Source organism: Lolium rigidum, unplaced genomic scaffold, assembly GCF_022539505.1.
Source record: "Lolium rigidum isolate FL_2022 unplaced genomic scaffold, APGP_CSIRO_Lrig_0.1 contig_32025_1, whole genome shotgun sequence".
Taxonomy (NCBI): domain Eukaryota; kingdom Viridiplantae; phylum Streptophyta; class Magnoliopsida; order Poales; family Poaceae; genus Lolium; species Lolium rigidum.
This window is the reverse complement of record NW_025900187.1, coordinates 27,882-99,970: the sequence shown is the minus strand read 5'-3', so window position 1 is coordinate 99,970 and position 72,089 is coordinate 27,882. Positions and strand designations below refer to the sequence as shown.

The window sequence follows — 72,089 nt, the reverse complement described above, 5'->3', positions numbered from 1 at the left end:
CGCTCGCTTCTTCTCTAGCATGTGGCAAATGTGCAAGAACACTAATGATGTTGCACATCAGAGTCTTGCTTTGAACCAAGAGACCAGGAGGCGACAGAACGAGTTTATGGCTACTAGGAATGTCCCTGTTCCTCCTCCTGGACCCGAGTTGGCACCTATGGTTGCACCTCAGTGGGAGATGCCTCCCATCACCGATGAGATGATCCAGAACTTTGACTTCTCCATGTATGCTCATGGTGCTCTTCCTCCTAGGACTGCTCGTACTCCTACTCCTCCTCCTGCTGATGATGATGGTGATGAGGATGAAGTTGATTCGGCTGCCAGTGATGATGACGCGGGCTCCTACTCCACCGGGCATGAGTTCTATTGATGGGTGCGATAGCATCTCTACTTTTTCCTTCGCCTTTTTGGTGTTCCGATGCCAAAGGGGGAGAAGAGAGTAGAGTCTAGGGAACCACGGGGTTCTTTGATTATCACAAGTCATGGGAGTTGCTTTATTTGGATTTTATATGGCTTGTGCTTATTTGCTTTGATTTTTCAAGAACCATTTGCTATTTCCAATAATTCATGTATGGATGATTATGTGTGCTACTCTATGTTAGGATGATTATGTGTGCTATGCTTATATATCTTGATATGCACATCTCCATACCATGCTTGTTTCCTAAAGATATTGGGGGAGCTTCTCATGTTTCACAAATGGTGCACTTTGCATTCAAACGCAAATTCTCCAAGTGCACACATTATGGGGGAGCTTTCGTAATATCTTATATGGAATCAAGGTTTAGAGCTTATCATAATATCTATTTGTGACTCTAGCTCGGTTTGTCATCGTATACCAAAAAGGGGGAGATTGTAAGGGTATTTCACCCTTATCCATTATTTTAGTAACGATGACACCGTGCTAAAGTATTTGGCCTAATGTGTTTATAAGGATAATCTCAGGTATTAGGCAATGAGGCGTAAATGGTGTATCAAAGGAACAAGAAGGCTAAAGGAGACCCCCCATTTCAACAACAATCAAAAGGGGGCTACAGGAGAAATCCGGTCACCAGCCCGGTCCAACCGGGCCAGCAACCGGCCAGTCCGGCGTGCTGGCCGGTCAACCGGGCGGCAACCGGGTTCCAATGGAGGAGCCAGCAGATCCGGTTTGCGACCGGTCAACCGGGCCCCTGACCGGCGGGTCCGGCGCTCCGTCCGGTCGGCCAGGGCGGCAGCGGGCAGCAACCGGACACCAACCGGAGAAGCACCGGGACGACGCAAAGGAGCTCCGGTCACCGATCCGGTCCGACCGGCCTCCGGACCGGGCTGTCCGGTCCGTGGCCCGGTCAACCGGGTTTGTCGAGGAAAAATGCTGAGGTGGCAAGTGGCAACGGCCATATTTCGAAGAACACTATAAATAGCCCTTCTCCTACCTCTAGACAGGTTGGGCACTACACTACAAGCTGTTCTTGAGCTCCTTCTTCCATACTCCATTGTTAGAAACACCAAAAGCCTCGGATCTCCCTCCTCCTCCACCCAAACTCAAATCCCTCACGGGAAACGATAGAGGAGGACCTGATCTACCGTTCTACCAAGCCAAATCTCATTCCCCCTTGTATTCATCAAGAAGCTTGCTTCCTAGGGTTCCTTGGAAACCCTAGGTGGGCAAGAAGGAGTCCGGAAGCATCCGGGCTGTGGATCTGCTCCGGGCAAGATTGTGAAGGTTTGGAGGCTACCTCAAAGTCTACCACAAGTGAGAGAGCTATTCCTTCGTGGGATAGGCTCCGGAGAATAGGGTGAGCCTTCGTGGCGCGGGAATCCTTCGTGGGACCTCCACTCCTCCAAACGTGACGTACCTTGTTGCAAAGCAAGGGAACACGGGAATACATCCTCGTCTCCGCGTGCTATCGGTTATCTCTAACCGAACTCCTTACTTGTGATTTAATCGCTCTGTGAGAGCCTTCGTGCTCGAGTTAGTTGTATCCTCATATAGGTTGCTTCACCTAGTTTGCATTAGGCTCACCTTTATATTCCGCAAAGCCTAATATTGCAAAGAAAGAATTAAAATCTGTAGAAACCTATTCACCCCCCTCTAGGTTTACCATCTCTATACTTTCATTAAGCGTATCGAGTGGAAGATGGTGTTTGTTTGCAAAGAACAATAAAAACAATGATTGCAGTAGAATGTATTCAGATGTAAAAGAATGGACCGGGGTCCACAGTTCACTAGTGGTGTCTCTCCAATAAGATAACTAACATGCTTGGGTGAACAAATTACGGATGGGCAATTGACAAATCAAGATTCAATACATATCAATGGTGATTACTATGAGATTTAATCGGGGCATTACGACAAAGTACATAGACCGCTATCCAGACATGCATCTATGCCTAAATAATCCACCTTCGGGTTAGCATCCGCACCCCTCCAGTATTAAGTTGTAAACAACAGATAATTGCATTAAGTATGGTGCGTAATGTAATCAACACAAATATCCTTAGACAAAGCATTGATGTTTTATCCCTAGTAGCAACAGCACATCCACAACCTTAGGACTTTCTGTCACTGTCCCGCAGTTAAATGGAGGCATGAACCCACTATCGAGCATAAATACTCCCTCTTGGAGTTACAAGTATCAACTTGGCCGGAGCCTCTACTAGCAACGGAGAGCATGCAAGAACATAAACAACACATATATGATAGATTGATAATCAACTTGACATAGTATTCTAGATTCATCGGATCCCATCAAACACAACATGTAGCATTACAAATAGATGATCTTGATCATGTTAGGCAGCTCACAAGATCTAAACAATGATAGCACAAGCGGAGAAGACAACCATCTAGCTACTGCTATGGACCCATAGTCCAAGGATGAACTACTCACGCATCAATCCGGAGGCGGGCATGATGATGTAGAGCCCCTCCGGTGATGATTCCCCTCTCCGGCAGGGTGCCAGAGGCGATCCCCTGAATCCCCCGAGATGGGATTGGCGGCGGCGGCGTCTCTGGAAGGTTTTCCGTATCGTGGCTCTCGGTACAGAGGGTTTCGCGACGAAGGCTTTAAGTAGGCGGAAGGGCGGAGTCGGAGGGGTCATGGGGGCCCCACACCCTAGTGTGGCGGCGCCCCGTGGCCCCACTTCCTTTCCCCCTCGGTCTTCTGGAAGCTTTGTGGAAAAATAGGACCCTGGGCATTGATTTCGTCCAATTCCGAAAATATTTCCTTACTAGGATTTCTGAAACCAAAACAACGAGAAAACAGCAAGCGGCGCTTTGGCATCTTGTTAATAGGTTAGTGCCGGAAAATGTATAATAATGATGTAAAGTATGTATAAAACATTCAAGTATTGTCATAAAAGTAGCATGGAACATAAGAAATTATAGATACTTTTGAGACGTATCACCCCGCTAGGTATCCTAGCATACTACCACCCCGACGTCCGCCATGGCGACCTCTAGTAAGCCCTACATGGAACCTTGGTTGCCTTGGAGGTTGTTGCCATTGTGATTGATGCCTTGGAGCTTGTTGCCTTGGAGTTTGTTGCCTTGGAGTTTGTTGTCTTGGTGCTTGTTGCCTTGGGGCTTGTTGCGAAGGAGCTTGTTGGCTTGGACTTTCATGGCTTGGAGTTTGTTGGCTTGGAGGTTGATTTGAAGCTTGTTGGATACTTGATTGTTGGCTTGTGCTAGCATCATTGCCCTTTGACTTCTTGCCATTTGAACATTTTCTTCTATTGTGGCCCTTACTATTGCATGATCCATAATTAGTTGGCTCGCGAGCCTCTTGGAATAATTTGTTTCCTGAATGACCCCATCTATCCATATCTCCGTGATACCTCTTTGTCTTTCTTCTTCCATGTTTCACAACCTTCCATTCTGGATCTGGCCAAACTTGGACTCCATGGTACTCCGGCCATTGTGATTGGTCCAAGTAGGGAGAAAACCTTGGAGCCCATGTCCTTTTTGTGGCTTCGATGGAGAACTCGGACTCCCGAACGGTGATCGGGTGATTATAGTCCACACGTCTAGTGCGTGCTGCTGTGAGCAAGTGGGAGCAAGCCAAATGAAGCAAAGATGGCCTCCTACATGTGCATTCACATGTCTTTAGGGACACACGGAAAGCCCAACCACCGTGTTGGACACCACCTTGTGTGGTGCCTCCCGGCTCAGTCACTTGATAAACCTAGTCAACATTGTCATAACATGTAGCCGTTTGGGAGTCCGCCTTCATCGCCTGAAATTCCATGAACTCTTCAACCTTCGTTGGGAACTCGCGGTTCCTAGCAATTTCCTTCTCCGTTTCTTCGGTGTGGTTCTGAAAATAGACATTCAACTTCTCAAAATGTGTATTGAATTATTGCCGTCACGGGCAATGCACGGACACCCTTCAACACATTGTTGAAGCATTAAGCCATGTTGCTTGTCATTTGACCATATCTCCTCCCATCCTCATCATAAGCTTGTGCCCACTTTGAGTTAAATATAAGGTGCCTCTGAAGAAACTCAAAACCACATGCGTTGAGCTCTTTGTGCTTCAGCCAGTCATTGTATAGGTTTGCGAAGGGGCGCTCGGAGTAAGCGAGGCAGCAATCTTGAAGGAGGTCAGAAAACTCTTTGTTCTTACATGCCCGGTAGAAGTTTGCACAAAAATGCCGCATGCACCATCCGTGGTGCACGGGAGCATGCCCAGGAATGTCAAGCTCCACCGCTTTGAGAATTCCTTGATGCCGATCCGAGATAACACACACTTCCTTTGAGGGTGGTATGACCCTCGTCCTCAATATATGGAAAAACCATTCCCAGTTATCATTGTTCTCAACCTCTACCAATGCAAAAGCCAATGGTACTAAACAGTTGCTCGCATCATTTGCTATGGCCACCAATAGTGTGCCCTTGTACTGCCCGATCAAGAAGGTACTATCGACGACGATGACCGGCCTACAATGTTCGAATGCCCTCGTGCATTGCTCGAATGACCAAAATGCACGATGAAATACCCTCACTCTTTTACCGTCATGCAATGTCATTTTGGTACTAGAAGGCTCCACCACATGAACCATGCCCGGGTTAGTAGCGGCCATCGCTAACAACAACCTAGGGACTTGGTTGTATGCTTCCTCCCAATCATAGTACAACATCTTGAATGCGGCTTTTTTGGCCTTCCATGCCTTCCCATACTTGAAGTTGTAGTCAAAGCGAGATTTCACCGTATCTTGCACAGACCTATGCTCATGGTTGGAAGTGATGATATCTCAGCCGAGAGCTTGTATGCAACGAACTCGGATGTGAGTTGACGGTGGTCCGGCTGTGCATCCTTTGCATCAAGCTTCGGCCCCCGACACATGTGAGTGGCTACACAACTTGTTATGTGCCAAGAGGGCCCTTTTTTGAAAGGTCTTGCACGGATAACCCATGGGCACCCTTTATCTACACATTTTAGCGTGTACCGCATCTTCAAGTGTGAGTGAACAACGGTGTAAGGGCGATGATGCTTAATCGAGAACTCCTTCAACCATACCTTCAATTCCAAGAAGGTATCAAATGTGAGCCCTTTAAAGATCATAGCCGTCCTCGCATCCACATCTCTCTTGGAAATTGGCCTAGCTCCAAGAAGTAAACTTTTGCCACCATCCCACGACTCCATCCGCAAGACTAACATCACGGAACAATGGTATCCGAATATCCCATCTGGTTACCTTCTTGAAGATGTCGGCTCTTTCGGCTTCCTTAGCCGTCAAGCCATCCTCATCAACTTCTTCATCGGGTCCATCATCATCCGAGTCCGAGGCATAGCATCAGGAATAAGGAATGGAGTGGACCATGTCCTCTTGCGTCAAATATGCATCCAAATCACCAACATTGTTGTAATTCATCTCGAAACCATTATCACCGTCGTCATGCTCGTCATACTCCTTCTCCAACGGTGGATCTTGGGCAATGGGAGATTGGACAATGGGAGTTTTGGTGGCTTCTTCTTGGCTCATGGGTGGTGGACTCCTAGCTTCAATGGGGGAGGAGCGCCATTTAAGGTCAAGCTCGATATGAGCATCAACCGTCTTGGTTGCAAACAACTCCAAAGCCTTGTCTTGTGACTCAGCCACCATCTCCTTCTAAACGGACCAACGTTGCTCGGAGTTGATACGCATTGTCTTCCAACGGGTGTGCATTCCAAACCCCACATTATGTACGTCTTCCCTCCAGCTCAACACCATAAATTCGCCCATTCCAATTCAACTCAATCCTCACTTGTGCTACCACCTCGGCAAAGCTAGGGCTGCGGTTAAACACCAAGTCAACCTCTTCCGGGTCCTGCTCTAGGTTTCCCTTCAAAAAAGCATCCTTGTCCACAAGATGAACATGAACAATTCTTTCCATCCCCCTAGCATAATGTGAACAACACATACATACATGAGCTCATTAGTTACCATAATCAACACAAATCAACCTAGGGTTTCTACCCATACTACCTAGACCTACCACTTGTCCTACTTCAACAAACCCTAAGATCAACCAAATCTACATCCACGCTCAAATCAACTTAGGGTTTCACATGTAGATCCAACCAAATCCATCAATTCATTGGATGAAAAGAAGGGGAGCGGAGGAGATTACCTCAAGGAACGGGTTGGGAACGATCTCCACGGGAAGATCTGAGGAAATACAAGAGATTGGGGTAGGGATTTGAGGGGGGAGAGAGAGCCGGCCACCTTGTTCTTCACCAAGTGAAACAGAGAGAGGAGAAGGGCTATGTCGGGCTGGGGCGGGCGCCACACTTAAGTGGATGTGTGGCGCCCTTCGGAACGGCGCCACACTTTCAGTGTGTGGCGCCCATGCGAACGGCGCCACACATCCCTGCCACATCGGCTGGTAAATGGCACGCAACGTCGACCATGCCACGTCGGCATGGATGTGTGGCGCCACACAGTGAGGTGTGGCACCGATGGCAAGGGCGCCACACAAAAGGATTAGTCCGGTGATATAGTTTGGCCGGAGGGTCATTCTGTGTTTTTCGTTCACAATTAGGTTATTTTTGTTAAAATCAAGTCGGCTATGCACCACGCTTTAGCAAAGTGGAAGGCCATGCAAACTTGTACGTGCTACACTAGGGTGGGGTGCGGGGGCACAGTGGGGCACGTGCCCTCTCCAAAATTTTGTGTGTGAAAAATGTTGAGGTAGAAGGAAGTGATTTGGGTATTAAGTCAAGACTCTCCATTCATTAGGCCTTCCATAATGCATAGACAACCACCCCAATGCATTGTCCCTTAAAGATTATATCTGCATTTAATGAGGCATGCATGCATGTGATTGGGCTAGCAATTTGGCTTGCCTATGGATCCTTGCAAGAGTTGTATCTTGGACTAGCCATGGTGGAAGGTCCCCAATTGGCCGTCCGTGAACCAAAATTGTAAGTGTGCCGATTCACAGTGCAACCGGGCAGCATGCATGGACATGCGGAGCGGCGGAAGAGCCAACGGAGCAGGGCGACATCGATTCACAACATGGCTTGATTTCTATACTGGCAGCGTTCAGTGGGAGGTGGTGGGCAAGAGGCAGGAGGGGAAATGAAGTTTTAGGCTGGCGGCTAGCCTCTCTCCCCTTCGTGGCAAATTTGATTTACATCACCATAGTGGTGATGAATTTACATCGGATCAGATGGCCCAAAATTATAAATCACCTGTTGGAGACTCATTTTGTGCCCAACATGATGTAAAAAAGTTAGTTTTTACATCACCTCCCCTATTACACATCACCCACTTTTTTACATCACCTCCCCTATTACACATCGCCTGCTAGAGATGCTATTAGGTACTCCCACTAGACATTTTGATGTTCTTACTTGTCATTAAATGAGGAGAGTGGTGTTTGTGGCAACTCCCTATGTTATCATAACATACCGCTTCTCGAGATTAAATGACTCTGCAATGTAATAACAAAAATTTCTACACCTATACCTACGGGCAAGTTCCACCAAAAATTCTCACGGTCTCAATTCTTAATCAACTTGAACAAACCAATTCACTCCACATATGATTGTAGAATTTTCGTGTAGGCATGGCTAGTCAAAGCGGGGAAGTAACATAGAGTAGTAACATATGTTACTACCTTCATAGCAGGTAATAACATATCTATGATACAAAGTCATATATATTAGGTTCTAAACTCATATTGTCTTGAAAAGTATGATGTAATGGTAAAATAGCTAGTTACGACATCATATCTTTTGCATGCATGAAATGCATGTTACCACTATTGTTATCCATACTAGGTCTAAGATATCATTGGGATATAGGGAAGGACGGGTGTGTGCCTGTGTGGTGGATTAGTGGTGCCTATGACCGATGCGGTTGGTTTTTGAAATGGAAAGGACCAGACATAAAAAAATGCGTGGCGAGACATGATGATTTGGCATGCAGTTGCTGAAAATTGACGCCAACTTCCCCCCTCCCTCTCGCCCTCTTTCTCTCTCTTACCCACTGATCCCCAAACATGGTCTTACTATTTTTTATAATGTATTTTATTCTTGGATTCTGTCTCATATTGATATGGATATTCGTGTTTCATTAACGAATCATGTAATTTAGTTTCTTTGAATTTAACCTTAGAAAATCATTGTCTCACACTCGATAAAAGTAACCTATATTTATTAATACTTACTTGTCTGTTTTATGGCAACCAAGTCATTAATATTTTATTTTGTTGTGATTTGGACAGACATTCACTTATCACATCCAACAAGCACTAAGTGTTAGGACATAGGAGTACAATTTAATAGAGCCAATACTCTTACAAAAGAGGGATATGTCTTTCCATTCTTATTCGTAGTCACAACCCAGATATGACAAGATATTCACGTGTATTTTGATGGTTATCCTAAAATTATGGCTTATTTGGTTATCATGAGATTATCTCATTCTTGTAGTTCTTTGTGGTTGGATCGAGGGGTGGCATCACCTATATAGGAGTCTGACCACAATTCGCATATCTGGTGAGCATGGCGGCTGTGGATAAGAGGGAGCGGAGGGGTTTTTCTTATGAAGAAATGTGGTCCAAACACAAAGATTATGGAGAGATGATCAGGAGGGCGTGGGGCGTTATCCCATCTAATGGGCTAGACATTTCTGGATTTTGGAGACAGCTCCACCAGATGTTGGCCTCGATGCAAAGATGGAGTTTTGAAACGTTTGGGTCAGTGAGAAAAGAACTGAAAGATCTGAGGAGTAAACTTGATGATGCTCGGACCAATGCCCTTATCTCGGGTTCATCACAGGAGGTCGACGAGATCGAAGGTAGGCTTCATGATCTATACGAGAGGGAAGAAATCATGTTCCGCCAAAGGTCTAGACAAGAGTGGCTAAAAGCGGGGGACATAAACACACGATATTTCCAAAATCGTGTGTCTCACAGGAGGCAGAAAAATACGATCAGAGGCCTACGGCGTGAGGATGGCTCTGTATGTAATACAAATGAGGGCATGCGGGGGATGGTCGGTCTCTCTATCAAAATCTTTTTACCACGGAGGGCTCCAACAACATGGGAAGAATATTGCAGCTTATGGATTCCTTCGTGACAGAGGGCATGAACTGAACACTCACTGGAGTTGTCTCGGATTTGGAGATTGAGACTGCCCTCTTTCATATGGGACCAACAAAAGCGCTTGGCCCGGAAGGCCTACCGGCGCTCTTTTACCAGAAACATATATTGGGATCTGCTAAAGGCCTCGGTGTGCAGGTCGGTCAGAGAGTTTTTGGAAGGGAAGGACTGCCTGGACAATTTCAATTATACTATTCTGGTTCTTATACTGAAAGCAAACCTCCCTGAGGTGATGTCCTAGTTTCGGCCAATAAGTTTGTGTAATGCATTATATAAGATTGCCTCCAAGGTGGTGGCCAATCGCCTCAAGAGGACCCTACCCATTTTAATTTCAGAGGAACAAAGCGCTTTTGTGCCAGGAAGGAAAATCACGGATAATGTTTTGATCGCGTATGAGTGCGTGCATGATATTCAGAAGCGAAAGAGGAAGAAGGCCCTATGCGATGTAAACTAGACATGATGAAAGCGTATGACAGAGTGGAATGGCGGTTTTGGAGGAAATGATGCATAAAATGGGCTTCGCTGAAGGTTGGATCAGGATGATCATGCGGTGTGTCTCGACAGCGAGATTCTCTGTAAAGCTTCATGGTAGGTCTATCGGATATGTTTCTTTTATGCGTTGAGGGATTTTCAGCTCTGCTCCGTCAAGCTCAGCGCGAGAAGCAATTGGCTAGCGTCAGGCTTGGTGCCTCATGTTCTATCGTTACTCACCTGCTATTTGTTGATGACAACATTGCATGTTTGGAGGCAACGGAGGAGAGTTGAATGTTCTAAAAATGTGCTGCAAGTGTATGAGTAATTTTCAGTGCAGTAGGTTAACAAGCAGAAGTCACCGATTTTTTTTTTCTGAAGAAGGGTGTCCTGATGACACTCGTACACACATGAAGAATATTATTGGTATGAATTGCGAGGCATTATCTGAAAAATATTTAGGGCTACCTACCATGGTGGGAAGGTCAAAGGAGGGAGTTTTTAAGCACATACCTGACCGTTCCTGGAGCAAAGTGCATGGTTGGAAGGGACAAGGCTTATTGATGGAAGGGAAAGAAACCTTGATCAACTTAGTTCTACAGGCCGTACCTGCTTACCCGATGGGGTGTTTCAGATTGCCAAATAAAATGTGTTCCAAGCTCCCTTCTATAACGTCTGGGTTTTGGTGGGGCACTGCTGATGGAAGACGCAACATATCGTGGATCAGCTGGGAGAAGATGAGTGCTCCCAAACGGAGGGGGGATGGGATTCATGAATTACTCGGTGTTCAACCAGACTCTACTGGCTAAGTAAGCATGGAGAATTCTCACAAACCCTGCATCCCTGTGCTCCAGAGTGTTAGAAGCAAGATACTTCAAAAAAGAAGGAATCTGATAGCAGAATGTCCTAAAGCAGCGTCCTTCACTTTTAGAAGCATCCTTCATGGTAGGAATCTGCTTAAGGAAGGGACGGTATGGAGAATTGGTAATGGCAGCAAGGTTAAGGTGTGGGAGGATAATTGGATACCACGATCAGAGTTAAAAAGACCATTGGGTCATAAGCCTCACACCGAGGTAACTTCAGTTGAGGAGCTGCTCCTGCCGGATGGGCAGGGTTGGAACGAAGAGAAGTTGAATGAGTTGTTTTTTCAAGGTGATGTGGATGATATAAAGGGCATTCCCGTAGGTCGAGCCGGAACTGATGACTATATCGCATGGAACTACACCAAAAACGGGATTTTCTCTGTTAAATCGGCATATTACTTGCACATGCAAATGATTCACTCTCAAAGGGGTAGGGCAAGCTCATCGTTGTCGCTGGATGAGCACCGAGGTTGGCTTTCCTTGTGGGATGCAAATGTTCTAGGGAAGGCAAAAATTCATGGGTGGCGACTGATCAAAAATGGCCTCGCTGTTGGCGATGAGCATCAGAGGAGGCACATCAAGGAAGGAGTGAAATTCATTGTGTGCCACAAAGATAAATCATTGCTTCACCGATTCTTGAGATGTCCTCACTCGGCCTCGGTACGGGAGATTGCAAGGGATCACACTGGCCTGGCGCTTCGGAGTCCTGATCAGACCATGAACTACAAGGGTGGATTCTAGACTAGTTAGTAAATCTTAGTGGTAGTGAAATCTCTTTGGGCATTATGATATTGTACCAGCTTTGGCTAGCCAGGAATAATGCAAGAGATGACGCAAAAGTGGTGGAATTAGAAGTGATTGTTCGCCGATCAACCTTTCTTGTCAATGAATGGCTAGAAATCCAAGCACATCAGGATAAAATATCAGTCCCCTCGGAAGAGAAGCACTGGCTTCCTCCAGAACAGGGATGGTGTGAGGTGAATATGGATGGCGCCTTTTCTACTGCTTCGGGTAATGGAGGCTGTGGAGTGGTTCATCGGAATCAACATGGTGGTTTCATGGCACGATCGTGCCATTTTTTGCCGCACACCACCGACCCGGAGAGAGCAGAGCTAGAAGCTTGTAAACGTGCTTCGCTGCTTGATAAAGACAAGTGAATTGAAAGAATCTGCTTGGAGACGGACTGTATGAGGGTGGTGTCAAAACTGAAGGGTGAGGGGCTTGATCTCTCAGCTTAATTATGGTCCTCTAGTCGAGGAGATTAAGGAGTTTCTTCTTGGTTTTGATCAGGTTATGGTGGGACATGTACGTCGCTTGTTGGACGGTGTAGCTCATAGCTTAGCTAGGGAGGGCTGCATGAATGAGAGGTGTGTTACTTGGTTGGATTCGCCACCAGAGTTTATTTTGTAAGAAGTTTGGTATTTGATATGCCGGTCTAAGTAATGAAGAGCAACCAATTCTCAAAAAAAAAGTATTCTTTAACATATACCACAAAAGCATGCATGGTAAACAGTGTACTTTAAATCTTTCATGCTAAATACTATCCAGTTTCTAGAAATTTCACTGTCGATTATGGCGATCAACAAAAGATGAGGCTGGGTCTCTGATTTTGAATTAACTATAGCAGTCTCAACACATTTGAAGAAAGAAAGAAGATTAATTGAACACACAACACGTACGAATACATCACATCAACTACATCGCAGGTTTGTAATGCAATCGCCGAAATAACTTAAACAATGTACTGTACATCACATCAGCCTTAACTGTTCATCACAATGATAGAATCGGGCCCACAGTGGACGGTCGAGAGATGCTCTCGCGACTCCTGGGCGACTCCGCCCCGAGCCCGACCCGAGGTCCTGTTCATGGCGGGATCACCTCGATCCGCGTCCATGGCTGGCCAGAGCGTGGAGGGTGCCTCTCCACGCGTCGCGCGAACGCCTTCCCCTGCCACTTGCCTCCTCCCCAACTCCACATCCACCCACCCCGAGCTCACCGCCGATAGCTAGGTTCCTACCAAAATCCAAGTCAAATCGAAGGCTGACGCTGGCGATCTGCACGGATGAGGAGGGAGAGGAGGCGGGGGAGCAGTCGTGGTGGTGGCGGTCTGGTGCGGGAGGTGGGGAAGAGGAGATGGGACCTCGCGAAAGCGCTGCGAGTGCGGAAGCTGGATCGACAATGGCGAGGTCGAGGTCGACGAGCGGAGATCATGCGGAGGACCGAGCTGCTTCACCTAGGTGCGGAGGCTTCAGCTTCTGCGTGGGTTCGTTTGGGCCAATCGCCGTTGCCCCCGAGCTCGCCTCCCTCGGCGCGACAGCAGAGTTCGAGAGATCAGGTGAAACCAGAGGCCAAGTACATCTCAGGGGTGATAATGGCGCTACAGGCACCGGTACAGGGGCGGAAGCCTGGTCCGAGAACCGCGCTGGTGCAGGCGGCCTTCCAGAGAGATCTGGAACTGCATGACACCGCGCAGAGTTTGTTGGCGGAGGAGCGGCGGCTGTCGGAGCAGGGCATAGGTCTGAGAGATCAGTTATCCCCATTCTATTTGGCGGTGCAGTAAGCCCATGCGCAGCTTCCCCCGCGGTGGAACAAGAGACCACATCCATTGGGGCTTGCTGTCACGGAGCTGAAGCCGGCGTTAGCGCTGCTGATCCTGCACCAACATGCTTTGCTGCTGAACAAGTCTGCAGAGGAGGTAGAAGCTACAAAAATCTGATCGGAGCGACTGTGCTTGGTTTGGGCGGGGACAGAAAGGTGGAGGAGGTAGTGGTGGGTTCCAGGAGCTCGTCCATGGCATTGTGGACCAAGTCAAAAGTTGGTGGGTGCCATGTGACTGTTGCGGACATGGAGGATAAGGAGATTGAGATGCTTTTTGAGCAGCTATGAGATATTCCGCAACATCTGGACAACCCACCCACGCGAGTGGCGCCATATATAAGTCCTCAGCGCCCTAGGGTTCGGAGTTCCCCTCCACCGCCGCCATTACCACCAGATAGACCAACCCTTATGTTACCTAGGGGTTGAAGAGACCGAGCTCATAGATCTAGAGTCTGAGGAGGTGGTCATGGCGGATCGGGGTCGTGGGGGAAGAAACAGGGGGGAGAGGATCTGGAGGGGGAAGGGGTGATAACTAGAATCGGCAACAGTACAACAACAACCGATTTCAGCAGAATCCTCAACAGCAACAGCAACCCTTTCAACAGAATCAAGGTGGTTTCCCTTTTCCTCCACAACCTTATGGTTTTGCTCCTGGTGGGATGCCTCCTCCTTGGGCTTTCCAAGGTCCCTATCCACAGTTTCCTCCACAACAATTTGGGTATCAATCCAACCAATGGATAGCCCCAAAGAATGAAGAAAACCCTCAAAATTCTCAGAGTCAAGATGGGGAGAGTGCATCTAAAGCCAAAAGTGGGATGGCAAAGCAGATGCAGAAGAAGAAAGGTGGTGGGAGTGGTGAAGCTCAGGTAATCCCCAACCAGATGTCCTATGTGGATACTATTTGTCTTGGCTGTGGAGAACCTGGACACTTCAAACAGTCATGTGACAAGAAAGCCTTTTGTTTCATCTGCAAAGCCACTAACCATGTTGTTGAAGGGTGCCCTGTCATCAAGAGACCTCCCCAAGTGGCCAAGTACATAGGGAGTGCAGCTAATGGCCTAGGTTTCTTCCATATTGAGATTCCTGAGGTAGTTGTTAATCCTGTGACCACTACAAAGAATTGTGGGCTTGTGCTGATTGAGGAAGGCAATATACAAAAGCTGAGTTGGCCAAAGAGTTTGCTGGGATTTATAGAACAAACTGGCCATGGCAAATCAGAGAACTCACTCAATGATCCTATCTGGTTAAGTTTCCTCCTCATCTTCTAGTGGACCAGGTGATTGGGTATCCTAGGTTTGGACTGAAAAAACCTGGTGTGTGGGTAAAAATTGAGGCTTGGGATGATGATCCAGATCCTGTGGTAGTAATGCAAGAAACCTGGATGAAGATTCATGGTCTGCAACCTCCATGGTGTGAATGGAATTGTCTTGCTCAAGCTGTTTCTGTGTGTGGTATTCTAGAAGGAATAGATTGGATGAGTGTGTTCAAGGACTGTGCTGAGGTAGTGAGGGTGAAGATAAAATGTAGAGACTCTACTAGGATTCCTGCTGGCAGACTTTTCCATTTCCAAGGAATTTTTCATCAGCTGCTGTTTGAGGTTGAGGGTGAACCTGTTATGGGGGTGGCAGATGATCCTCCTCCTCCACCACCTCCTCCTCCCTCTGATGGAAATGATGAGCATGGGAATGATGGACAGAATGGTGTAAGGTAGGATGGCATGGACACTGACAGAAGAAGTGCAGCAGGAAATGCTTCTGCAAACTCTGTGGGGGTGACTCCTGGTGCATCCAGCTCTGGATCTGTAGTGAGAAGGCTAGTTACTGATGGTGAAGAGGTCAAAGAATATGTTAGTGGTGCAGAGGTTTATGATTTGCTTCTCAAAAATGGATGTGTTGATGAGGATGGTAGGTTCATCTGGAGGAGTGGTTCTAGCATGGTTGGTGAGACTATGAGTGAAGAAATTCAAAACTTCCTGTTGGATGATCAAGAGAGTCTAGCTTGCAATCAGGGGATTGATCTGGATAGTATGGAGATGGGTGATGGTGGTATGGAACTTTCTCTACCAGAAGATATCCTTCCTAGCTTTGAGAAGACTGATAAAGAAGAAGTGGTGGACACTGATCAACAAGGGAAGACAAGGAAGAAGAAAGCTTGGGGCCCTGTTCAATCTACAAGATAGAGTTCTAGGGTGGACAGATCTATGAATGTGACGAAGAAGGCTATTGAATACAAGAAGAAGAATAACCTGGAGGAGCCCAACAAGAAGATGAAAGGTATAATGCAGTCTAATGCTTTTCAATCCCTAGATGCTGATTACCTTGAATCTTTGGCTAGGAATGTGGGTATTGATATATCTGCTGTTAGTGCTAGTGGTGAAAAAGAGGAAAATCATGATACTCAGTCTAGGAGTTATGTGAGTAATGTGGTTCCTATTATGAGTGTGTTAGTAGATCTTGAGATTCCTAGGGAGAATATTACTCATGGATCTCTGTGTGTTCCTTTATCTCCTAGTAAGGGAGATTTTATGACGCCTCCTTTGGCTAGAAATAGGCAGTGTAGAGAAAATTATGAGGATGAGGGGGAGAAATGGATAGAGGTTATTAGGAAATCACGGGGCAAGCACCCTAAGAAGAGATTGCAATGTTAATTTCCTTTTTTAACATTAGAGGGATTACTGCTCCTGGTAGGAAAAAGTGTCTAGAGGATACTGTTATCCCTTTAAAGGTGGACTACATTGGCTTCCAGGAGACAAAAAAAAAGAGAAATTCTCTAAGTCCTTCCTGAAAACCATTTTAGGGAATATAAACTTTGAGTGGATTTTTAGGCCTGCAGCTGGTTCTGCTGGTGGGATCCTAGTCGGTATAAATAGTGACATCTTTGAGGTTATTTCTTGGGTCATTAAGTCGTTCTCTGGTAGTACAGTTGCTAGAATTAAAAGTTCTGGTGAGGTTATTAGGCTTACCTTAGTTTATGGTTCCCCTTATGAGGAGGGTAAAGATGCTTTTATTTCAGAATTGCATGAGTTGTTTTTGAGTTGGGATGGACCTGCCATGATTGGAGGTGACTTCAATCTGGTCAGATCCCAGTGTGATAAGAGTAATTGAGTTATAGATTTTAAATGGGCTGACAAATTCAATGCTTGGATAGATATGTGGGCTCTAGTAGAGATTGTCTTGGCTGGTAGATCTTTTACTTGGAGTAATAATCATAGTAATAGAATTATGAGTAGAATTGATAGAATTTTCTGCAATACTAGCTTTGAGGCTTTGTTTCCTTTAGGAAATGCAAGAGCTTTACCTAGATTAGGTAGTGATCATACACCCATAATCTGGGATTCTGGGGAGGCTACAGTTCCTAAGAAAAGTAGTTTTAAATTTGAGAAATGGTGGAGTACTAGAGTAAATTTCATAGAGGTGGTTGTTAAGTCTTGGTCTATCCAGGTTAATAGTAACAATCCTCTTGATATTTGGCAAGCCAATGTAAGATGCTTTAGGAGCTCTGCTAAAGGGTGGAGTGCAAATATAGATGTTGAGATTAGGAAACAGAAAAAAATCCCTCATGGAAGAATATGATAACTTAGATATTAAAGCTGAAACCCAAGAACTTTTGGATGGGGAGGCTAAAAGATTTAGACAAATCCTTGAAGAGCTGAGTTCTTTTTGGCTCATTGAGGAAATAAAAGCTAAACAACGCTCTAGGGATAAAGATGTTTGTGAGGGGGATAGGAATACTGCTTATTTTCATGCTTTAGCTAATCAAAGAAGGAGGAAGAAAATGATTCCTGTGTTAGATGGTCCTGAAGGCCCTGTAACTGAAACAAAGGGTATGCTAGAGATAGCTAAAAATTATTATAAGGATTTGTTTGGTGCTGAAGAAAGACCTGACATTAGGCTGTTAGATAATTTTTTCCTTCCTGAAGAAAAAGTAACCGTAGAAGAAAATGATATGTTAGGGAGTCATTTTACTTTGGAGGAGGTAAAAGAGGCTGTTTTTGGTTCCTATGCGGATGGTGCACCTGGGCCTGATGGCTTATCCTTTTTCTTCTATCAGAAATATTGGGATATTATTGCTCAAGATCTGATGAACCTTTTTGATGCTTGGTTTGAAGATAATTTCGATATTTTTAGATTAAATTTTGCTATGATAACTCTGATACCAAAAGAAAATGATGCTAGGAGTATGAAGAAGTTTAGGCCTATAAGCTTACTTAATTGTAGTTTTAAGATTTTTTGTAAAGTTTTGACAAATAGATTGGCCAAGATAACAGGAAGATTGATTTCCCATAACCAGTCTGCTTTTATCAAAGGTAAGTATATTCTAGAGAGTGTTTTCACTGCACATGAAATTGTGCATGAGGTGCATAGGAGGAAAATGGAGGGGTTTGTCTTTAAAATTGACTATGAAAAAGCCTATGAAAGGGTTAATTTAGATTTTCTTTATGAGGTTCTACATCTTAGAGGGTTTAGTCCTTTCTGGATTAGGCTGATAAAACAGTTAACCACTGGGGGATCAGTGGGTGTGAAAATTAATGAGGTTGAGAGTGATTTCTTCCTCACTGGCAAAGGATTAAGACAAGGGGACCCTCTGTCTCCTGTTCTTTTTAATTTTGTAGTGGATGTCTTTTCGAAAATGCTTCTCAAAGGGGGCAATGAGGGGTTGATTAGAGGACTTTGTCCTGACTTTGTCCCTGGAGGAGTTGTGTGTCTTCAATATGTTGATGATACTCTGCTTTTCTTGGAAAAGAGTAATAGAATTGCAACTAATTTGAAGTGGATTTTGACTTGTTTTGAACAAATTTCTGGAATGCGTATTAATCATCATAAAAGTGAGATGATTCCTATTAATGTTGAAGTAGAGGAATGCACCATTTTCCTGGAGACTTTTGGGTGTGTTCTGGGATCTTTCCCAATTAAATATCTAGGGATTCCTTTGCATTATGACAAACTAAAAAGAGAAGATCTACAACCCCTGATTGATTCTCTCTTGAGTAGATTAGCTGGTTGGAGGGGGAAACTTTTGTCCTCTGCAGCTAAAAGGGAACTAGTTAGGTCAGTTTTAGCTAGTATCCTCATTTATTTACTCTTTTTTTCAAATTCCCAAAATGGGCTCTGAAACTGAGAAATACATAATTGGCTAATTGTCTGTGGAATGATGAGGAAGGAAATAACAAAATTCACTTAGCTAATTGGCCTTCTGTGTGTACGAGAAAGGAGTTTGGTGGCATGGGGATTCCCCATTTGCAGGACCTAAACCTATGTCTCCTAGGGTCTTGGATTAAGAGGTATATACAGGGGGGAAGGGACTTTATGGAGAAAAATTATAGATAGTAAATATAATACTAGAGATCCAAATATCCTCTGTTGCCATGATGCTCATCCATCAACTTTTTGGAAGGGAGTGATGGGGGCTGCAGAAGCTGTTAGGTTTGGTTATAAATGGAAAATAGGAAATGGTAGGAGTGTTAGATTTTGGGAGGACATTTGGTTTGGTAATTCTAACCTAGCTACTCAGTTTTGGAACATTTATTTTATTTCTAATCAAAAAACTAAAACTGTTAGTGAGGTATGGGATGGAGCAAATTTGAGATGTGATTTTAGGAGAACCTTTTCTGATGATATGATGTCCCAATGGCAAGAATTGCTAGCTATTGCTGAGACTATAGTGCTTAATGAAGATGAGGACCAGCTTATCTGGTCTTATGAAACTAATGGAGTGTACTCGTCAAAATCTATGTATGCCATAGTTAACTTTAGGGGAGTGACTCCAATTTACTTACCTGCCGTTTGGGATCTAAAAAATCCCTCCAAGGATCCAGATTTTCCTTTGGTTGTTGTCACAAAATAAGATTATGACTAGGGATAATCTGAGAAGGAGAGGTATTCCAAAACCTATGGAATGTTCTTTCAGTAAAGAGTTTGAGAGTGTACATCACCTCTTTTTTGATTGTATTGTTGCCAAACAAGTCCGGGGTCTAGTTGAGGAGGTTTTTAGGTACAAAGTAGGGGAGTACTTAGATATTGCTAGTAAATGGCTTTGTAATAAAAAGTTTCTGCAATTTAATTTCATTTCCTCTGCTATTCTATGGGGGATTTGGAATTCTAGGAACAGTTTAGTGTTCAATAGACTTACTTGGTTGAATTTGAAGCAGGTGTGAAGAGTAATCCTTTCTTACCTGAGAAACTGGAAGGTCCCTTTCAAGGATCATGTGTGGAAGGAAGTGGATCTGTTCATGGATCACTTGGTGAGCAAGATCAAAGCATCACTGAGGCTGGCACAAAACTGAAGTGCTCCTCCTTCGATTGGATTGCATCCTGTGCTCCTGCTTCCAAGCTGGCACATGGAGGGAGAGCCTCACTGGAATACCTGAAGGAGCATCCAGAGGAAGAGGCTTCGGTGCACATTGTGATGTAATTTTTGCCAAAAGTCCTTGCAGTGGTGTTGCTATAGGGGTGTAGTTTCCCCCGATGTTGCTGACTTGTGTTCCTTGCTGTTGCGCCGTAGAGGCAGAGTTTTGCTGTGGTGTAAGAACTGTTTTAGCTTTTGTGGCTGTGCTTTTGTTCTGCGCTGAGCTGTTAGCTGGTTCGGTTGCTCTTGGAGGGAGGTGAAGTTTTAGTAGTTTAAACTTGACTATATGTCTAGGTTTAAGTAGTGGCTTCTGGGTGTGGCCTTGGGTGCGTTTTTACTTTCTTTGTATCTGAACACTGGTTTCATTTTATGCTATGAAAATGAAACCGGGAAGGATGTCTCTCTGAGAATTAAAAAAATCACCTGCCAATTTCCACCTATTAACGCCGGCTGGCCGGCGGGCACATGTATCGAGGCTAATGGCTGCTGGCATTGCAGCACCGGCCGGCCGCAGTCTCTGCAGGCAGCAGGCCATGGATCGACTAATGGATGCCATGTCATTGAATGCCGATCGTCGATTGAAATGAATCATAGTGGCGTGGCACCAACCAACAACAGATCAAACTGCAAGAACGGCCGACAAGCAAGCACGCATCGGCAGAGCAACAATGCGTACATCATGATCCATCCACCATTACATTTCTACGTATATATCGTCTAGCTACGTAGTCCTACGAGTGCTAGCAGTGTAACACATGGAGCATCTCTCCGGGTCCGGGGTAGGCTCACATGACGGCGCATGCGTTTGGGTTCTCGTCGCTGAACAGCTGCGGCGCGTGCAGCATCTCCACCCGGTACGACGCCGACGACCCTTCTCCGCCGCTGCCGTACAACACGGCCATCGGGAACGCCTGTTGCGCCGCCGCTGCCGCTGCCGCACCGCCGGCATCCTCGTCCCCGCCGTCCTCCTGCTTGCTGTTCTTGTTCTTCTTCTTGCCACCGCCTCCTCCTCCCCCCTGCTGCTGCTCTCCGGCCACTTCGTCCGCAGCGCTGTCGCCACCTTCCTGCTGCTGCTTCTTTTTACCTTTGTCGCCGCCGCCTGACCCGTCCTTGGGCTTGGCCGGCGGCGCGGGCGCCACGAGGGCGACGTCCCTCTTGAGCTTGCGGCTGAGCACGTCGGGGAGGGCCTTGGCGTCCATGGTGCCCTTCACCGTCACGTGCTCCTTGGCCGTGTCCACCGTCACCTGCTTCACACCTGCAACTCACGCGTATGATGTATCAATCCACCTGGCCCAGGTGCAAAAAACGTCATCTCTTTTTCAATCAGTTTCCAACAGCCATGGCAGCGCATGACTACTCCATGAATGTACTGCTGCATGCATGCATGTCCGGCCGCATGGTAGAGAGAGAAACACAGAGTTGTTGTTGTTGGTTGCATGCTCGAAAAGTTACCTTTGATCTTGTGGGCGGTCCGCTTGATCCGGTCAATGCAGCCGTTGCAGTGAAGCCCGATCTTCACCACCACCGTCGATTCCGGCGGGGGCTGCAACAAACAAAAGAAATTCACATGAAACCTCGACAACCGGTGACCCGATCGGCTAATCACGGATGTGCTAATCTAATTACCTCCTTGTTCTTCTTCGCCTTGTCGTCGCCGGTCTTGCTCTTGGCCTTGTCGTCGTCCGGCAGCTTCTTGCCGTCGGCAGCGCCGCCATTGGGTTTCTTCTTGGGGGTCGGGGGGTTGACGAAGGCGACGGGCCTGTGCGTCTTTGACTCGATGCGGTCCTTGAGGTCCCAGGGGTCGGCGCCCTTGCCGGTCACCGTCACCGTGCCGCCCGCCACGTCCGCCGCCACGCCCTCCACTCCTACAGCATTAACTCAACAATGTCGGTCATCCATGGGCGTGCACATTCGCACGCTGATCTGATCCTGTGCGCGCGTGCGACGAAGAGAGGAAGCATTGTTAAAGAGAGATGATGATACCTTGGGCTGCTCTGATGGCCTTCACGACCTTGCGTGCGCAGCCGTCGCAGTGCAGGTCCACCTGCAGCACCACCGCGCCCGTCGCCGCCTTCTTCTTCTTCCCGTCGCCACCATCTTCGTCTTTCTTCTTCTGCTGCTGCTTGCTCTTGTTTGCCTTCCCATTCCCCTCATCGTCGTCTTCTCCCTCGTCACCGCCGCCGGTTCCTTTCTTCTCCTCCTCCTCCTTGGCATCGGCGCCATCGTTGCCCTCCCCCATGACTGACTGGCTGACTCACTCACCCACTCACTTGCCCGAGAATTGAATTGAGGTGTATTGTTCCGTCTGTGTGGGGAGAGCAGAGCAGAGCAGAGCAGAACAGAGGAGGAAGAAGGAGAGGAGGTTGGGCTGGCGGCGACCGAGGCGTATAAATAGGAGCTCAGCTAGTGGGAAGGACCTGGTCGTGTGCTAATCACCCACCTGACCGCTTCTCATGTGTACGTTCCATGCGAGTCACTGTAACCGGGCACCGAATCTTTTTCTTTTTGAAAGATCCAACAACTTGTTGGCTTTCGATTTTCATTAGAAGGTAGCAGTATTTACAGCGCGGCCGATGGCCGATGGCCAAGGCACCGAATCTTCTCCTTCCTTCTTTTGTTAGGGCATCTCCAACCGGGCGACCTAAACGGACGCGCTAGGCCGTCCGTTTTGGGCCGTTTGGCTGGCCGAAAGGACACCCGGACAGCGCCCCGCGTCCGCGTGTCCGTTTGGGTCGCACGCTGCGCCCAACGCGCGGACGCACCGCATATGTAATAAAAAAAACATAAATGAAAATGAAAAATAAAAACAGCACAAAATAAATATAAACTACTGGTTAGTTAAACTTAGCCCTATTTTGGGCAATTTTTACACAAAAGAAAGCCCTATATGGGCTTTAAACTAAAAAAAAAAGAAACCCTAGACAGGGTTTGCGAGCACGGTGGCCGCCGGCGATACTACCCCCGATAGTACTCGTCATCGTCGGCGTCGATGACGACGACGCCCCGGCGGCGACGCGCTGTTCCGGCTCGACACGCCGGAGGGCACCGGGGACTCCGGCCGGGGCTCCCACTGCGCCCTTTCCCGGGCGGAGTGCGGGTTCGGCGGGCTCGCCGGCTGCGCGGCGCGTGCCCTCGCGCGCGGACTCCTGCCGGAGCTGCTCCTCCTCCGCCGGGCGCTCCTCCTCCGCCGGGCGCGCGGCCCGGCGCTCCTCCTCCCGGAGCGCCGCCCGACGCGTAGCCTCCTCCGACGGCGCGCCGGCTCGAGGAAGGCCCACGCCTCCGCCTCGGGCGTCCTCCCGGGCCTTCCTGGCCGCCTCCTCCCAGCGCGGAGGTGCGCGGCGCCTCGGCGAGGTGCGGCCATTTGGCCAGCTCGTCGAGGTCCTGCTGCTCGCGGGACGCCGCGAGCGCCGCCTGCAGCCTCCGGGTCGTCCTCCTCCTCGGGGCTGCGGCTCGCGGCGCGTGGCCGGGGCGCGGGCTCGTTGATGTAGAGCCCGCCGGGGCGGCGGCCTGCCCACCGGCGGTGTGCGCGGCTGCGCGCGAGGCCGCGCCGTCGCGGATGTGAAGCACGTGCGCCGGCGCGCATCGTGCTCCACCTCGAACCACAAGTCCCGGTTGGGACTTGCGTCGCCGTACGCCGGGTCTCGGCGGAGGTCCGCCGGCGGCGAGCGCGGCGCCTCCGGATCTCGGCGTAGCGGGCGCGGCCGGAGCCCGGGATGGGCGGCACCGGAACCCGATCCGGGCTCAGGTGCCGGCCGTGGGGAGGTGCACGTCCCCCACGGCATTGGGACGCCGGCGTCCCGAGACATCTGCGCCACCGCAACGGTGACGTAGATCCGCTCGCGTCTGGGAGGCGCCGGCGGCCCCATTGCGAACGCCGGCGGCGCGACTTGCCGGCTGCTGCCGGCCTCGTGGTCGTTGGCGGACGGCTCGAACTCGCGCTTCGGGGCCATGGCGGCGCGGAAGCTTCGAGCTCGCGCGTGCGGCCGGAGTGGAAAGTGGGGACCGGATAGGGACGGTCCCCTTCCCCGATCCACATTTAATAGGACCGGGGCACCGACAGGTGGGCCAGCCACGCGGACAGGGCGGACACGCGAGGACGCCGCGTGCCATCCGCGGCCACGCAAACCCGGTCCAGATTTGGGCCGGGTTTGCGGTGCGTCCCCGCGTTGGGCCGGGTTTTTGTCCGTTTCGACCCATCCGGACGCGCGGGCGCGGGATGGGTCGCCCGGTTGGAGATGCCCTTACATACCAAACATCTCGGCTAACCATGCGTGAACCCTGGGCTTCTTAGCCGTCTTCCTACTACCGTCCCAGTTGCAGCGTCTTGCGTATTTGTAGTTATGCTCCCGTCTAACTTGACAATGGAGGGCCAAGCCCATAACTACTGGCAAGTGTCAGCCCACAGGGATGTACAACGAGGCTCCGTGATCCCCTGACTCAAGGCAAATCCTATACACCGAACCTGGCCAGGCTTATTTTCGTTTTTTTTTTGGTTTTCTACTTATGTTTTTCTTTTTTTTCTTTTTGTGTTGTTTTTTGTTCCCTTTTTTCTGCTTTATTTTTCTTTTTTGTTCAAAATCGAAAAAGTTTAAATTTGAAAATATTTTAAATTCAATAAACGTTTAAATTTTAAAAAGTTCAAATTCGAAAAGTGTTTAAATTTGAAAAATGTTTAAATTAAAAAATTGTTCGTATTCAAACAATGTTCATATTTAAAAAATGTTCAAAATTAAGATATGTTCATATTTGAAAATGTTCAAAATTAAAATATGTTCATTTACGAAAAATGTTCAAATTTTAAAAAAACCAAAATTTTGAAAAATGTCCAATCTAAAAAATGGTTCAAATTTTGAAAATATTTTGTTTAAAAAATAATTTTTGAAAATTATTAGAATTTAAAAAGAACAAAAAATTAAAATTTTGAATTTAAAAACGGTTCAGCTTTTAACAAACGAAAATACAAACAAAAAAGAGGAAAAACAAGTCAGGGGTGTGCAGCACCGCCTCCGCACCGACGCGGTCAGTGTATAGGAGCTTCCCTGACTCAAGCGATGAGACTAGCCACAATAGGAGTATCATAAGTAGTATCATGCATGCCATGTTGGTAAAAATCTGGTGTGGCGCACCAATTAATGAAATGAGAGATGGAAGTTGTATCATAATATGATACAGTATCATAGCACGTAAAACTAGAAAACTTAGTAGCAAACACATTATGTACACTAATTTGTCTTGAGATTCTACAAAACATTAAATATGATGATACTATAATATTATCTTATGATACTATGCATTGTGAGGGTAGTATCAGAAACTAGTATCATGTGCATGATACTAGTGTATGATACTTCCCATTGTGACTAGTCTGAGTAGCCACATTTATTAGCGGGTGTTATACGAGCGATGAGTAGCTACATTTATTAACGGGTTTTATACTTCTTCCCGTAATCCATCCAGGCTCCCATTGTTCCATGCGATCATTTTTTTTATTTCCGATTGCGTTAATTCGGTCTTTAACTCAAGACCTTGTAACTCTGATACCATTGTTGTTGCATGCCAATTCACTCATAATCTCAAGCTGATGGAAAAACGGGGGTTATATGTGGATTTATATCTTATCAGTGATCATGTTCTTACTACAGCTAGCTGTAAGATTTATATAACTCATAATAGTTTGAGTAGTAACACAAGCATGGTTTCGTACTAAATATGTCCATAAATTTATATGATGATTCATTATGAACGCATGAGTGAAACATTGTGACCATATGACATTTGGAAGCCGGCTTGCTAGGCCTGGAGGCCCTAGACTTTTTTTCATGTTTTAACTATGTAAATTATGTTTCATGTTTAAAAAAATGATTCGGCCAAAAAATGCGTTGTGTCGTTGGAGCCACCCCGACGCAAACGGACGCGCGATCGATTTCGACCATTTCGACCGACGCAAACGGACGCGTGCGGACGCAAAAATACGTCGCGCCGCTGGAGATGCCCTAACAGAATCAGCTCAATCTTGATAAGGCCCAGTCTAAGGGTCTAAAGCCTAGGTTGAGCATGTTGGCCCGGACTGGTAAGCAGTTACTTGATGGCCAGATCATTCGCCGCCTCGATACATTCCGTCATGCATGTGGTAACTGGTAAGTCTCAGAAAAAAAAAACACCGTCATGCTCATGCATAGCATTTTCCGTCTTAGCTTAACAGCACATTGTGATAATCCCGATGACCTACCTCGCTCTTGTGCTGATAGCTGCCGAGGAAACAAGTACAGTATAGCTGTTTTCTCAGGGCAGAGCATAATTCTCTTAGAATTCTTTTTCTAGTCTTATCTTTGGTACGGCATCAACATTTGCTAATGTATCAAAACATTTTCTATAACTTAGCAATAAATGTAGTTTTGAAAAATTAGGATAAAATCACTCATGTAGGTATTGGTTATGGACATAGCCATGTGAATTTCTGGAAAGTAATATGAGTACCCCCTCCATACTAATTAATAGGCATTCGCGTGTTTTAAGGAAAAAAAATTGACCATGAATTTAATTAATAAAATATGAGATATACTGCATAAATATTATATCATTGGATTTATATTTAGAAAAAATTCCAACGGTACAAGTTTTGTGACATGCTCCCTCCATTTTAATGAATAAAACTTATTTTTTTTGGAAAACTCAAGCCCGACCAAGAAAAATCTATGAATAAAGAAATACGATATTCTATAGATGTCATATGAAAATATATTTCATAATGTAGGTAATGGTATTGTTTTTGCATTTTGCATGTTGATAATTTTTTGTAAATTTGGTCAAACCTCGTTTGGTTTGACTTCTCAAAATAATATAAGTTTTATTCATTGAAACTGAGGTAGTATATCTCATATTTTGCTAACCAAGCTAACAGTCTTTCTTTTTTATAAAATACTTGGAGCCCTAGTAAACCGATATGAACCAGAAAGCTCCTACTGGATAGACAGGATACTCAGAGCAATGGAGTTAGAGCTGTGAATGAAGTCAATGAAGCCTATGCGGAAGACTCGGCAAGATTGGAGGCTTGTGATCTGGATGATGATGATGATGAGGAGCACCCGGACAGTTTTGCTAGGAAGCTGGGACTGGGAACTCAACGAATTAGAGAAATCAATAAGAAAGTGGAGGAAGAGATGGGGTTGGAAGCTGAGATGAAAAGAAAAGAAGCTGATCTCGATAAGGAAAATGCAGATCCTGACTTGTCGGCAATGGAGGAAGATGATGTTGCAAATTTGAAAAATAAAGATGTGGTTCAATTATGTGATGGGGATGAGAAGCCTGAGACTGTGGGAAAGAAGAAGGAGAAGTTGGGAACTCAGAAGAATGTGAGTGAAGCGGAGGCAAGAATTCAAAGAGCCAAAGAGAAGGCCGCAGCTGATGAGTTAGAGAACAGAAGGAGGAGTGGCAGAAACAAAAACAAAGAAGACACTCATACTATGGAGAAGACGGAGGACATGGCGAGGAAGAAGAACTTGGAGAACACTATACCTGGTAAGGAACCTTTTCCCACTGTCCTAAATACAGTTCCTAGTTTTATTTCTGCTATTACTAAAAGTATTGGTGTTAGCTTGGGGAACAATGATATAGAGATAGCACAATCTATATCTATGATTCAAGATTTGGAGCATGCTAGATGTAATTTATTTCTGGCTAATAAGAGGAAAAGTAATAATATAGATGAGAATAAAGAGTCAAAGCTAGAGAGCTTTGACCCTACGAATGTTAGGGAAATGTTTTCTGATTCAGATTCAGAGATAGGGGAGGAAGATGAGGAACTTAATGACGATATTATGACCTTAGCATCCATATTTTGTGCTGGTAGGAAAAGGACTTCACCTAGAAATTTTAGTGTGAAGCCTAAGGTTAGGGGTAAGAAACTTTTCTGACTTTATGATAGGTCTTATTTGGAATGGTAGAGGTTTAGGGGAATTTGAAAAGAGTGTTTTCCTGAAGGAAAGTATCTCAGAACATAATCTAGATTTTATTTGTGTACAAGAGACTAAGAAAGAAGATTTTACGGATACATGGCTTAATAATATTAGTGGTAGATATCGCTTTATTTGGTTATGGGAACCTGCTATTGGTGCTTCGGGTGGGCTCCTGATGGGAGCTAGAGATGATAAGTTTGATGTTTTTTCTTGTAGTTCCAGTAGATACCTTTCACATATGGTCCTTATGGATCGAGAGACTAAGTTCAAGTGGAACTTAGTCAATGTTTATGGTGCTTCTAAATATAGTGATAAAAGCGATTTCTTAGTAGATTTGGTTCAGATTCTTCGTAAGAATTCATTGCCTTTTTGTTTAGCTGGTGATTTTAATTTGATTAGGAAGTCGTCGGAAAGGAACAAACCTAAAAGGCTAAGTAAATGGTCTTACTATTTTAATGCCATCATTGAGCTTTGGGGTTTAATTGATCTGGAGTTTTCGGGTAGAAAGTTTACTTGGTCCAATAACCAACGTGATCCTCTTTTTGAGAAATTGGATAGAGTTCTTGTTAGTCCTGTTTGGGAACAGCAATATCCTTTAGTTACTGTCAAGCCCCTGGTTAGAGGGGTCTCTGATCATGTTGCTTTTGTTATAGATTCTGGTATCAAAGAACCGGTGGTTTTTAAACAATTTCGCTTTGAATTATGTTGGTTCAATCGCCCAGACCTTGTTGATGTAGTTACAAAAGTCTGGAATGATGTGTGTGAAGGTAGAAATGTTCTTGATGTCCTACAAAATAGGAAAAAGAAACTTAGACGAGTACTAAAGGGTTGGAACTTAAATATTGAAAGTGTTTACAAGAAAGAAAAGAGAAGATTATCTGATTTGCTAAATTCTATTGATATTAACAGTGAGACAGCTGGGTTATCGGCTGCTGACTACGAACTAAGGATTTCGTTGCAATACCAATTAAACTATTTACTTAGGGAGGAAGAGATTAAATGGAGACAAAGAGCTAGGGAAATTGATATTAGAGAAGGGGATAGGAACACGAAATACTTTATGGCTAAAGCTAATGGTAGAAATAGAAGAAACAAAATTTTCTCTTTAATCAAGATGAGGGTGTCATAGAGGGTGATGGAAACCTTCTAAGATATGCCACAAATTTTTACAAGAACTTGTTTGGATCTGTTAAACTACTGCCTGTGTCTTTGACATGGACCTTAGACTCGGCCTTGTCGGATGAATCGAAAAATAAACTTGCTAATAGATTTACCATGGAAGAAATCAAAGATGCAATCTTCTCGATGAAAACTAATAAAGCATCTGGTCCAGATGGTTTCCCGATCGAGTTTTATCAAAAAAATTGGAGTTTAATTGCTGGGGATATTTTTACTTTGTTTCAAGAGTTTTATGATGGTAAAATAGACATTTCGAGGTTGAATTATGGAACTATTATTCTCATTGCTAAGGGGATGGGGGCTGATAAGATTCAGATGTATAGACCTATTTGCTTGTTAAATGTGTTGTTTAAAATTGTGACTAAGGTTATGAATAATAGAGCGATTTTGGTTGCCGATGAAGTCATTTCTAAAAGCCAATCTGCTTTCATAAAAGGTAGGTTTATTTTAGATAGTGTGGTCATTTTACATGAGACTATGCATTATATCCATAAGAAGAGGAAGTCTGGGATTTCCTTCAAAGTTGACTTCGAAAAAGCTTACGATAAGATTAATTGGGAATTTATGTTCTCGGTGTTGGAAATGAAAGGGTTTCCAACAAAGTTTATTGAATTGACTAGAAAGGTTGTAGAAAATGGTAAGGTTAATATTATGGTTAATGATAAGGTAGGTTCTTATTTTGTAACTAGAAAAGGGCTACGTCAGGGAGACCCTTTCTCTCCGATTCTTTTCAATGTGGTCGCGGATGTTCTAGCAACCTTGATTTCAAGGGCTCAAGAACAAGGTTTTATTAAAGGCTTGATCCCAGAGATGTATGAGGGGGGTCTATCCTTGTTACAGTATGCGGATGACACAATTTTCATGTTTGAGGACAATCTTGAATACGCTAGAAATTTAAAAATAATTTTGTGTACCTTTGAACACCTAACCGGGCTGAAGATTAACTTTTCTAAAAGTGAGGTTTACTGTTTTGGTTCAGCTGTTGAAAAGCAAGAGGAATATGCTTATATATTCACTTGCAAAGTTGGAGAGATACCGTTTAGATATCTAGGGATGCCTGTACATTATAAGAGACTGAGTAAGATTGATTGGCGACCAGCAGAGGAAAAGGTAGAAAAGAAATGTCCTTGCTGGCAAGGGGGCTTACTTTCTTTTGGAGGAAGAATTGTTCTTACAGAGATTTGCCTTAGTAATGTGTCTGGTTTCATGATGTCTTTTTTTAGAGTTCCGAAAGGGGTTCGTAAACGTTTTGATTTCTTTAGAGCTAGGGTGTTATGGCAAGAAAGGGAAGGGGTCCGCAAGTATCACCTTGTGAATTGGGCTGAGGTATGTCAGCCGAGAGATCAAGGTGGGCTGGGGATCACAAATCTTGACGTAAAAAACATTAGCTTACTTTGCAAATGGTTGTGGAGACTAGAGAATGAGGAAGGGGATTGGCAGAAAATCTTAAAATTTAAATACTTTAAGAATGGTATTATTACACAGGATAGAAAATATACTGGTTGCTCACATTTCTGGTCAGGTTTGATGGGTGTTAAAGATATTTTCTATAGTTGTTGTAAAAGATTATTAGGGGATGGGTGCAAAAACAGATTCTGGGAAGATGTGTGGGTGGGAGAGAAACCGCTGTGTGTTCTCTTCCCGAGGCTATATAATTTGACTTTTCGCAAGATGTGTCGGTAGCTAAAGTGTTTGCACAAAATTTTAATTGTATTAGATTTAGAAGATGCTTATATGGGGAGTCTTTGGAGATGTGGAATAAATTACTAGACATGTGTGGTAATACATCTTTATTGCAGGAGCCTGATAGAGTAAGTTGGAAACTAACTAGATCTGGAGTTTTCTCCGTTAAATCGCTTTATACTTATCTAATGGCTAGACAAGTTTTATTCCCGTATAAGATGATCTGGAGGTTGAAAATTCCTCTTAAGATCAAAGCCTTCATTTGGTTGATAGTGAAGAATAGAATCTTGACTAAGATGAACTTGGTCAAGAAAGGTTGGAAGGGTAATGTCAGTTGTGAATTCTGTGAGGGAAAGGAAGATATGAATCATCTCTTCTTTGAGTGTCCCATGGCTAAATACAACTGGACTGTGGCTAGCTGTGCTTTAGGTATAGGGACAAAACCTAAGAACTTCTATGACCTGTGCCAAAATTGGCTTCAGAAGTTCGCGGGCCGAGATAGGACTGTAGTGATGTTGGGTACATCAGCTTTGTTATGGAATTTATGGAAGACAAGGAATGCATCTTGTTTTCAACGGAAATTCCCTAACAACCCTGTCGCAGTGATTTTCTCTATGTGTCAACTAATGGATGATTGGAATCTTCTTCAGAAAGAAAAGATCCAAAAGCTCGTGCGACAGGTGTCTGATCGGATCCGGAGCATTGCGAGCGAGATGTTTTGCAGAAACCATGGGCGGGCGCCTATGACGAGGAGGATCGGTGTCGGTTGATTCAAATTCAGAGTTTTTGAGTTGAATCTGTGTGTGGTCTTCGTTGCTGATATTTTGGTTGTACTGGTTGGTTGTAGAGCTGTACTGGGCTCTGTTTAGATGGTTTTATCTAGTTTTATGTGGCTAAGCCTGTAGAGGTTTAGTTTCTATGTCTTTTAGAGCGCCTGTTTTTCTTTCTTGTATAAACAGACTCCAATTTTTTAAATGAAATTTGGGGCCATGTGGCCCCTGCAATCAAAAAAAAAAAAGTAAACCGATATGAAGGGACTACTTGTGATCCGGGTGAAAATGAGAGTGCTACACTTATTTTAGCATTCAAATTTTCCCAATCTTCGTGATGGTACACTGGAACATAAGTTTTTGGTTATGTTATTTTTTCCTCTAGTACAGCTACCGGAGTGAGTAAACCAGTGGAGTTAATAGCCAGACTCGGAGAAATTAATTACTGATCAGCTTCTTTAGACACAAATTATTTGCCGATTCACAACAAAATTTCCGAAGTTTCATCTTTTATACTACTACTGTACGAAATTCTGTCGAGTATGCAGCTACTGATGAAGTTATGCTCAAACGTCGCCGGCATTCCCGGATGACGCCTTCTCCTTGCCCGAGCCGAGGTCATCTTGGACGGTAGCAACGGCGACTCGCACACGCGCCTTGTCCGCCTCGGCCTTCCAGTCCATGCGCGCGATCACCACGACCAGCACCGCCAAACTCGCCGCCGCGCCGACGATGAATCCGGCTAATAGCCCCTCCACCCCTCGCCGGGCCCTGAACCCCAGCACCACGCCCACAGGCAACGCCACCAGGTAAAACCCGCCGAGCACGGCGTACATGCCCACGGCCGGCCTCGCCGTGCCCCGCACGATGCCGCCGCACACGTTCAGCGGGAAGTTCACCACCTCGAGCGCCGCCATCACCCTCATCGCCTTCGCCACGCCGTCCCGCACCTCCGCGCCGCGCGTGTACAGCCGCGCCCACTGCTGCCGCGAGGCCAGCATCAGCGCGCCTCCGACGGCGCCCGCGAGGACGGAGAAGGCAATGGAGACCACGGCTGCGCGGCGTGCGGCCGAGGCGTCGCCTGCGCCGAGGGAGTTGGAGACGCGCACGGAGGCGCTGACGGAGAGGGATAGCATGGCGGCGAAGAGGAGGTAGTCGAAGTTGAGCGTGACCGCGATCACCGCCACCGCGCGCCGGGCTTCGGGCAGGCGGCCGGTCAGGAGGACCAGGATCTCGTAGCACCACCACTCGAGACACGTGTTCAGGCAGCACGGCACGGCCAGACGGATCAGCCGCATCCAGTCCGCTGCCGCCGTCTTCTCTGGCCACCACCACCGCCCGCACGGTGGCGCCTCCGCCTTGCCATCGTGCTTCTTCGCGAGGAAGAGGACGTAGGCGGCGAGCACGGCGGCGGTGGCGAGGTCGCTGAGCCAGACGGCGGCTGCGGCGCCCCCGACGCCCCTCGTTCTTGACAGCCACACGGTGAGCGGTATGTGGGCGGCGAGCCCCACGGCGGAGGCGAAGAGCGTGGGGAGCGTCACCTCCTGCGAGCTCAAGTACGCCTTGAGCGGGCCGAGGACGGAGGCGACGGCGAGGTCCGGAAGGAGGCATACCACGTACCTCCGTGCCACCACCGCAATATCCAGCTGCTGGCCGAAGACGCGTAGGAGCACGGCGTCAACGTGGAGCCAGAGGAGCGCGATCGGGACGGAGGCGACGAGGAGCATGGCGACGGCCATGAGCAGCGTCTTGCGGAGCAGCGCCACGTTCCCGGCGCCGTGCGCCTGGCCGCAGATGGGGTCCATGGCGCCGCAAAGTCCCGTGAGCACGGCGAACCCCGTGGCGTTGGCGAAGCTGAAGCCGAGCGTGCCGGCGGCCAGCTCCAGGTCGCCAAGCCGGCCGAGGAAGGCGGTGGTCACGGCCTGCTTGGCGAACCAGGTCAGGTTCATGGCGATCAGCGGCAGTGCGATGCCGCGCTGAGCCCGCGCCTCGCCGGCCACCGCGCGCGCCGCTGCCGCCGCCCAGACGGACTTCTTTGTCGGGCATCTATCTTGATCATGATCATGATCTTGCTCTTGCTCTTCCTCTTGCAGCTGCTGCGGATGAGGTGGCGACGAGGATGGATTCATGGTGAAATGATCACTTAGTGAGCCGAGCAAAATGGTTTGCTCTGGGAAGAAAGGAAGTATACGTGACAGAGGAAATTGGTGTAGCAACGGCCGGTGATATGATGCAATGCAACAGATATGGTGACGTCCATCAGGCATGCACGAGCATGACACGTACGTCGAATCGGACACAACTGATTTACAAATAAATAGCAGCAATATATTTTCGATTCAAAATAAATATGATCCATTAGTTTTAAATCATGTCGGTGAGATAGGAAACTGGGTACTACCTAGCCAGATTTGGGGTCAACTTAATTAATGGAGACTAGATAGGAAGATCAAGACGGATGTGGCTTAGTGCTAGGTGATTCCTCCTGCATGATTACAAAGTAGAGGAAGAATACCCCGATCTGTTGGTACCATTGCTAGTGGGAAGCAGACTACTCCATCACTGAATTTCACAGATAGTAATGGTATGATTTATACTGAATTTCGCAGTAGTTTAAGAGATAACTCGAGAATGTGTGATCCGGGATCAAGCTCAAGTTTATTCCAAGGATTCCTCTAAACAATACTATCCTAGATAAGTTTAGAATTATAACTATTAACTACTGGCCAGTTCTTGTTGTAAAGTTACACTGGTGATTCAGAGCATCAGATCCACACGCATGATCTCCCTCCCCCAGATGATATGGATGCTGCAGTGCTGCAACGACAGTTACATGATCTCACTCCCACACCAACATAGCAATGGCATGCACTCATCACCTACCAAGTATGCACGCATGTCATACATATCTGAATCTGTTAACAGAAGCATCATATATGGCAACTGCATGACAATCATGTGTGCTAGCTCTGCTTCTGCGTGTGCTCGAAAGAGATGGATTGTAGATCCGTTACAGGTTTGGTGCTACTCCACTGATGAGAAAAAGGCAGTTATCAGATTAAGTGCTTGCTGAAAGCAACAATTAATAATGATGATAGATACTACAGTAGGAGTACAAACGGAAAATACAAGGATGAACCTGGGTGCGCGTGCACCCGTTTTCTCTAATATTGAAAAAAATATTATTTAAAAATTAAAAAAAAATATTTTTTTCATGTACATATTATGTTGATGTTTACTTGGGCAAGTTTCGTGGAAAAATACGATTGTATGTGGCCTACACAAAAATAATAAAATCTCCAAATGACACTAATTATTGGTTGTGTATTGTTCACGAAAATAGGATATCCTATTTTCAAATTTATGTGTAGGTCACGCATGGTCGTTTTTTAAACCAAATCTGCACAAGTAAGTGTAAACATATGATAAACATGCGTGCCTTTTTTCAAATTGTTCTAAAAAATTAAAATAGTATTTTTGAAATTTTCCATAATGAGGTGCTCTCGTGCACCCGGGTTCACATCTGCGCCTCCGAGTAAACTTCTAAGCCACAAGAAATGCATCTGCAGCCGTTACAGTTTCCAGTTCAATGGCAGTTTCTGAATGATCGCTCTTCTTGCTGCATGATCTTTGGATCGATGTATTGTAATGCAACTACCTGAATTAATTTATGTTTTTGAAGAAGGAAAAGGAGACAGAAAGATTGTGCGTGCGTGTGTGCGGTGGATGATAACTGATAAGCAAAGGCAAATGGGCTCACCATCACACCCCACTATCGACCAAATAATTGGCCAAAGGGACAGCGTCCTCGGCGTAATGTGGAGACAGCGTCGCGTATTCCATTGTTAATGGATAGTGACAGTAATACAGACAAAGATTTGGTGCACATGCGCACCAATATTCTCTTTATTCAAAAAAATTAAAAGATCACATCTCTAAATTTTTGAAAGTTCTGGAAAAATAATGATGTAGCCAGTAATGTATCTCACAAACGTGCGCAAATTTTCAATTAAAGAAAGTGTAGTTTGGCTACACAAAAATAGTAAAAGTGTAGATCTGAGCATAGTGATTTCAAATCTTTAAAAAGATAGACTTTGTCATTTTTGTGTAGCTTGGAATATAAAATTTTAAAATTGATATTTTATACGTTAGTGGCATATATCATTACCTACTTTTAGAATTTTGTGTTCATAATTTTTTGAAACGTGTGAATATAATTTTTCAAATTTTCTAGAGAAAAGTCTAATTTACGCCCCTAAACTTGTCTCAAAGTTCAGATTACAACCCTTATATTTTCTTTGGTTCAATCTTCAACCCTGAATTCTATAAACCATTCGGAATTGAACCTTCTACCCTTTTTGACAAGTTTTGAACCGGTTTTTCTTGCCAGTTAGCGGTTTTTGTCCCTATATACTGTGCCAACTCATCAACATACAACATACACGGTACATGTACTTCCTCTCTCTCCATATCGCATGATCACCTTATGCCTCATCATGATCGTCCTCCTCCCTGGAACGAGGCCATGGCGACCACGGAGGGGTGCCTCCATCGGGCAATAACTCTCCGCGTCTGCCCTCTACATCACCTGTTGTCCCAGCCTTCCGCCAGCACGAGGCAACCACCACGCAGCGCTGCGAGCCGCAGGGGAGGCATTTTTATTCCGGCCGGTGAGGAGTTGAGGATGAAGCATAGAGTTGAAGATGAAGAGTTAAAGACATAGAATACATGTACGCACTATTTTACCAATACAATACATTACGTGACAAGAAAAAACGGCTTACGATAATGCAAGGGGTGATTCTGGACCGTTTTTAGAATTCAGGGTTGAACGTTGAACCAAAGTAAAGTTCAGGGTTGTAAGCGGAACTTTGAGACAAATTTAGAGGGGTTGGAGTTCTCTCAATTTTCTAATATTGCCAAGGTTACTGGTGCTCGGGAGCCAAAATGACTTTCCGCGGCAATACTCTCTTTTTTCCGCCAAAAAAAGAGTCAATTGCGTAAAAATAACATAATTGAGCGGCTTGCTCTGGCATACGAGAGTCATGGGACGATGTATGAAGATGCATTTATGAAAAAGATTATGCTTCTAAGTTCTGAGGGAACCCTAGGGACTGAGTGTTTACAAACGATATGAATGATGCACTCACATCTCCGCTTACTAATGACGAAGCGAAGGTTGTTCTTTTTGACATGTTCCCAACAAAGACAGCGAGAGCAGCACATATTTTTATTGACGAGATATCCAAATTGTCTTACGGGTGCTTAATGGGGAGGATTTCACCCTCCGTTCCATAATGTACTAAGATGTTATTACAACCAATATACTATTATACTCACTCCAATTCATATTAATTGACTCTAATATGGATGTATCTAGACTGTCTGTTTTGAGATATAGCTTTTACCGGATTGGACTGGACTGGACTGGTTTGGGCTCAAATAGTTTGGTCTGAAGCCATTTTAAGACTGAACTCAAACTACAGTCCCGGGCCAAACTCGTACGTCCCAACAGTCCACAGATGAGACGCGGCCAGAGCTCGAGCGGCGGCGGCGCCGCCTCCCCCTCCGTCCTCCTTCTCCGTCTTCCCCGCCAACCGCATGTCAGCGTCAACCGAACGCCACGCGAGCTTCGACCGACCTAAGGTCTACGGGATGCTGCCGCCATCCGGAGCTTCCGCTGCGGCGCCGCCGTCCCCTCCTTCCCGCTGAAGGCTTCTCCCTCCCTCATCGACCCCCAAAGGTATCTCTCTCCATCTATCCCGTCCACAATCCATCGAACCCCAAAGAATGAACACTGGAATGAACTTTTTGAGGAATTCTTGCTGGGTAGTGTACCTAGTAGATAGAATGTTGCAAGATAGAGCTGATAACCCAGAACGAATTGGTTTCTGAGTGCAAGCAACTAGGCTGCAGAATAATTTAGTAGAGATGCACGCACGGATGCATGCCAGTTAGCTAGTAGCTACCACTAACCGCTGGGTATTTGGGGAAAAAATGGCTTGTTAATAGTTCAATTTTTATTATCATATATAGTTCAACTTTCTCAAAAATCAAACTTTTGTCTATTAATTTCCATACATGTCCTTTTTATGCAAACAGGCTTGAACCATGTCCGAGAATCTGTCTGATGGTTCGGGTATGGGTGAAACTGATGAGATTCTGCAAACACCGCATGGTAGAGGGCTAAAGTTTGGGAGTACTTTGAGCCTGATTTGGTTTTAGTGGACAATGTCCTCAAGGCCGTATGCAAATTTTGCGCCATGAAGTTAGCATGCAAGTATGGCACTAGTAGCCTCAGAAACCATGTTGGTGATGCATGCGCAAAAATTGAAGATGAGGTTAGAAACAGTTTTCTTGCAACAATCAAGAAGAAGCTATCTGATGTTGGGTTTGTCTTCGATCCCGTGAAAAGTCGTAAACTCATGGTCCAGTACTGCATCCACGCCGAGATTCCTTTTAGAAAATTTGAGGATCCTTACTTTGAGCAGTGGATGGAGTCAATGCAGCCAACTTTCAAAGTATTTGGATGTCACACAGTTCTTAATGAGTGTATTGATGACTATGAGCAAATGAAGGAGCAATTGCGCACCGAGCTGCAAGATCTTGATTCCCGTGTTAGGCTCACTTCCGATATGTGGACATCCGTTCAGAAACTTGGCTACATGTGTATCACCGCTCATTACATTGACTCCAATTTCATCTTGAAGAACAAGATAATATCCTTTAAGGATTTCAAGTATCCACATTCAAGTGCAGCCATTGAGGAGGCTCTTACCAGGTCCTTGACGGAGTGGGGTATTAAACACAAGTTGTTTACTCTGACCTTGGATAATGCAACAAACAACATAGCAGCAGTTGATAACTTCATAAAAAATCAAGACCATGGCTTGTTGTTAGATGGAGCAGATTTTCATGTGAGATGTTGTGCGCATATTCTGAACATTTTGGTTCAAGATGGAACATTTCATGTCCGTGCGGTGATAGAGAAGATATGAGACCTTCTAAGGCACGTCGATTCTTCAGGTGCACGTGTGCAGTCATTCAATACGCTTGCAACCAATTTGGGCCTTCGAGAGAAGTCTGGTCTACTTCTTTATTTTCCAAATCGTTGGAATTCTACGTACATGATGATCACATAAGCTCTGAAGTATAAGGTGGTCCTAAATAATTATGCTAGTGAGAATGCTGAACCAATACCAACTGAGGGAGAGTGGACAAATGCCGAAGTAATTTGCGGGTTTCTTAAAGCTTTTGAAGAAGCTACAAAGGCGGTGTCAGCCGATAGAAAGCCCACGGCACATCTCTTCTTACACATGATATTATGCATCCGCAATGCTCTAAAAGGCCCTCAGTGGAAAGTCAATGTGACTATGGAGATACTGGCGGATATAATGAGCACAAAGTTCAACAAATTATTGGGAAGAGTCTAAACTGAATGATGTGCTTGTGATTGCCACAGTATTAGACCCAACCAAGAAATTGGATTATCTGGACTTCTTTTATGAGAAGTATTGTGACAATGTCAATGACATTGAGAAAAATGTTGAATATATTAAGGACACGATGAAACTGTACTTCGAGAAATATGAAGAATATGCAAAAAGAAGCAGCGAGCGATCATCTGTGTCTCGCCAAGCTGGGCTTTGTCAGGGTTCACCGGTCCTTGGTAAAAGGAAGCTCGATGAGGAGTTCGCTTGGTACAAATTAAGGAGGGGAGCTTATGTGCAACCAAAGTCAGAGCTAGACATGTATTTGGATGAACAATCTGAAAGCTCCAACGAAAATTTTGATATTTTGCTTTGGTGGAAAACAGATGCCGAGAAGTACCCTGTGCTTTCAACCATGGCCCGCGATTTTCCTGCAGTACCTCTCAGCACCGTGTCATCTGAATCAGCATTTATCTGCAGTGGAAGGATACTAGGAGACACACAAACATCGCTAAAACCAACATCGCTTGAAGCTTTAGTCTGCGGGAAGGATTGGCTTATAAAAATTCCAAACAAAGAAGGTATAGTACACTATGATTTAGTACATTCTGTATTTATATACCTAATTTGTGTTGCTTAACATGTACGTTTATGTGCATGTTGAAGCCCGGTGGTCTAATGGAGTGGTCTCCTGTGAAAAAGGTCTTAACTGATAAAAAACACGGTAATGAAATGGTTCCTTTGCTACTTCACAGTCGATGCATATTTCTATTACTTTATAGAAACATTGCCACTTGTGTTTCTCCTCTACCTTTATTCTCTGGGTTTAAACATTCACTTTCTAGAATCTTGACTGTGTGTGCTCCTTTAATCAGTAGCAGATTTGGTTTGTCCTCAACATACTTAATAAACTTTTACTCTGTATTCAAAGTTATTTTGTCTTTCTGTGCTCTTTTGGGACAATCTTGTGGTATTTCTAATGTATCTTCTCGTTTTCTTTTATCCTGAACAGGGAACGTAAGGAGGATCAGTGTTTTTAGAAAATTGGAGATGTCTTCAGGTAGGGGCATAATCAGGAAGGACAATGGAGCTGCTGCTGGAGGCGTGGTGCTCCTCCCTCATTCTTATATGCTTTCAATGTCGAAAGGCGGGTGCTGCCTAGTTAATCTTCCGTCCAAATGTTGAATCATGCTCCGTGCTAGAAATTTCAATATCATGTTACGACATTAGAAAGGCTGTTGAAATATTGTTGTGTTTTGTAGCAGTGCTAGATTTTATTTGGTCCTTTCATGGCATGAAAAAGACTGTCAAGTTTGTTTGTGTGCGTGTAGGTGAATGGAATGAAAAATGTATGGCAGCTACTAGTGTTGTAAGATGCAAATCTGGAGTAGCAGCCAATGATGTTGTACCTGTAGCTGTCTCGGTGATGGAAACAGGCTGCAGCGAGCGCTAGTCAGCTCCTGCGCAGTGCACATGGGTTTTACACGGTTTGGAACTATGGGTTCAAACCAGAACTGGGAGATGAACTGGGTGAAAAAGACGTACGTTCGTATGGATTGGGCTCGATAGTATTGTTCCAAACCGACCCGGCCATCCAGGTGTGTGAACCCCGTTCTTCAAGCTCTAAAAGGAGGAATGCATGCCCATTTACAGTGGATGAACTAGGTCTTTTCCCATAATGCTTTCCTTGCGCACAGCATCATCAAACGATTTTTGGCACATGTACACATAAAAAAGATAACAAAGAACGAAACAGCTAGTACTCATGTTTTTAAGAATGTGTTCTGAGTTTTCAATATTCTTGATACGACAACGCTATGTTACTTACACTGCACAAAGTCGATACACCATTACGATTAAAGGGGGGAAATGAGCTTTTGGTTACTCGTATAATCTGTTCAGCCTACAGAAGGTAACCAAACCTATCGAGGGTACCTTGCAGATAACATGAACTCATCCTCCAAACTATATATTCGAGTAACCTCTTGATTGTTCCTTGCTCCTTGGGTTGTTGGCAAATTCCTTTCTATAATATCCTCCTCAGATTTCTGAATCGCAGCAACATGGCCTCCGGATGCTTGGATGCTCTCAAGCGCCATCTCTATTTGTCTCATTGTGGGCCGATCTTCACCTGTTAGTGTTATGCATGTTGCAGCTAATGCAGCCACTTCTTCAACTTCTTTGCCCCCCTCCTCGGAAACTTGCAGGTCCAATATGTCTGTCAAACTTCCTTTTGTAAGCAAAGTGGCAAAATGTGCTACCAAGCCTTCATCTTCCAAGGACATGTATGAAAATGGCTTCTTTCTAGTAAGGAGTTCTACAAGAATGACCCCAAAGCTATAGACATCGCTCTTTTCTGTAAGTCGCCTTGTGTAATAGTAAGTAGGGTCTAGGTATCCAATAGTTCCTTGTACTTTTGTGGTTATGCCTGATCGGTCAACTGGAATGTGCCTTGAAGCTCCGAAGTCTGCAACCTTCGATGTTAGAGTATCATCAAGAAGTACATTGGTGGACTTGATATCTCTATGTATTATAGGGACTGACACAGCTGAGTGAAGATAGGCGATAGCTCTGGCCATCTCAATTGCGATCCTCAACCTATCCTGCCATGACAATGATCTTGGTCCTATGACATGAAGATGGTCGTAAAGTGTTCCATTTGGAATAAACTCGTAGACGAGCAGCGGCACTTCTGTCTCAAGGCAGCATCCAAAAAGCTTCACCACGTTTCTGTGATTTATTTGAGAAAGTATAGCGACTTCATTTATGAATTCATCAATTTCTCTCTTTACTGCAATCTTTGACCTCTTGATGGCTACAACATGGAGATCGGACAAAATCCCTTTGTACACGGTGCCATGCCCTCCGCCACCAAGCTCACGAGCTTTATCAAAGTTGTTTGTTGCTTTCTCAAGCTCCTCTAATGGTATGATCATCCTTTCAGCGATGTCTGCCCTTTGAGCTACCAGTTGTTGCAACAGCTGCCCGCGATTTTGTTGGAAGAACCGTTCTCTCAGTTTCTTAGCCCTACGATGCTTATGCTTCCGAGTGAGGACGACAATGAGCAGAGCCAGAAGTATAAGAACTACACCACTACTAACCCCTATACCAATGCTTAAACCTGAAATTAAATGCAGCAAACTAAATTTATCGGTTGTGTTATTAGAGCAAAAATTAACATATGGCTATATAATTGTAGCAATGAGTTGGAAAGATCGGTAATCTTGCAAATAAGTTATGAAGCATGCTGGAGATTTCACATTTAGTCCAAGTATATATTGTAAAATGTAAGTATTACAATGTGGAAAAGGAAAAAAAATCCTTAAGTTACGACTGAAACTTTTTTTTAGGAAAGAATGGAAACCAGAACCAAACAAGTCCAGTCCAAAACAGGAAGCTAGTACTCCCTCCGTGCCCATGAATAAGACGCACACGTTTTTTGAGACAAATCTTTGACCAAAGATTTGGACAACAATATGCCGGTTATGTGCATCCAGAAAATAATAATGGTGAAATTATGTGGATGTAGAAATGTCTTTTCGAGTGTGCTATTGTTTTCCCTATTTGCAGAGGCACTCACTTTGTTTCTTGTTGAGCATAGTTGGACAAACAAAATGAGATAGGAATGAAAGATGTGGCTGGACTAACAGAGCATAGGAGCAAATGTGAGATTGAACAGCACCAATCTAGCCGCGCATGCCATCCAGCTAGCTGCTAAGATCTAACTAATGAAAGATCAAACCCTACTGATACTAGCATTGATCCTGATCTCTGATCAATAGAAAATGAAGTAGAATGGGGTTTTGCTCACCTGTAGAAGAAGAGGAAGCCGGAGGCAGAGGAGATACGGCGCAGCCATTGCGTTGGGTATGGTTTCCCTGGGTGCCTGGCGGGCACCGGCATTGAAACGTTCCAGGCTGGTTGATGCACTCGCCGAAGCAGCCGTAGTCTTCTGGTCGCTCACACTCGTTGACATCTGAAGCCAAATTACGCACGCGACGATTTAGCGATTTGTAGGAGCAATGACTGAATCACAAAGACTGAATCTGATTTAACCAACCTTGGCATCCTTTGGCAAGGTACGGGTTTCCGGCGTAGCCCTGTTGGCAGTCGCACACGTAGCCGCTGCGAACGGCCGTGGCGAAGTCGCGGCACGAGCTGTGGCGGCTCTTGCAAGCGCTGCGGCCGGGCGCGGCGTTCCCGGAGCAGGTCGAATTGTCGAGCAGCGTACCGTCTTGTCCGAGAGGTGCTGATCCGATTGCCCAGCCCAGCAGCACGGGCACCGGCGTCTCATCGAGGTTGACGGGCAGCGGCGAGCCTCTGGTGGAGGCAGCCTGCTGCCGGAGCCACCCCTGCTCGGCGATGAGCACGAGGGGCAGCCCGGCGGGGTCATGTTCCGGCGGCCGGCTCACGTCGAGCCGCCTGTACTGCACGTCGTAGGAGGCACGGCCGATGCTGATGGGCATCTGGCAGCACCCGACGCCCGTGCACCGGCCGTCGCTGAGGGACAGCAGGGCGCGCCCGGAGGCCGTGCCGGGGCAGAAGGAGGCGCAGCCGCTGATGGTGACGTTGCCGCTCCCGGTTTCCCCCGCGCCTGCGGTCAGCTGCGCGAGCACGTCGCAGCACCTGACGATCAGCAGCTCGTTGCTGCCGTCCGACAGCGCGTACGGCCCGCCGTCGCCGCCGAGGCCCCGCCACGCGGCGCGGCCGTCGACGGCGCCGCGGAGGCCGTCGAGGGAGGTGATGTTGATGCCTCCGATGCGGGCGGCGCGCATGGTGGCGTTGGCGAGGGAGATGTTGAGCACGTGGAAGACGCCGCCGTCGCCGAGGAGCAGGCGCGGCGGGTCGCGGGTCCTGTCGCAGGTAAGGTTGAACCCCGGCGAGTGGTAGCAGCCGGCGCCGATACCGAACGGGTACGGCACGCTGTTCACGTCGCCGCAGCTGGTCGGGCAGTTGGGCAGCCCTGCGCTGCTGGCTGCCACGAGCAAAAGAAACGGCAGGAGTACGGCGAGCGAAATCAGCGACGCGGCGGACGTGGATCCCATACCTGTGGGCTGTGGCGGTCGACGGCCTGTGCTTGCCTGACCTACCGGAGCGATGTACGTACTAATGATGTAGGGAGTACACATTGGTTGTTCTTCCATCCCGACAAGATAAGGCGTGAGGAACTTTCACCACCGCTACCGAGTCCCGAACAATCAACCACTCAATACAGACTACATACAGACTACAGAGACAAACCAGCAGCGGCCGCCGACGGATATTACTCCGGTCTACAGTTTTTATCCAAAGTTGAACTCTTTGGGTTGCTGTTTAGGTTGCGTGGTCTCGAAGTTGGACTGAGCTAGGGAGTAGGGACGGCGCCGGAAATTTGTTGATGCGTGCGGCGGCAGGTCAAGTTGACCTGTTCGAGTAAGCATGTAACCTGTTCTATTGCCATTAGAGTATCTCCACCAACGTGCCCCGTGGCAATCTAATAGCCATTTGGAGGTTGGTTTCGTTTTTAGGCTCACACATAGCGCTCTAAAACTAATCAGCTAATTTTGGAGTCTAATAAAATCACCGACAACCATCTACCAGCCGCGACGTGGAAGGATCGAGTTTCGTTGAGTCGTCAACACTTCCGTCCACGTAGGATTTTGCCTGGGACCGTCTTGGCAGCCAAACCCCTCTATTCTCCATCCACTCCGCCCTCTCCCAATCCAACTCCAACCCCTCCAAATAGCCATCGCCGACGTCGCCGCTCTCCTCCCCCGTGCCTGACCTTTGCCTGCCCATCCAAAAAACGCTGCCGTAGCCAATGCCGATACATTCACCATCTCGCACTATCTGGTTGCCGAACCTACCTTCGGCATCGGCGTCTTCCCCGGCACCCACCATCCACAAGGTGTTCAACAGATTGCCACGATGGAGAGCGGCAACGAGATGATGGCACAATTGATCATACAGGAGGAAGCCAATGCCACCGCCATGCGGCAACAAAAGTTGCTGATGCTGGCCAACCTTCTCCACCTTTGCTAGCACCTGCTTGCCGTCAGCGTGCCTCGGCATGGCGGGTCGAGGGTTGGGAATGCGCCAAACAAGGACCGCCATCGGCAAGCCAGCACACTGATGCTTGACTCCTTCTACTTCTCAGGCAACACAAATATGCCAAAGGATTTTTGGCACTGATTTAGGATGAACAAAGAACTGCTCATCAAGATTCTGTTCGGGGTGTCAGGGAGAATGACTCATACTTCATGTGCAAGAAAGACCGCACTGGCTTGTCAGGGTTCTCATCAGTTCGGGAGTGCACGGCTACTATGCGCCGTCTTGCATACAGAGCTGCCCCAGATGCAGGCAATGACTATATGCGCATGGCCGAGTCGACATGCTTCGAGACTGTCTACATGTTTTGCATGGAAGTGGTTGCGGTGTTGGGCCAGACTATTTGAGGGCACCAAATGAAAAATATACAACTCGGATCCTAGAACAAAATGCGGCGAGCGGTTTCCCCTGAGATGTTGGGGAGTATCGATTGCATGAACTAGAGTTGGAAGAATTGCCCATTTGCTTGGCAATGCCTATGCAAGGGGCAACCCGGAGAGTGCAGTGTCAGAGGTAGTGACTAACTATGACCTCTAGATTTGGAACGCTTTCTTTGGCATCGCAGAAACTCACAGCAACGTCGACGTGTTGTAGCGCTCTCCGGTGTTTTAAAGGCTAGCTGAGGGACATGCTTCGCCGGTCAACTTCGAGATCAATGGCTACACATACAACTAGGGGAACTATCTAGCCGATGATATATATTTGCAGTATGCTACATCTGTGAAGATAAATCGAGATCCTGCTTCGAAGAAGGAACTTTATTTTGTAATTGAGTATGTGGCAAGGATGTAGAGCAGATATTTGGCATGCTCCATCATCGTTTCATCATTTTTCGGTACGCTGCCCTCATGCGGTGACTCAGCATACCACTCGGTGCAACGGCTAGTCTTCCAAACGCAGTCTGGAACATAGGTCCTTCCAGTAGGAACATAGTCTGAATCGGACGAAGTGTCGAGATAGAGGTCTGTCATCCCAAAGTAACTGGAAAGTGATGCAGTACGATATGCACCTTCTTCCTCCGCCACCTAATCTGCGACCCACGGAGGATTCCTCTCAACTTGCCCCCTCAACTTCTTCTTCTTCTTAACTCCAGAATTCTCCCCTACCTCAAAGTGAGACTTAATTGGACTCTCCATCTCCAAGTCAATATCAATTGGGTTCGCCACTCTTTCTTCAAGTCCATAGTGACGGGTACGATACTGGTTCACAACGCCTTCTTCTTCCTCCGTGTCACACGAAATTGGTTCACTCTCATTTTCGAAGGGTTTTCCGAAACGCCAACCAGTCGAATTCTCGATTGGGGATTCCAGATTGGATGGGTTCCATGAATCATCTCCAACATACCCTGTGTCAAATGAATTCGACACATAGGGATAATGTGGAACATAGTTTGGTGTAGGAGGAACTGGGTTAGATACCTGGTCACTTAGGTCTATGAAACTCCCGGTAGTGAAATAAGCTGTTGAGTGCTGGCTTTGATCTCTGAGTTTCTGCATTCAAGTCTAGACTTTTTCAGGGTCCGTGTACTCTTCTAGCATGTGTGTCACCTCTCCAACCATTTTCTTGTGAAGTAGGTACAACGTAGTCGACAGGAACTTGTAGCTGTCCATGTGATGTGCTGCTACTTCTGGGTGTTTCTAGGCCATCAAGAAGTGGTTTAGAGAAGGATCCTCATCTTCCTCAGCATGTAGAACATGAGAATACTCAGAACATAGAAAATCTATGGTTTTGTGCTCTCTAAGCTCCGTGATTGCCTGAAAGATCGCCATGTGATACTCCATTGTGATGGTCTTTGCTTCTCCGTATGGCATAACTAGGCTCATTCCTAGTACTTTAGGTAGTTGCACTCCCACTCTGCATTTGTCCACTACTTCTCCATCGTAGTATATGTATTTCAGGACAAGAATCCGAGTTTCACACCCGAGATCAGACAGCATCCCACGCATGAGATTTGTGAGACTCCCCTCGTAATCACCAAGCCAAGTTCAACTCTTCCTGACCGTCCTCTTTGGATAAGTATTCGCATTTTGGTTGTATACATGAATAAAATATTATTAGTAATGATACATCATAATAGTCATAATAAAGAATTATCGCACTAAAAGATATGACCATGTTATCCTCAAGTGAATAAACATCATATTTCTAGAGAATTCTTTACTATTTCTACTTGACTCCTACATGTTTATTCCCCTTACTAGGTTTTTCCAACCTAAGGTCGCAACATTTGCTATGATACCAGCTGCGGTGACCCAACATACCACTGCATTTTGTACTATACAAGTCGTTGATATGATACTTGAAGGGGCTTCTTCACAAATATCACATCCCTCAGAGTGGTACAACAGCAACATTGCAGGTCATAAGAACTTCACATTATCATTAAAAACCATAAGTTCTCAACAACTAGGTACTCTTATAGGTCCGATGAGAACACCATAAGGACTTAACTTGTTCAAGGTACTATTACAACTCATACTACTAAGGTAGACATGATGAGAGCTTAGCAACTTATTTAGGTAAGCCACTACGCCGCTCGGCTCTACTATGCCTACGGCATAAATCTACTCCTCCGCCTCCATTTCTTCGGTGCCATAGACTATCCCATAGTCCACTCCTTCGACACCTCCGGACAGGTCTGACTCCTCGTAGACCACCTCGTATTCGCCTTCAGGTGCTCCGGTGCAAGTCTCTTCTTCAGTCTCACAGTTTAGCAAGGGTTTAGAAAGAAAGTGAGTATAGGGGTACTCAACAAGCTCAAAAGAAAAGGTGTTTGATGCACTAGCTATGACCATTGATCAGAAGATCTCAGGTCAATGCATGTTTTACAAACATTTCGTCAAAAGGTTTATTTTAATTCTGAAAACTATGCTCGCCGGTCTTCATAGGTTGACCAGAACTTCACGGAGTTCCTTTCCTGCCGCGTTCGTAGTTCCCTTCCTGGAACAGGGAGTGACAAGCCACAATTTGATACAATCTGCAGAGGTGCGTTACTTTTCCCATAAGATAACTTATCCTTGTTGCCAACCAGGCGTACTTTTGCGGTGACCCAACATACCACTGCATGGTGTAGTACGAAGTCGTTGACATAACACAAGTGAAACACCGTTCCACTCATATTACATCCCTCAGAGTGGTACAACAGAAACATATGCGAGTCTAAGACATGTCTATAGAAGGATACACGAGCTGTTTACAGAAGATCAACATATATATCGTCCTACTTTACAGTGAGGTAAAACTTCAAATAAAGCTCCAGAAGAACGACTTGTAGACTAACTTATTGCTACCTCTAGCTCTAGAGCTACTTGGCTTGCTATAGATCTCTAGCTACTTGGGTGCTAGGATTAGGGAAAAGGTTCCCTTCTATTACTAGTCTAGGTTTCCACTCTAGCTGATGCAGAAGCTGACTCCATTGACTTCATTGATTGGATTCTCCATCTTGTTGCAATTGACTCCTCTGTCTTCGAGTTCCACGGTAGTTTCTCCTTCGGTGACTTTGATCTAAGAAGGGGGTTCAAAAGGGAGGGAATGAGTACGAGCGTACTCAGCAAGTTCATTATAGGAAATAGGTGTATCATACACTAACTACAGCCATAGACCAGGAAGTCGTAGGCAAATGCAATTTTTCGTAATCATTTCTTCAAAAGGTTAATTTTATTCTGAAAACTAGGCCCGTCGGTCTTCACAGGTTGGCTAGAACTTCATGGAGTTCCTTTACTGCCGCGTTCGAAGTTCCCTTCCCGGAACATGGAGTGACATCCACAATTCAATACACTCTGCAGAGATGCGTTACTTTTCTCATAGGAGAACTTATCCTTGTTGCCAACCGAGTAGCATGCTCGTCCACACTTCCTTGGTGTGAGGCCAGGTGTAAGAACCAAGCCAATCACTGCCTTATCCGTGGCCCTGCATACCCACCCTTTTGTCCATCCGTACATCCCCAGTAGACTTCTCCCGATCATACGGCTTTACCACCGATGTACTAGGGACAATCCATCATAGAGAGTAGAGCGCTCTCATCCACAAGGATGGGGATTTTAAAGGATTTCCCAACCTACTGCAGTGTTCTCGCAACACCCAACTAGGCTCTATCAAGTCCGTTGATATGCAGAAGGAAAAAGATACAACTGACTTCCCCAGAGCCATTATAGATCTTATGGTTAACGCGATATGTACGGCGCTAGAATCACTAGATGGCATTGGTGATCAGTCCTAGATGAGTAGTACCCTTGCAATGGAACCTCCACCATCAACACATACCATGGTTCCATTGCCCACCACATAGTCATATTCATAATTGTAAAGTAATGTTTTGATTTTCAATGCAGAAGTGATAAGTATAGTACTTTGCATATAGTTTGATAAAAATAATCAAATGACATGAGCAAGAGATGAACTTGCCTTTCTTGATTGCAAGATTATGCAGGAAAAAGCTTCGATACGTAATAACTCCAAATTCTGAAATACCATCATTGTCCGGTAAGGACAATGTTTAAAAAAGGGCAAAGATGCTATAATGCATAGTATGAGATGCAATCGCCCCGAGCGTAAGCTAACCCTGATGATTTAGGATTAGTGAGTTGTAAAGATTTCTTTAGGGTGTGTTGCACTTTTAGAATGGTTCTCAAACAAGGTTCTTATTAGGGTTTGGTTATACTAATAGCATAAATAAGCGATATAATGCAACATAACAAGCATATACACAAATGAATTGTAGTTGTGCAAAGAGTAGTTGTCAATTTTAAGTTCTACAGTGCAGGGTTGATGATTACTTATTATGTACTTAAATATAATAACTCTTGAAGAACAAGTTACATAATAAATAAGAAGTATTTCAAGTAAGAACTATTGGCTTCTTTGGTTTGCTTGATATTTACTTCAAAAGAATAACTTTTGAAGAACATGTTTAATAAAGAACAAGAATTACTACAAAAAGGAGCTATGTGCTTCTAGGGTTCACTACTGGATTTATTTTGTTCACTAATAGGGACTAGTTGGTTCTTAAGTTGAATGAGTCTATATGCAGCAAGTATTGGCATATTTATTACTAGGGTTGATCATAGGGTATTATATCAAAGGATGGTTATCAAGGTGGTGCCATTAGTTAACACTTAGGGTTTACTAAGTCTTCACATTTGTTTCCTCAATTAATCAATCATGGTTCCTAAACTAGGTGGTTTATTATCCTCAAGTAGTGTTTAGTTGAGTAGAAGCATGTAAGGTGAATTACTACATAGGGTTTGCTACTAAAGATTTGATCACCATGGTTCTACTAAGTTATGGTTTAAGGTTGATTCCAATGGTGTTGTATTAAGGAATGGTGATCACTATGAGAGTAACAAGCTAGGGTTTACACCTAGGTGGTACTAGTTGGTTATATAAGGTTTATTCAAAAAATAAAGACATTAAATGATGACTTCATGTGAATTGGTTTTGTTTTATTTTAGTAGATTATGAGCGTGAATTTATTTGTTGTATGGTAAGGATCTATAGGTAAAGGTGAAGTTCATATGATCATATTTCATAAAAAACTAGGGTTTTAGGGTTGAAAACAAATTAGGATGATCACATGAAATAATGAGTTGTATTAAAGCTAGGTTTCTATTTTGTGTTGCAATCCTTAAAGTAATATTTGGTAATAGAGTTGAAGTTACTAGTTACTTTTAGATAAAACTAATAATGGATTTAACATTATATTATTTTTAAAAGACTTAAATAAAACATGATAAATACTATTAGAGTTTAGGGTTTTAAACAATAGTTGAAGTAATGATCAATTAGGATTTTCATATGTTTAAATATAACCATCAAGAAATATTTGTTGTTTTATAAGGCATGTTAATGCAAAGGAATATTTAATATTTTCTTTATGTGAAAAAAGAAACAGGAAAATTATATGTCTAGTATTTAGGTCTTAATAGTTTAAGATTGAAAATTACTTTTCTAAACTTTAGAAGAAAATCCGTATTATTTTCCTTTAGACTTTAAATTGTTTATTGTTATTTATTCTGTTTTAGGAATTTTCTTTTATCCAAAATATTTTTATTTGGATTTTATTACATCTTTATTTTATTAAATGTATTTCTTAAAAAAATACTAAGCCACAAAGGTTAGTTGCGCTAAACCCAACTGATCCAAACGGATCCGGTCGGGTTAACACCGGCCCGACCCAACCTCTCTCCCTCACCTTTCTCCTCCTCTCACACAGGCACGCCGCACAAGCGACCCCAGGCGATTCCCCACTCAGCCGCTCGAGTGGTGGACGCCGCCGCCACCAGTTGCCCGGCCACCGCCGGCCAGGTCTAGCGTCGCGACGCGCCAATACCACCTCCTCATGGTCTCCTCCATCGTATCCCCTTCATTTCGACACCATTTTGTTCACACGAGCTCGCCCCCGAGGAACCCTAACGCTGGTCCTGGTTCTGCTTGCCTTGCTCCGGCCGTTCGCCGATGTCCCCGCCCCGGCCTCCTCTCCTGGTGCTTCACCGCCGCTGCGCCATCTAGCTCTCCCACGTGTATGACCCCGATGAAACCCTAGCCTCCAAGTTTGGTCCTACCGGCCGTTGTCGGGCACTGATAGCGCCGCCGCGCGTCCACACGACATTGGTCGGACCTCCGCCGGCCCTCAACTGCTGCGATGCCGCCTGATGTGGGCATTACCCTTCGGATAATTAATGTTGTACTAACTCTTACGGCCCAACCAGGGGCCCATGAGGACACTCGATGGCCAGGTGGGCCGCTACGTTGGTTGCTAAGAAGGATTCTTGAAGAACAAGGCAAGAAGATGAAGAATACAAGGAAAGATTAGACTTAGGACTCTTTGTAACCTAGTCGTACCCGGACAGACCTCTCGAGACCTGGCTCCCAATATAAGGGCTAGGAGAGGGGCTGCCGAGGGATAGAGAATCAATAGTTTTAACCACCGTAAGTTTAGAGCTAGGTCATCATAGAATTTAGCCTCTCGATGAAAGTCACAGCCGAAACCTTCGGCACCCCATTGTAACCGATATTTTCAGCAATCAAGATCAGACAAGCAGGACGTAAGGGTTTTACCTCATCGAGGGCCCCGAACCTAGGTAAATTGTTCTCCCCGCTTGTTTGATAACCGGTGTCTCGTGTCAGCCTACAGGATTCCATCTACCCTAAGCCCCCTATGGAGGGCATTGCCGGGGAGCACCCTCGACAATTGGCGCCGTCTGTGGGAAAACTGTCGGCACAAGGCATGTCATCGGTAGTTCCGGTCACATCTACATCGTTCGTCCTGGAATCACCAACACCGCCAAGTCCAAGAAACTCGGTTCGTTGCGGATCCTTCGAGTTGACACCACGCGCTGAGGTGCCGCATCCGATCTATTCAGGGTCGCACGGCAACACGGATACAACCTTCGGTGGTGTTCACTTCATCATCGATTCCAGTGGATTCCTTCGACTCCCTAGTTCAAACGCGCCAAGCCTAAGAACTTCGGCTCCAGACGACATCGCACCACTGGCAGCTCCGGTAGTCTTACCAAGGAATTACGGCGAGAGCAGCCGAGGCAATTTCGGTAGCAGAGAGGAGCAAAGGAAGAGACGAAGGGATTCATGCCGTGAAGAAGAAGAGCGAGTTGCGAGCCATCCTCGGTTGTGCGAATGGGGAAGTTGTAGTGTGCAATCAAGCAAGAACCGTCTTCGCACACCTTATTTATCGGCTACAAAGCAACTTGAAGCACCGTGTTATTTACACTCCTATATCGACCCAAAGTACAATCTTGAAAAAGCCTCCCATCTGCTTAAAAATTGTCGGCAGTTTCTCGAAGTCCAGAGCTTCTGCGACGACCTCAGGGCTGAGACAGCGGCGAAAACCCGTTCGGCAGAAAAAGGGTGGCGGAGTATAATCATCAACCACAGCACTACGTACCGGAGGAAGGAGATGTGTACGTTCCAACCATGGTATACCCAACGTCTCGAGGACAGGTTAACATGATCCATAAAATGAGTTTTTCGAAGAGAGAAGCCAAGAAATTCTCGCGAGAGGTGAAGTACGCAGAGGTTTATATGGCCGAAGTACCCGTTTATATCGACTGGTCAGACCAGAGCATATCATTCAGCAAGGAAGATCACCCAACGGCCGTTCCAAGACCTGGTCATGCTGCCTTAGTTCTTGAGGCGCAGATCGGAGGTTACAATATGAGCAAGGTGTTTATGGATGGAGGAAGCGGCCTGAACCTGTTGTTTGCGAGTACAATGAAGACAATGGGTTTAACAACTGATATGCTAAAGGAATCTGATACAGGTTTCCACGGTATTATCCCGACCCGACCCGCTTATCCCCTTGGAAAAATATCACTGGATGTAGTTTTCGGCACGCCTAGCAACTTCAGGAAGGAGAAACTCAAATTCGAAGTAGTCCATTGAGAATCGCAATACCATGCAATCCTCGGCAGACCAGCGTTTGCCAAATTTATGGCGGTACCTCACTATGCATACTTGAAGCTGAAGATGCCAGGCAATAAAGGGACAACAATAACCGTTCACGGCAGCTTTTCTCGCTCTGATAATTGCGACAGGGAGTTCCAGAAGATTGCCTCAAAGTTCGGTGCTAAGGAGGAGCTCAATGCACTCAACGTTGTTACAGATCACGCACAGCCCCCAGCCGATAATCGGAACTTCAAATCCGATGAGTTTGACATCGCAAAGGAGGCAAAGAAACAACAAGTACACCCTTCTGACCCGAAGAAAACGGTCAACACGTCGGCAGACCTTGCTGTCGCATAGGAAGGAGCGCTCATCGAGTTCCTCCGTGAGCGCTGGGAAATATTTGCATGGGAACCTTCCGACATGCCAGGATTCCCAGGGAACTCGCTGAGCACGCCCTCAATGTTGACCCCAAAGCTAAACCTGTACAGCAGACATTACATCGCTTCTCATAACCAAAACGAAAAGCTATTGGTGAAGAAGTTAATCGGCTCCGCAAAGCCGGATTTATTCGGGAGCTCAAGGACGCCGAGTGGGTAGCTAACCCAGTCATGGTGCCGAAGAAGGATACGACATCTCTTCGCATGTGTATCGATTACACAAGTCTCAACAAGAATTGCCCAAAGGATCACTTTCCGCTGCCTCGCATCGACCAGATAGTCGACTCCACAGCAGGTTGTGATCGTCTCCCCTTCCTCGATGCGTATTCAGGATATAATCAGATCAAGCTCAAGAAGGAGGACCAGGAGTTAACTGCGTTCATAACTCCGCACGGAGTTTATTGCTACAACGTTATGACGTTCGGATTAAAAAACCGGGTGCAACGTATCAGCGGTGTATGCAGGCCTGTCTTGGAGAGCAGATTGGCCGGAATATCGAAGTCTACATTGATGATATTGTGGTCAAAACCAAAAATGCAGCTACCCTCATCGGCGACCGGAGGGAAACTTTCAGCAACCTCGATAGGTACAAGATAAAGTTGAACCCGAAGAAATGTTTTTTCGGGGTACCAGGAAGACAGGTGCTAGGGTATTTTATTTCAGCTAGAGGGATAGAAGCCAATCCTTTGAAAATCAAGGCAATCCTCGACATGGAACAACCAAAGAATCTGCACCAAGTGTAGCAGTTGGCAGGTCGGCTGGCAGCGCTTAGCAGGTTTATCGCCAAATTGGGGGAAAAAGCCTTGCCTTTCTATCAGCTTATGAAGAAGTCAGAAAAGTTCGAGTGGACAACTGAAGCATAGGAATATTTCGATAACCTTAAGAAGATCCTGTCGACATCTCCAGTACTTTTAACTCCGTAGGAAAAAGAACCGATGCTTATGTACATAGCCGCAACAGTGCAGGTCTTCAGCACAGTAGTTGTGGAGCGAGCAAAAGCAGGGAAAATTCACGGAGTACAAAGACCTGTTTACTACCTCAGAGAGGTACTCACACCAGCAAAGCAAAGATATCCCCATCATCAGAAGCTGGCATATGCCGTTTGGAGGACAGCGTGAATTACGACATTATTTCACAGTGCACCCGATCATCGTGGTAACCGAAGCACCACTGAAGAATATACTCACCAACCCAGAGGCTACGGGCAAAGTATCTCAATGGGCTATCGAGATTGCACCACATGATATAACTTACGTCAATCGGACAACCATTAAATATCAGGTTCTTCCTGACTTTTTGGCCGATTGGATACAGTCGCAAATATCGGCAGCACCCAATATGTCTGGATCCTGGACGATGTATTTTGATGGGTCGAAGCGAAGTACGAGCGCAGGAGCAGGGGTAGTATTGGTCTCGCCGCAAGGGGACAAGTTGAAGTATATCCTAAGGATGAATTTTCCACTGCCGACAAATAATGAAGCAGAGTATGAGGCGCTGTTGCATGGGATGCGCATGGCTAAAGCATGCGGCGCAACTCGTTTGGAAATATATGGAGATTCGAATCTTGTGGTACAACAGTCTATGAATTTATGTGACACGGTCAGTGACAACATGATCGCTTATCGACAAGTGTACCAGTCCATGGAAGCCAAGTTCGAAGGTTGCGAGTTAAAACATATCGGCAGAGCCAGCAATGAGGAAGCCGATGCTTTGCCAAATATAGGGTCCACATGTTCCCCTATTCCAGACGGTGTCTTCTATGAAGTTATCTCTCAACGATCAATTAAGGAAAAGGTTTCGACACCTCCAAAGGCGTCGATTGCTGACTCAGAAACTGGGATTCAAGAAGATGTCGAAAATCTTACGTCGCAAACTACAAAGCAGGTTCTTCTCCTTGAACCACTTTGGACGAAACCTTTTTTAGCATATCTAATGGAGCAAAAGTTACCTGATGATCCAATAGAAACTAAGCGCATCGTGCATCGATCCAAGGCCTTTACCATAGTGGATGGTGAGCTTTATAAGCGCAGTATCTCTGGTATCTTTCAGCGGTGTATTGCCATTGACGATGGAAAAGCTCTATTGCGGGAGATACACGAAGGTACTTGTGGTCATCATGCAAGTAGCAGGGCTCTTGTAGCCAAAGCTTTCAGAGCGGGGTTTTATTGGCCAACAGCAGCATCCGATGCTCGCGAACTGGTGAAAAAATGTGACCCTTGCCAACACTTCGCAACAAAACCGCACGCACCCGCGACAGACTTGATGACAATACCTCTGGCTTGGCCCTTTGCGCAATGGGGACTCGATCAAGTTGGTCCGCTGCCGAGATCATTGCCTGGAGGACACACGTATCTGCTGGTCACAGTCGATAAGTTCACTAAATGGATTGAAGCCGTCCCAGTCAGAGATCAAACAGCTAAAACTATTGTCCAGTTTTTCAAAGGAATAACTTGTCGTTTTGGTATGGCTCATAGTATCATTACAGACAATGGAACTAATTTCGAATCTAAGGAATTCCATAAATTCTGTGATGATAGTGGTATCAAACTCAAATTTGCTTCTGTGGCACATCCTCAAACCATTGGTCAGGTAGAAAGGATCAATGGATTAATATGTGATGGAATCAAAAAACGCCTCACAGGTGCAGCCGGAGCATGGGTTGAAGAATTAGCATCTGTATTATGGAGCTTGCGGACTACACCAAATAGATCAACTCAGTACACTCCTTTCTTCCTTGTTCACGGAGCCGAAACAGTTTTGCCAGCCGATGTACGTTTCGAAGCTCCTCGAGTCACAACATACACAGAAACAGCTTCCATCCATGCATTGCAAGATGCTGTGGACCTTCTTGATGAAGCCCGAGACATTGCCTTAGCCAGAACGGCAGTATATCAGCACACAATACAGACTTATCACAGTCGACGAATTCGCAACCGAAGCTTCAGTGTTGGCGATATGGTACTGCGATTGAAGCAAGAGAGAAGTTTGAAACTCGAATCCTCTTGGGAAGGACCGTTTATCATTACTGAAGTAATACCAGGAGGAGCTTATTGTCTCAAAAATCCTGCTTCGGGCTAAGATGTTGGAAATCCATGGAACGTTGCACACTTGCGACGATTTTATGCTTAAAAGATCCATTTATCCTTATTTGATACATGGAGGTTTATCAGCCCCTTGCTTATTATGAATAAAAGGTGTTGGTTCGTCATTATTACTGTTGCTTCCACACTCGAAGGGATGTTCGGGTTTTCTTATTATCACTACTCCCATCGGGACCTTCGGCTAAAGCTGCCATTGTGTGGCTAACTCGACGATACTCGGGGGCTGAGAGGAGTACATACGGTGTCAATAATTAATTAATACTCCCATCGGGAGCTATGATTATCGACACAACATTCAACAATCCAAGCCCCAAAAAAATTCTCGAGTGCTGCAGTTGATGGAATTAATATAACTTGCAAATAAGGCTAATACCGGTGCACCGTGTTACGAGAACAAATAAATAAAAGCGCCTAAATACCTCGTTCGTTCGAAGGGTGTCGCTCTTAAAAAACTTACAAATCGACTCTGCATATAATGCAATTACAACAGAGTCGTCGAGTGAGCAAGCTGACTTGATCACTCAGTTGCCATCGACAAACCCCTTTTTCAAAGATTGAACTAACAAGTTCGAGTACAAAGGATGTTTAAAAAAACATCTAAAGCATACAGGGATACTCCTTACATACGCAAGAATTTTTACTTAAATAAAATTGCACAAAACTTTATTGCAGGGCCTCTTGATCTTCTCGAGCCTTCAAATCTCTTTCGACCCCTGTCTCCATCCGAGAAATAATGACATATGCAGGATGTCTGGCTATGGAGTAGTATTGATCCAATATTCTGTTGGCATTGGCTATGACCTCCAAATCTAAGGTCGGGTGGCATGCCAGAACTGAGGCAAGCGCAAGTTCGGCCCCAGCAAGAAGTTCTTTCCGCACCAATAATCAAATTCTTTCTGGAGTCTTGAATCGATTGAATAAAGCAGCCAAAGTCTCGGGTGCTTGGTCCAACGAAAACATGGTTTTCTACACCATGGAAATATGAGCGTTTTATTTATGAAAATAATAGTGCACCTTTTCGGCTCGATGTTCAAATTTAGCCATGGCTACAGCTTTTTGCCGGTTGGACCATAATTCGTGCGTTGGGTGAGCAGCGTCGGTCATTATTGCAACCTTTTCATGGATACGCCTATTCTCTTCTGATTCATCAAAGGCTACGACTGGTGGAATAAAAGAATCGAATCAGCAGAAGATCGTAAAATGACAAAAGACAGAAGCTGGTCGGATGCTTACAACTTAGACTTTCGGTAGCAACACGGAGACGGTCCAGAGCGTGCTGCTCGATTGCAGTAGAAATTTCACTTTTTCTTTTCACAAGTGCTGCCATGGCATGAAGGTTGGTTATGTCTTTGTTCAACCGAGTTATTTGATCACGCAAACGTCGAACAAGATCAGATTCATCGACAGCCGAAGAATTCAGAGAACTGGAGAACATATATATTACATTCAAAAGGATTGTTGATACTAGAAACAAAGATAATATGAAATAAAAGCTAGGCTAAATTGTTCTGGCTTAATTATAATAACATAGTAAGAATTTTTTCAAGGTTGTCCTGATGAAGCATCAACCGCAGCCTTAGATGAAGTTTTGTTCTTCTCTTCATCAACTAACTTGAGGAGCTGGCTAGCGCATATTACTGCCGATTGATTGTAAGGCTCGAGGTTGATTAAGCAGTTGTTGGCATCTACGGGCAACGCCTTGGATAACTTCTCTAGATCAGAACCTAGCCCGTGCCCCATCAGCAACTGGAAAGTAAGAACCTCCCCGAAGAGACGGGAGCGTCGCTTCAGTACCTCTATGGCCTCAGAAGACTCGATGAAGAAAGCATCCGCCATCTCGCCAAGGGTCTTGTTCTGGCTCAATTTTGGGAATATCATCGAGTACAACCTCGACAAAGCTCCCTTCATCTTTTGCAAGAGGCCTTGGACTTGGATATTGGATTTAATGGCGAGCGAGAGAGCATCAGACGTAGAATCCTCTCGAATCTTGCGTGCACGATCAATATGTATATCGGCAGCATCTGGAAATACTACATATAAGCATACTAGAAGATAGTATCAGAAAAATACCATATGACAGGTGAAAAGAAGCTTACTCAGCAAGCTCGAGATGGACTCGCGAAGAGCGCCTTCTTTCTCATCGATTGCAATGGCAGCTTCACGCCGAGCCGCTTGTTCATCCTTCATCTTCTTCTTCAGCTTCTTCAGTTCATCCTTCAGCAGGATGTTCTCATTCTGAGCATCGGCTGTAAGCCTATTGGCCTCCAGCACTTGTTTGGCTGAAGTTTTGCTGGCCTTACGAAGCTGAGCATTTTCAGACTCTAGACGGGTAAATTGATCAGCGAAATCTTCCACAGCGTCAACTGTGGCAAAAATCGGCTGCAGGAAAGAAGAAAGAAAGTTATAATAAATTGCATGAGAGATGAAGTCAATCATCGGACCAAGAACTAGAAGAATGCCGAGTCAAATATTATACTTACATGATCATGAGCAGTCGAAGGGGTAAAGGCGCTGGCGGAAGGATTAACCGTTGACACATGAACCTTGGCCACGACTGTTCTTTGAGGTGGCATTAGTTCGGTAGCCGAAGGATTCGACTGCATCGCCAATTCAGCTCTTCCAGAAAATAATTTCGCCCTCTTCACGAGAGGGACTTCATCATCATCGTCAGGGCTGTAAAGAAAAGGAAGCACATTTCAGGTAAGTTGAAGGAAGATAAAAGCAAAGGGGAATAAGAACTTATAGGTCCAGGTTATCTTCGTCGGCAAAGAGACCTATCGAACTCTTCGCAGCAGGAGGAGGCGACGCAGTGACGTTAGCATCATCATCCTGTCCACTAGGACTCGATTCAGCAGTTGTCAACAAATCTTCGTTAATCTTCCTGCGCCGCATAGCCCTAGTGCAGGTATCATCCTCGGGGGCTTCGTCGCCTTGGATGTCGCTGTCCTCAAGATCATGTTGCCCGTCTTCGGTATCCTCTGAATCATCATCATCCTCTGGTTCCACCCCGCTTTCGGGTGTACGAGAATAACATTGAGCGACGGTGGAGGCCTGTCGACAAGAAAAAGGGTTGTCGAAGTTAAAATGCAGAAATAGAAATAACTATTGAAGTAAACTTAAGGGGAATTACCTCGGCTGGACGATGCTTGAGATCAAGAGGAGGACGAGCCGAAGTCAGGACAATATTGTCCTTCTGGCTGAGGCGCGTCAGGCGTCGTACCTCGTCACGGAGTTCTTCGTCAGTTAGGTCGACTAAGCTGACTCTGGACTTATCATTCTCGCTGGTGTACATCCACAGCTGATGAGGACGAGACATCAGTGGTTGCACCCGACGTTTTAAGAACACCGAGACTACCTTAGTGCCACACATCATCAAACCTCCCGCGCTCTTCAGGTCCATGACCTTTTCATACAGTTGGTCGGCTATGGCACTTTCATCGGCAGTAAGAGCGTTCCGCCGTGATTTCTTCGACACAGCAAAGGAAACATCTTCGAATGGAGGCAAGTTGGAGCGCCGTCCAGATGTTGGGATATCTCGTAGATATAACCATTTCTGTCGCCAGCCCTGGACAGATTCCTTCATCGGATAGTCAAGATAATTGACCTCCTTTCTGACGACAAAGCCGACACCGCCAACAACAGGGGGACCGTCATTGTCGTTGTGGCGTTTGACGTGGAATATCTTCCTCCACAAGCCCCAGTGGGGGTCAAGGCCGAGGAAAGCCTCGCACAATGTAATGAAGATGGACAAATGGAGGATAGAATTGGGAGTCAGCTGCCAGAGCCATTGTAGATTAATGGCCTCTCAACCTTACTGTGGGACCAGCATCACCCACACGCATTGATATGCGAAAGGAATAAGATACATCTGACTTCCCCAGAGCCAGTGTAGATCTTATGGTTAACGCGATATATACGGCGCTAGAATCACTAAACGGCATTGGTGATTAGTCCTAGATGAGTATAACCCTTGCAATGGAACCTCCACCATCAACACATACCATGGTTCCATTGCCCACCACATAGTCATATTTATAATTGGAAAAGTAACATTGCATTTTCAATAAAGGAGTGATAAGTATATTCCTTTGTGAGTAAATTGATAGAAATTAATCAACATGGCATGAGCAAGAGTGAACTTGCCTGGAGACTACAAGATAGTGCAGTTCGAGTGTTTGGATAGAACCTGGACCTCGGGTTCTGAAAAGAAGCATCATTGTCCGCTAAGGACAATGTTATATGATTCAAATGATGCATGCTTGGTGGATTTCTTTTGGTTGAATCCCTTTCCTCGAAGTGTTAGTTTTATTTCTAAGCGTTATTCAATATCAAAACCTTACTAATAATTTATAATAATTTATATCCAATAAAGAATGTCTTTAAAAAAATAAATACTTGAGATAAAAGAATTTAGCTTTTTTTTAAATATTTGATTTAACAAATATTTAAAGAAATATTTTGAAATTTCCTTGATTTTATTTTCAAGAAAAATATTTCTACTTGAGATTTACCTTTGAATTTAAGCTTATTTAAAATCTCTTTAACCAAAATTATACGTTTTATTTTATTTTGGTTAAGAAATATTTTTAATGCATTATTCTTATTTTTCTTCAATTTTTAGCGTTCATTTAGGGTTTATTTACAATTTTCAAAGTTAAAAGGGTTAAAATTAAAATTGAAAAGACAAAAATGCCCCTAGTCCCACTGGTCAGTCCAACCAATGGTTGAACCAAACCGGCCAGGCCCAACCGACCGAGTCGGTCACCACTCCCCTTCTCTCTCATGCGTCCAACCCTAACCCTAACGCTCCCGCGATTCTCCAAACCGGCCAGGCCCAACCGACCGCCTGACACCGCCGCACACTTCTATCAGCATTGATCTAACGCTCACCTCTGCCTCCAATCGGAATCGACCCTGTCGTCGATTAGGGTTTCGGTGCCCATATAGGTTGGCGTCGATCCACCGTTATTGGACATCATGGTGAGGATCTACGACATGCTGGTGATGGCGGTGGTGCTCGGCTGGCGCTGGCTTGGCTGTGATTGGCGCCGCCGTGGTTGGCCAGTGCCCCTGTGCCGCCGTGTCGCCTCCGATGTTGTTGCTGCTGCTCCAGGTACACCATCATCTCATCTTCTACTCCCCTCTATACTCCTCCTCTAGCTCTAGCTACTGGTCTGGACTGGACATGCTCATGTGCTTGCTTGAGCTACAGCTCGGGTTGTGTTATGCTCTGTGCTGCTATGCCTACTGCTGCTGCTCTTGCTTCCTTGCTATGGATAGTTCTAGGACTTGCAGTTGCTTCTATCTTGAGTACAACCATGTGGCTTGATCTCGTGTTCATATGAATACCAGCTGCTAGCAGTAGGTTGAAGAATTAGTGACTATGGCTGCTGCTACGCTGCTCACATAGGCATCCCGGATGGGCCTGCCAAAGATAGTACCTGGGGTTTACTGAAGGCCCATAACCTGAAGATTATGGAGCCCGGAAGCCCATGAGAAAGTTGGCTCTGGCAAGCAGAGATAGATTAGGAATAAGTAGATTTTTATTCTTACGGGTCGAACTCGAAGAGTTTCCCGATGATTGTAACTTGTGTAATACGAAACCCTCGGCTCCGCCTCCTATATAAGGGGGAGTTGAGGGACAGAGAAAGGATCAATCTTATTGTCAACAAACCCTAGCTTTTTAGCAGTCGAGGACCTTTTCGGCTGAAACCTTCGAGATCTACTTGCCCTCTACTTCCACAAAAACCCAAGTCTACAACTTGTAGGCATTGAAAATTTAATCCCTTGTCAATTGGCACCGTCTGTGGGAATTAGAGGAGACAAGGAGACGATCTCGATGGCATCATCAACATCTTCGACAACATCGACAACATCTTCGGTGGCAAGCAACGCGATGGACAGAGGTAAACAGATCAAAACTGGTCTACTCGATTTTGTTCCTCACCCGCCCTCCCGTATGGATGCATATGCGTATCTGGAGGAGCCCATGGAGATGACGTTCGGGAGGTTCCACTTCCGCGTCGAAAAGGAGGGATCTCACCGTCTCGCGATACCGGATTCTTCGGGATCGTTCACGGTCGATTCCGATTTCTCGGGATCGTCATCATCGTTTGAGCAGGCGAAGAAGAGATATCGCCGTCAAGCTTCACGAGGGCCACTTCAAGCGGAAAACTTGCCAAGATCTTCGGCAGCATGTCCTTCGGGTCGTCTGCGGACTCAAATATAAGCAGCAACTCAGACAGCGTCGACAGCTTCAATTTCATCGACAGATCTACTTCTGTTCGGGAGGTCCTCACCGATCTATACGATGGTGTCACCGACCCCGAAGAAAATCAAACTCCAAGATATCATCAAATCTGCGCAATTGGAGAGTCAAGTCACCAGGAGGATGAAGCGTCAGAGGCTTTCGATGATCGGGGAAATCCATACATCGATCCCGCTGATCTCACCCGAGGTTTGGGAAACAAATATGTTGGAACCGCCCCTCGTCATAGGGCACAACTTCCACAAGAAGCTTGGGACAGAGCGGCAAGAGCCATGGATGGCATGGAGCCGATGACTACGACTGCCACGGCCGAAGAATTGCAAGCATACCAATACAAACTCGCCTATGTTGGACGAGAACTCGAAAAACAGAGAGCCGAGATTGAAAAGAGGAGAGCCGTAGATTCCGCGTCAAGCCGAAGAAGGGCAGAGCTCAGTCGACGTTCAGGAACTTTGGAATCCAACCACAGAGAAGCACATAACAGAGGAAGGTCTCGCCTAGCGCATTTACCTGAGCAAGAAAGAGAGCGGCTGATCTAGAATCTCGACATGTCATTTATGTCGATCGATACAAGAGGGAATATCATCCCCAAAACACCGGAAGCTGGGTACATGGCGACACAAGCCTTTATACTAGCATCACGACCTCCAGCAGGAGACCCGAGAGAGCCACTGTACCAGATGGCCATGGCAGGAGTAGGAGCCATGGGAGCAGCATTCGCGAGTCCGAGCACACCACCACCCGAAAGCGCTCCGAGGCGAAATTGTCCACGACCCACCACGGCGGCGCGAGATCCTCCGCGGGCAGACGCGGCGAGAAATACAGAGGCACAAGATCGGGTGGACAGAGCACAGGAGAACAGATCTAGGCGACATTCGCCAGAAGTTGCGGAAGAGGATATGTGCGGACTTCCTTGCTTTACTCGACGAGTTCGCAGGACGAAAGTTCCATCTGGCTTCAAGCTGCCAGATAGTTACAAAAAAATCGACGTTCTGCAAGATCCCGAAGATTGGTTAATCGAATTCCTGGAAACAGTGAAGCTATTGGGCGGAACCAGGGCAACAGCCATGCAAAGCGTCCAAGTCCATCTTAGTGGAGCCGCAAGATCCTAGATAAAAAAATTGCCAATGTGATCCATTGACAGTTGGGAAACTTTCGAGGACTTGTTCGTGAAATTTTTTCGTTCCACATGCAAGAAACCTACGTCCATTGAGAAGCTAAGGGCGTGCAAACAAAAATATGGCGAGTCAATGAGAGTGTACATCCAGTGCTGGAACATCATCAAGAATTCCGCGGAGAACGTATCCGATGAAAGAGCGATCGATGCATTTGTCGGAGGAATCCAAAGGAAAGACCTAATAGAGGATTTGGGCCGGACCAACCCGAGAACAATCGCTGATCTTATGGATATAGCAAATCGCTGGGCAGATGGAGAAGATGACGTGCATTACAAATGGAACAGGTCACCCGACGAAGATCGTAACAGGAACAATAATCAAAATAGACGGCGATATGCTCGCCAATACGCCAACTACGACGGTCCCAGCCAAGTGGCGGCTGGCTTCCGAGGAAGTAGTGGAGGAAATCATCGGGAGGAGTATCATAGACATAGCGAGCATCGCAGCGATCACAGAGACGCTCTAAGCTCCAGCAGACAAAATAATAGGCCAAGGTTCCGGCGGCCAATCAATATATCACCCGAAGATATGCTGAATGGACCGTGCAAGATGCATTTTTACCTCGACAGTGACGGTAAAAGACAGTCGGGTCATCTTCAGAAGGACTGCCGAACTTTCCAAGCCTTGCACAGGTATGCATGCAATGCCAATGCGCAAGCAGCCAACAGGGGGCACCTGCAGGGGCCAAGAAGTGAAATCCACCTTCCACCTCCACCTACAATCACCAACGAGAATCGGCATCAACTGAAAATCGTGGCAAACCCGCAGAATGGTCCTTACATCGACACAAACGGATCATTAGCAATGATTCAAAAGGGCAGGCCTTCAAACAGAGCCCAAAAGGAGATTTCGCGACAAGTGTTCATGGCTGAAAAGATGCCTCCACGGCCAAGCCAATCAGCTATGATCCTACCAGCTGTGATTGCAGGATTCGACGTTTCGAGAGTATTCATAGATGGCGGATCTAGTCTAAACCTCATGTTCGCAGACACATTGAGGAAGATGAACATATCTTTGGCAAACTTGAAACCAACAAACACACGATTCCACGGGATCACACCAGAGAAGCCGAATTATCCACTGGGAAAGATAGATCTCGACGTTTAGTTTGGAACCCGAGAAAATTACAGGAGGGAAAAGCTCGAGTTCGAAGTGGTAGATATCCCATCACAGTATCATGTGTTACTAGGACGACCCGCCTACGCCAGGTTCATGGCAGTGCCGCATTATACATATTTACTATGGAGAATCCCTGGACCCAATGGCCCAATCATGGTGAAGGGAAGCTTTGCCCTAGCAGATAAGTGTGACAAAGACTTTCACAGAATGTCAGAAACTTTCGGGATGCAAGCAGAGTATGCAGCGTCACAGTTGACAACTGATTATGATGTGCTACCCGACGGAGGAAGGCCACTTAAGGAGCAAACTTTCGATTGCGCCAAAAACCCCAAGGAAGTGCAGATTCACCCGACAGATCCAAAGAAGACGACAACTATCGCAACAAACTTGGATAGCGCATAGGAAAGCGCGCTCGTCGAGTTCCTCCGTGAGCACTGGGAAATCTTCGCATGGTGTCCAGCTGACACGCCAGGAGTACCCAGGGAACTTGCCGAGCACCCTCTTAATCTGGATCCACGAGCCAGACCCATCCGACAACCTTTGCGGCGTTTCTCCGAGCCAAACCGCAAAGCAATGCTATCTGAGATTAATCAGCTCGGAGAGGCAAACTTCATCAAGGAGTTACATACCGAGGCCACATGGGTCGCCAATCCAGTGCTGGTCCCAAAGAAAAATGCTGAGGTCCTTCGCATGTGCGTCGACTTTATGTGTCTCAATAAACACTATCCAAAGGATCACTTTCCCCTCCCGAGGATCGATCAAATTATCGACTCCACGGCAGGCTGCAAACGTCTTTCCTTCCTAGATGCGTATTCTGGTTACAACCAGATCCGCTTAAAAGAAGAAGATGAAGTCAAAACAGCTTTCACAACCCCCTACGGCGTGTTTTGTTATAGGACAATGCCCTTCGGGTTGAAAAACGCGGGAGCCACTTATCAGCGGATGATGCAGAAGTGCCTCGCCACGCAAATTGGAAAAAACGTTCAAGTATACATTGACGACGTCGTCATAACAACAAAACATAGCGCATCTGTGATCGACGATCTCAAGGAGACCTTTGACAACCTCGACAAGTTCTGCCTCAAACTCAACCCGACGAAGTGTTCCTTTGGTGTTCCTGCGGGAGAACTCCTCGGATACTTGGTGTCAGCAAGAGGAATCGAGGCCAATCCGGAGAAAATCCAAGCCATCGTAACAATGAGGAGACCAACCAAGCTAAAGGAAATACAACAGCTAACTGGCCGAGTCGCCGCTTTAAGCAGATTTGTCGCCAGGTTAGGAGAAAAAGCGTTGTCGTTTTAGGCGATGATCAAGCAAGGGGAAAAGTTCGAGTGGAATGAGGAAGCAGATAAAGCTTTCGAAGATCTCAAACGCACAATCTCAACACCCCCAATATTAGTGGCTCCGAAAGAAAAGGAACCTCTCCTGTTATATATCGCGGCCACGCCTCAAGTGGTCAGCACGGTCCTTGTGGTGGAACAAGAAGAAGAAGGGAAAATTCATGGAGTTCAGTGGCCAGTATACTTCATCAGCGAAGTTTTATCGCCGTCAAAGCAAAGGTACCCAAAGTATCAGAAGCTACCCTATGGCATGTTCACAACAGCAAGAAAACTGCGGCACTACTTTTCGGCACACCCGATCGTAGTTGTCAACGAAGCACCTCTCTCCAATATCCTGAACAATCCAGAAGCCACGGGGCATGTCTCCCTTTGGGGAATAGAGCTCTCCCCCCGAGATATCTGATACGTCTCCAACGTATCGATAATTTCTTATGTTCCATGCTACTTTATTGATGATACCTACATGTTTTATGCACATTATATGTCATATTTATGCATTTTCTGGAACTAACCTATTAACAAGATGCCGAAGAGCCGATTGTCGTTTTACGCTGTTTTTGGTTTCGGAAATCCTAGTAAAGAAATATTCTCGGAATTGGACGAAACTTTCGCCCGGGGTCCTATTTTTGCACGAAGCTTCCGGAAGACCGAAGACCTAACGAAGTGGGGCCACGAGGCAGCCGAGGGGTGGCCGGCGCGGCCCAAGCCCCGGCCGCGCCGACCTATCCCCCGGGCCCCTCGTGTGGCCCCTCGCGTTGACCCTCCGCCTACTTAAAGCTTCCGTCGCGAAAACCCCGAGTACCGAGAGCCACGATACGGAAAACCTTACGCAGACGCCGCCGCCGCGAATCCCATCTCGGGGATTCAGGAGATCGCCTCCGGCACCCTGCCGGAGAGGGGATTCATCTCCCGGAGGACTCTACACCGCCATGGTCGCCTCCGGAGTGATGAGTGAGTAGTTCACCCCTGGACCATGGGTCCATAGCAGTAGCTAGATGGTCGTCTTCTCCTTGTTGTGCTTCATTGTTGGATCTTGTGAGCTGCCTAACATGATCAAGATCATCTATATGTAATTCTATATGTTGTGTTTGTCGGGATCCGATGGATAGAGAGTACTATGATTATGGTGATTATCAATCTATTGTTCATGTGTTGTTTATGATCTTGCATGCTCTCCGTTACTAGTAGAGGCTCGGCCAAGTTTTTACTCTTAACTCCAAGAGGGAGTATTTATGCTCGATAGTGGGTTCATGCCTTCATTGATACCAGGACGATGACGGAAAGTTCTAAGGTTGTGATGTGCTTGTTGCCACTAGGGATAAAACATTGATGCTATGTCTAAGGATGTAGTTGTTGATTACATTACGCACCATACTTAATGCAATTGTCCGTTGCTTTGCAACTTAATACTTGGAGAGGGTTCGGATGATAACCTCGAAGGTGGACTTTTTAGGCATAGATGCGGTTGGATGGCGGTCTATGTACTTTATCGTAATGCCCAATTAAATCTCACTATATTTACCATGTCATGTATATGCATTGTTATGCCTTTCTCTATTTGTTAATTGCCCGACTGTAATTTGTTCACCCAACATGCTTTTATCTTATGGGAGAGACACCTCTAGTGAACTGTGGACCCCGGTCCTATTCTTTACATAGCATACAATCTCGCAATACTTGTTTACTTGTTTTCTTTGCAAACATCTTCCACTCGATACGTTTAATCCTTTGTTACAGCAAGCCGGTGAGATTGACAACCTCACCTGTTTCGTTGGGACAAAGTACTTGGGTTGTGTTGTGCGGGTTCCGCGTTGGCGCCGGAATCCTCGGTGTTGCGCCGCATCACATTTCGCGACCATCAACCTTCAACGTGCTTCTTGGCTCCTACTGGTTCGATTAAACCTTGGTTTCTTTCGAGGGAAAACTTGCTACTGTGCGCATCATACCTTCCTCTTGGGGTTCCCAACGAACGTGTGAGTTACACGCCATCAAGCTAATTTTCACGGCGCCGTTGCCGGGGAGATCAAGACACGCTGCAAGGGAGTCTCCACTTCTCAATCTCTTTACTTTGTTTTTGTCTTGCTTTATTTTATTTACTACTTTGTTTGCTGCACTAAATCAAAATACAAAAAAATTAGTTGCTAGTTTTACTTTATTTACTGTCTTGCTCTCTATATCGAAAACACAAAAAAATTAGTTACTTGTCTTTACTTTATTTGCCTAGTTTACTTTATTACTGTTATCATGAGTAATCCTGAAGTTGAAGTTCGTTCTTTTAAGCAACAAGGTGGAGAAAATTTTAAAGATGCTTGGTATAGAATTAGTAATGCTCATCATAGGTGCATTAAGAAACACTCCACCACTATCCTTCTTAGGAACTTTTATGTTGGTTTATCTAGTTGGAATAGATATGTTCTTGATACTCTTTCGGGAGGTAATTTCCTAGGTACTCCCGCTTTAGAAGCTAGTTGCATCATTGAGAGTCTAGTTGGAATACCACCTGTTAATGAAGTTAAAATTGAAATCTCTCTTGAAGATGTTATGAAAAAATTGGAAACCATAGAGAAAAATTTTCCAAGTGTTGAAACTAAATTGGGAATGTTATTTGACAAAACATATGAACTTGATAAATCCTTAGGAGGAATTGATGAAAGAATTAGTGTCCTAGGAACTTGTGTTGCCCAGGATAATCAAACCAATAGGATTGACGAACTTGAAAAAGCTATGGGAACCTTGGGTTCAACCTTTTCTTCTCTCAAGTATAATGAGAAAGCTTATGTGGGTAAAGAGCAAAAATTCATGTACGCCTCTAAAGTGCCTAAACAAAAGAATTACTATAGGCCTAAAATTGCTAAAACCCCTAGCACCACCATAGAAAATTTAGATAATGGAGCACCTAAAGTACCCTCTGCAACAAGTTGTGTTTGCATGAAAAATAATAATGTTGATGCTTCTACTCTCGATGTTACTTGATTTGCACTTTCGCGCCTAGCTGAAAGGCGTTAAAGAAAAGCGCTTATGGGAGACAACCCATGTTTTTACCTACAGCAATTTTTGTTTTGTTGAGTCTTGGAAGTTGTTTACTACTGTAGCAACCTCTCCTTATCATGTTTTTGTGCCAAGTAAAGTTTCTATGTCAAAGTTGATGTTATATTTGGGATTGCTGCGCAGAAACAGCATTGCTGTCTGTCACGAATCTGGGCACAGTTCCCTGTAGAAAATTCGAAAAAATCTGCCAATTTACGAGCGTGATCCTCAGATATGTACGAAACTTTCATTAGTTTTGAGTTTTTCCATTTGAGCAAGTCTGGTGCCAACTCTAAATTCGTCTTTACGGACTGTTCTGTTTTTGACAGATTCTGCCTTTTATTTCGCATTGCCTCTTTTGCTATGTTGGATTTATTTCTTTGATCCATTAATGTCCAGTAGCATTATGCAATGTCCAGAAGTGAAAATAATGATTGTGTCACCTCTGAATGAGTGAATTATCAATTGTGCACTAACCCTCTAATGAGTTTGCTTGAAGTTTGGTGTGAAGGAAGTTTTCAAGGGTCAAGAGAGGAGAATGATATACTATGATCAAGAGGAGTGAAAGCTCTAAGCTTGGGGATGCCCCCGTGGTTCACCCCTGCATATTTTAAGAAGACTCAAGCGTCTAAGCTTGGGGATGCCCAAGGCATCCCCTTCTTCATCGACAACATCATCGAGGTTCCTCCCCTGAAACTATATTTTTATTCAATCACATCTTGTATTCTTTGCTTGGAGCGTCGGTTTGTTTTCGTTTTTGTTTTTGTTTGAATAAGATGGATCCTAGCATTCACTTTGTGGGAGAGAGACACGCTCCGCTGTTGCATATGGACACATGTGTCCTTAGGCTTTACTCATAATGTTCAAGGCGAAGTTTCTTCTTCGTTAAATTGTTATATGGTTGGAATTGGAAAATGCTACATGTAGTAATTCTAAAATGTCTTGGATAATGTGATACTTGGTAATTGTTGTGCTCATGATTAAGCTCTTGCATCATATGCTTTGCACCCATTAATGAAGAAATACATAGAGCTTGCTAAAATCTGATTTGCATATTTGGTTTCTCTAAGGTCTAGATAATATCTAGTATTGAGTTTTGAACAACAAGGAAGACAGTGTAGAGTCTTATAATGTTTACAATATGTCTTTTATGTGAGTTTTGCTGCACCTGTTCATCCTTGAGTTTGCTTCAAATAACCTTGCTAGCCTAAACCTTGTATCGAGAGGGAATACTTCTCATGCATCCAAAATCCTTGAGCCAACTACTATGCCATTTGTGTCCACCATACCTACCTACTACATGGTATTTCTCCGCCATTCCAAAGTAAATTGCTTGAGTGCTACCTTTAAACAATTCAAAAGTTATTACCTCTTATTTGTGTCAATGTTTTATAGCTCATGAGGAAGTATGTGGTGTTTATCTTTCAATCTTGTTGGGCAACTTTCACTAATGGACTAGTGGCTTCATCCGCTTATCCAATAATTTTGCAAAAAGAGCTGCAATGGGATTCCCAGTCCCAAATTAATTAACAAAAATAGACACTCCTCCATGGTATGTGATTGTTGGACGGCACCCGAAGGATTCGGTTAGCCATGGCTTGAGAAAGCAAAGGTGGGGAGGAGTGTCATCATAATAAAACTAAAATAAAAAGGCACTCCTTCATGGTATGAGATTGTTAGCGAGGCACCCGAGGATTCGGTTAGCCATGGTTTGTGAAAGAAAGGTTGGAAGGAGTGCCACCCAAAAATAAAATAAAATGGGAGCCGCTCTTTGAAGGTTTGTCTGGCAAGGGGGTTAGAGTACCCGCTACCATTCGTTGACAACAACAAACACCTCTTAAAATTTTACTTTTATGCTCTCTTTATGTTTTCAAAATAAAAGCTCTAGCACAAATACAGCAATCGATGCTTTCCTCATTGAAGGACCATTCTTTTACTTTTATTGTTGAGTCAGTTTACCTATCTCCTTCCACCTTAAGAAGCAAACACTTGTGTGAACTGTGCATTGATTCCTACATACTTGCATATTGCACTTGTTATATTACTTTATGTTGACAATATCCATGAGATATACATGTTACAAGTTGAAAGCAACCGCTGAAACTTAATCTTCCTATGTGTTGCTTCAACACCTTTACTTTGATTTATTGCTTTATGAGTTAACTCTTATGCAAGACTTATTGATGCTTGTCTTGAAGTACTATTCATGAAAAGTCTTTGCTATATGATTCACTTGTTTACTCATGTCATTACCTTTGCTT

The 72,089-nt window shown here is 45.5% G+C and overlaps 2 protein-coding genes across 2 annotated transcripts; both read right to left on the bottom strand.

The window, feature by feature from the left end:
- Positions 1–31,857: 31,857 nt before the first annotated feature.
- Positions 31,858–33,570, bottom strand: LOC124680970 (protein DETOXIFICATION 56-like). The gene has a single exon (XM_047215980.1). The coding sequence runs from the start codon at positions 33,568–33,570 to the stop codon at positions 32,008–32,010; it is 1,563 nt and encodes a 520-aa protein (XP_047071936.1). The 3' UTR covers positions 31,858–32,007.
- A 7,063-nt stretch (positions 33,571–40,633) lies between these two features.
- Positions 40,634–43,916, bottom strand: LOC124680969 (wall-associated receptor kinase 5-like). The gene is made up of 3 exons (XM_047215979.1): positions 42,932–43,916; positions 42,683–42,847; positions 40,634–41,992 (listed from the first exon to the last, which is right to left on the bottom strand). The coding sequence occupies exons 1-3, from the start codon at positions 43,914–43,916 to the stop codon at positions 40,794–40,796; spliced, it is 2,349 nt and encodes a 782-aa protein (XP_047071935.1). The 3' UTR covers positions 40,634–40,793.
- Between the last annotated feature and the right edge of the window lie 28,173 nt (positions 43,917–72,089).

Coding starts and splice junctions, on each gene's coding strand:
- LOC124680970 (XM_047215980.1), bottom strand. CDS start 33,570: ATGAATCCATCCTCGTCGCCACCTCATCCGCAGCAGCTGCAAGAGGAA.
- LOC124680969 (XM_047215979.1), bottom strand. CDS start 43,916: ATGGGATCCACGTCCGCCGCGTCGCTGATTTCGCTCGCCGTACTCCTG. Junction 42,848..42,931: donor CCTTGCCAAAGGATGCCAAG/GTTGGTTAAATC, acceptor ATTTGGCTTCAG/ATGTCAACGAGTGTGAGCGA. Junction 41,993..42,682: donor GGCTTCCTCTTCTTCTACAG/GTGAGCAAAACC, acceptor ATTTAATTTCAG/GTTTAAGCATTGGTATAGGG.